Source organism: Rosa rugosa, chromosome 3, assembly GCF_958449725.1.
Source record: "Rosa rugosa chromosome 3, drRosRugo1.1, whole genome shotgun sequence".
Classification (NCBI taxonomy): domain Eukaryota; kingdom Viridiplantae; phylum Streptophyta; class Magnoliopsida; order Rosales; family Rosaceae; genus Rosa; species Rosa rugosa.
This window is the reverse complement of record NC_084822.1, coordinates 31,731,685-31,803,236: the sequence shown is the minus strand read 5'-3', so window position 1 is coordinate 31,803,236 and position 71,552 is coordinate 31,731,685. Positions and strand designations below refer to the sequence as shown.

Sequence of the window (71,552 nt, the reverse complement as noted above, 5' to 3'; positions counted from 1 at the left end):
CATATAGTTGTTATATTGACGAGAGATTTATGGCACGTTGTCATTGTATATTATGAAGATCTTAAAGACACATTGCTAAAAGTAAATTGTCATTATAAGCGTATTGCTTATCAAATCCTTGAAGGATTCAAATGCAAGTCCATGAATAGTTGAAAGAGCCTGAAGCTCACTCATGGAATCAAAGAGTCTTAAGCTAGCTCATATGTACTCATTCCGTTATAGTTAACGTGACCTAAATTGCCTCAATGAGTAATATGATAAGACTACGAAATCAAATTCGAATTATGAATATAATGTTGCAACATATTCTAACTTTTGCAAAGTTATGAATTACTTAGAGCTCTTGAAAAGCTTATATGAGACATATCAATTCACAAAGATATTGATGTGTATGGCTAAGTATGTCATGATGATTTTCAATGTTTTAAACTATACAAAGTTAAATGTGTCAATTTATTTATATTGTTTAGCTATTACTTTGTGTATGAATTTCAGCATATGATATTATTTTCTAACCTTATCATATGAGGTAAGGCTTATTGAAAATCGTCTAGCTTTGTTGGTATTTCTTAAACTTTACAGGTATAAAAATTTGTGATGAGCCCCTACATGCAAAGCACACATGGTCTCACTTCAGTGATAGACACATCAAACTACTATACATGGTACATGTAGCTTATCGCATACATGAATGAGGCTTGCAACAATCAGGGGGAGATTCTCATCAGGGGGAGCATCCAGAAGCATGCTACCTAGGACATATGCGCGTTGTGCTCTTTTTGTCCTTCGACCAGGGTTATTTTTGTCCCACTGGGTTTTTGTTACCTGGCAAGGTTTTTAACGAGGCAACAATAAGCGCGTCCAATACCATCATTCATTGGTGGGCATCCAAGGGGGAGTGTTGTAAATATTATTATTTATGTGGATGTCCATGTAAATACTCATTAGTTATGTATTTTGATATAAACCCTACCTCTATATAAAGGAGGCTAATGAGACTGAATGAGAACACTTCTACTTCTCCCAACTATTCTCTCTCCATCTTCTCTCTACTTTATAACAGTAAATAAATTAAGGATAGATTTTATTTTACCTTCATGAATTTTATAATAATTTATAGGTGTTGTTATTAACGCACTTTAAATCTCTATTCACTCACCTTTCTAATTTTTTATTCTTCAAATTCACATTTATTATTAGTAAAATGTCTTAACTAACCATTTTTTGCAATTTTCTATCCCATTCTCTAATACAAATTCAACTGATCTTCACACCAAAATCCCTCAAACCCAAAAGATATGTTATGCTATCCCACCTGTTCATTTTTATTTTTGGTCAATCACTCATTCATCTATTGTTTTACCCTAATTCTTTTGCTTCAACAAAATTTGATCAATGAAAAATGAACGAGTAACTGACCAAAACCAAAAATAAACAAATGCGGTAGCATTGCATGTCTTTTGAATTTGAGAAATTTTGGTGTGAAGATCGGTTGAATTTGTATTAGAGAATAAGAAAAAAAATTGCAAAAGATGGTTAGTTAAGACATTTTACCAACAATAAATGTAAATTTAAAGAAAAAAAATGAGCAGTGTGTGAATAGAGATTTAAGGTGTGTTAATAACAACACCCTTATGTATCGGATCTAAATTCAATAGAAGAAAATAATGAAGTAAATGAATTAAGGGTAAATTCCATTTTACCTTTATGAATTGTATATCCTAAATTATTTGTGGCTTAGCACTTTCAGTTTCATTACAGGTGCCTTCATATTTATCAATTTTAATCAATCTTGTCCAACTTTTAATATTTTTGTCAACTATTATGAGATATATATTCAAATTCTCATAACTTACTGTATAATTTTGCATGCAGCGTTAGTAAATCAGCATCATACAAGGGAGCCAACTAGAGCCACGTATACAAGTGTAAATTGACGGAAAAATTAATGATTAATTGGATAATATTAATTAAAATTAGAGAGTAAACTTGTACATATGATGAAACTAGAAGTGCAGACGCATAACTTGTTTAGAGTGTAAAGAATAGTGAGGTAAAACGAAATTAGCCCATAAATTAATTTCTCCATTATTGGATCTAAATCTAAAAAGCAGTTGAACTTTTACTACAGAATTAATTGAACCAATGAAAAAGACTCATCATTTTATTTGCTCGGGACTCCAGAAGATGTCAATTATTCAAATGAGTGAAATTACACACAGTAACTCATTTTCATGAGCTCTATAGAAAAAGTTATTACCTAAGTATTTCACCTATAATTAGTTATTATTTGGACTTTTGAAAATGAAAATTATATATATTTAGAATGGATAGAAGTAAATAGATTGAACTCTACACTTATTTCTTTTTGCAACTATTCTAGTGAGAGCTCACGGTGTTCACCACCCCTGCTCCATATTCTTGTGAAAAGTATCTAACATCAAGAATATTAGGAGAAGTTACAAGGTCCTCAAGCTTGTGCTTACTCTCTCGAGGAGGAGGAGGATGCCAATGATGCTTACCAAAAAAAAAAAGAAAAAAAAAGAAGTTTATGGGGCGCTTTGCAAACAAACTAAAATTAAGTCACTTTTTAAAACAAACATATTGCTTAAGTAGCAACATTTCTGGTTTAAAGCCGTGCATGTTCATACTAGCCTGTGTTTTGATGTGATCAGGAGATTCTGGGACAGCCCACCCAATAGTTTATTATTGTGGTCACCTAACAAGTTGTTGTTGTTTGGTCAATTTGGCTAAACCAATTGTCCAATTTTGCGTCGTTGTTGGATCCATTAATATGATAGTCTCTCATTTGTGGGGATGTTTATTTTTAATCTTGCAGTTTGTTGTCATGTTATGGCAGTGAGGCAGTCAAAGGGTGACACTGCAATGATCAAAAGGCACTTCAACAAATGCGACTGTTGTGTGAGAAAAAGCGACATAGATGTTGAATTGCAAGAAGCTCTTCCTAAGTGAACCAAACATAATGCAGATGGTGTGGCAAGATTGCTGATCTTGAACAGTTTGGCCTTGTTCTTAGTATGCGCATCAGGACACACACTTGCATGGAAACTTGTGAATGTTGTTTGTTCAGATTAATTTGAAAGAGTTGAAGAAGTACAATTAGGCAAAAGCAGTTGCTGATGCGCTGGAAAGAGGGCTACCAAAGGTAGAGAAAGACAAAATATGTGCATTGTCGGGATGCCTATTATTGATAATGGTTAGCATTCTATCAATAATATTATTGTGCCTCAATACTGTTTTTATTTTCTTTATTGACTTGTAAATTTTTTTTTTTGCCTGTATTGGGTGTGCAACAAGACTGAAATAATGCCACCAATCCCCAATAAAGAAGAGTACAAGCCAACATTTGCGGTTTCGATCACATTCAGACACACAAAGCACTCAGACCTCCACCCGAATCAGAGCTCCGATGTGCTCCAGCGGCTTCAATAACGCAGAGCTTGAACCGGATGTTTAAAAGTTTGTAGAGGTTATTTTGGTAATTTCATATTTAACAGAATCAATTCAAAAAATGGATGGAAAATAGCCGCATTGGCTTGGACCTTGCGCAAGGTTCAGCTACACTACAGCAACGAATTAGAAAAACACAGACCTGCTATTGATAATAAATGGGCTGAGATTGTAGCTATTGGTAATTTGCAAAAAAAAAAAAAAAAAAAAAAAATTAATATGAACATGAAATGTGCATATTTCACAATTTCGCCCCACTTATCTAATTATCTAAATTCTAAAGACACAGAGAACGACGCCACTTGAGGTTACCACTTCCGCCTGGTCCCTACCTTCCTAAACTGCCTTCAAATTTTATTTTAAAAAAAAATGCCTTCAAATTTTACTGGACACTTTCCAGTGACCCATTTCTGGAACCCAGTCACTACTCAGTTCAATTGTAGAAGCCAAAGCAAAACAAATGGAATTATTAAGCACAGCATGGAATTGCAGAGCCTCTGCTATTTCATTTGCACCACTCATCACTCCCAATAGTTGCAATACCTCTCACTTCCAACACCCTTCTTTCCCACCTCAAAGGCTTTCTTTCCCATTTTGCCCGTACCCATTTCGCTTTGTTTCCAACAAGTCCCTCACACTGGAGGCTCGCAAGCGAAACTCAGAGCCTGAGCAGCAGCCACTTGTCAGCCCAACCATGTTCAACACTGCTGGCAAGGTGATCAAGTGCAAAGGTAGACACTTTGATCGTTGTTTCGTGCTAAACCCTTCTGTTTGATTCTCCCGTTTGTGCTTTTGGTTTCTGATAATGGAAATTGGTTTGTCTGATCATGTTGTTTGGTTTATCAGAAATCTGATCATGTTATTTTTGGAGGCACCCCACACCCTTTATTGGGTTCTCTGTTTCTGATATCTGATAATGATCAAAGTTCTCTTTATTTTGATCCTCTTTTCTTGTGACCCCCTATTTACTTGTTAAACCCTTCTGTTAGATCCCCTAATCTGACATCAAATGTGGTTTTTCACCCTATAGTCTGTTGATGGTTTTGCCCATTAGTGATTTTTTGCTTATGATCGTGATTATAAATTGCTGTTTAACTACTCCACTTTTTTTTCTTTCTTTTTTCTTCAAAGCTGTCATTGGGTTTTCTCACATTCTGTATCTAATTAGGGAGTGTCAGTCATTCTGTTCTTTAGTAATGTACTACTGTTGGTGGGAATCGTGATGATCACTCTGTCTTTTGGTTTTATTCCATCTTTTGGTCTTAGATTTGTACCATTTGGGGCTAAGCAGCTTTGTTTTTGTAATATGAACATCTAGTGGCTTGGGCTTTCTCTGGTTTTGTAACCTTTTTCTTTTTTGGATTTTATGAGTATAGTAATGTTTGGGGAACTCTAAAGTAGGTTAAAAACAACTACGTTTATTATCTGGCAATGCACTGAAACATCTGATTAATAAATTTGTTTGTTTTCTCTTCTACAATCTGTTACCACACTCAAATGTCTTGGTCTTGTAGTTAATTCCTTTCGTGAGAAGTGATTACACTGCTTTTGATCATATAATCGTTGCTAATTGATGATGGCATATGTGGATTGTAGCTGCGGTCGCCTGGGAAGCTGGGAAGCCACTGGTTATTGAGGAAGTGGAGGTGGCACCACCACAGAAACATGAAGTACGCTTGAAGATCCTCTATACCGCTCTGTGCCACACTGATGTATACTTCTGGCAAGCAAAGGTAAACCTTAAACTTATTAAAGCTTTGTCCATCATTGTTTGAACAAGGCACATTGAACAGAATGCGCGGTATGAGTATCAGCATAATGTTTAATTTCATGTCTTGGAATCTATCAGTGAAGTTGTTCTGTTTTTCAATCTATAATATGTCACTATTTATCTAATATTGTTGATGAATTTAATGCTTCCCCCAAATTAAAAATAAAAAAGGAAGATAAAACTTTTCAGTAGATCATACTTGCGATTCTAGCCTTGAAGATTATAGATGTCATATGTTGGAACTGAAACAATTCTGTTGTGTCACAGGGACAAAATCCACTGTTCCCTCGGATTTTTGGTCATGAAGCTGGAGGGTATGTGTATCTTTGAATCATAAAGCTATTTTTTAACAGGAAAATTAATACTATGCTTTTAGTTCCCTTTCATACGGTATATTTACTTTTCCTTGGGATTTTTTGCTTAGAATCGTGGAAAGCGTAGGTGAGGGTGTAACTGAACTCCAACCGGGAGACCATGTCCTCCCGGTGTTCACCGGAGAATGCAAGGAGTGCGCACATTGTAAGTCAGAGGAAAGCAACTTGTGTGATCTCCTAAGGATTAATACTGACAGGGGTACTATGCTCAATGACGGCCAGACCAGGTTTTCCAAGGATGGAAAGCCAATTTATCACTTTGTTGGTACCTCTACATTCAGTGAATACACTGTTTCACATGTTGGTTCCGTTGCGAAGATCAACCCTGCAGCGCCTCTTGACAAAGTTTGTATTCTTAGTTGCGGAGTTTGTACAGGTTCGGCTGAACAAACTTATCACATTTAATCCTTACAATGGAACATATATCACTGGTTTCTTTACTTGTAGTAATGAATCGTTTTATATGTGCTCAAAAGGTTTTGGTGCAACCGTAAATGTTGCAAAGCCGAAAAAGGGTTCATCTGTTGCCATTTTCGGATTGGGTGCTGTTGGTCTTGCTGTAAGTTATTCTTATTTCTTCTCTATTCCATTTCTTCAGTTAATTAGAACTATTCTGATGATCTTTTTGTTGCAATTTAGGCTGCGGAAGGTGCAAGGGTTTCTGGGGCTTCAAGGATCATTGGAGTTGATCTGAACTCCAACCGATTTGAGGAAGGTATAGACAATGCCTGCTCATGTTCAGGAAATACTCTGCTTGATAGCATGTTAAAAGTATGTTGATGTACTGATTTGTCACTTTTTTGACAGCCAAGAAGTTTGGGGTGAATGAATTTGTGAATCCAAAAGATCATAACAAACCTGTTCAGGAGGTGAGTACAGACAATTTTTTTGGTTTGTATTTCTTTCTAGTTGATTAGATTGTCCAGCATTTGCATTTGTCTCATCTCTCGGTTAGCACTACTCAGTTATCCTTTTGCACTTCAAAATGAGTATTTTCTTATTTCATTGCACTGCACACTGTAAAAGATCACTCCACCCTATAAGATCTGTTGAGGACTTGAAAATTTTCAAGTCTGCATCGATATATTTATACTAGTGGTTTACTGAATCAAATACATAATGACTCCTTAATTGGACTTAAAGTCGGTGGTGATTACTGTATAACAGAGACTAACATTTGAGTTTTGACATAAAGGTGATAGCTGAGATGACCAATGGTGGAGTTGATAGGAGTGTTGAGTGCACTGGAAGCATCCAGGCTATGATCTCTGCCTTTGAATGTGTTCATGATGTAAGCATCTGCTTAAAGCTTGCGTGTTCTTGTTGATTGGTTACTCTTGACGTTTAACATTGTAACTTATTTTCTTTTGTCCAAATTTAGGGTTGGGGGGTTGCTGTACTTGTTGGAGTGCCAAACAAAGACGATGCATTCAAAACCCATCCGATAAACTTCTTGAATGAGAGGACTCTGAAGGGTACTTTCTATGGTAACTACAAGCCCCGCACTGATCTACCTGGTGTTGTGGAGCAGTACATGAACAAGGTAATCGCACTTTCTTTCAGCCGTCCATTCTACAACTGGCTTTATGCTAGGTCTGATGGGTTCTCAGATACGTGTAGAAAACATTAATTTGACATGGGAGTTAATTTGGTCTGCAGGAGATGGAATTGGACAAATTTATCACTCACTCTGTTTCTTTCTCTGAGATCAACAAGGCATTTGAGTACATGCTGGCAGGAGAGGGAATCCGGTGCATCATCCGCATGGAGCATTAGAGCAGATTTACTATACTTGTTTTTATGTTAATCGAAAGAGTTTGTGTGTGTGTGTGTGTGAGGTCCTTCTAGTGAGGGATCCCTTCTTTTGTGAATAGCACCACCCTTTAAATACTAACAATCTATATGCTGCACTATTATTGGCAAATCCAATAAACATACGGTCAATTGTTTTTTGTCCTAATTTGCTCCTCTTTGGTAAAGGAATTTGAACCTTAGCAAGGCACCCCCACACTTTCAATGTTTTATACGTAGGTGTTGAGACAAAAAATATACAATTCCAAAATTTATTTTACACCAGCAAGTTATGTGGGTGAACACAAAAAAAAAAAAAAAAAAAAAAAAAAAAAAACAATATAAGCACAAGGCTTCTAGGAGAATACGGAAGTAGCAAAACAAAGGATATATGTCCCAGTATGCTTCTTCCAAAGAATACAGATTTCATTGTATTTGACCATACAAAAAGCAAAAAAAAAAATACAATGGAGATGGGAGTGTAGAACCAGTACAATTACCGCCTCTTCATGTGGATAATTAATTGGTCCATATGACCATATCTATCTCTAAAAGAAAGGAAGTATACAGCTAGTGATATATCTTGCCCGTGCAAGTTGGTGCAAAGGTGGAGTTTGAGACTGATTCAAATTCAAAGTCTCATCTATCACTCCTATAAAAGAGACTCTACATCAAAATACGAAGAGGAGGAGCATAGCAGCGTGAGAGGAACGTGAGGAGGATAGCAGCGGAGGAGAGGAAGAAAGCAAGAAAGAAGAGGGTGAGACTTTCACCACCGATGTGCACCTTTTCCTTTGCTGTTCTCAAATGATGCAGGCCTCCAACGATACCGCAGGGTATCAATATCATATATGCTCCGACACGGCGTGCCTTAGGGTGTCGTATCATCCTCAAGCTCCGACACGGCGTGCCTTAGGGTGCCGATATCATCCTCGAGCTCCGTCTGGTACCTTTGGGTACCAGGTTGTCATCGAGCTCCGGTGGTGCCTTCGGGTACTATATCATCTTCAAATCCTGGCTTTGCTCTATTAAATACCAGCGATTCAGTCCTTGTTCTCTTACAATTCCAGTAGTGGTCTTGCTCATTCAAGTTCCAACAGCATGATCTTGGCTCTCTATACATTCCAGCGACGCCTCAAATATGCTATTGGCTCCAAATTTGCTCTAACATGTTGAAACTTCTGAGCATTAGCAATTGGTTGCAGCAGAATGATGCAGTGGCTCATTTTTACGAAAAGCCAAGTCCTTATAAGAGGGGTTTAATTCACCTAACCCTTATAAGACAATATGTATATATGCATGATTCCGAACAAAGTAAACAAAGGCAACAAACAAAAAAGAATTAAAGTTGTCGAGAACCAACAAGAAGTGTTGCTGCAAAGATGAAGCAGAGAGTAAAGAAACTGAGAACAATTAATGGACGAAAAACAAAAGCTTTTGTCTTACTTAATAATATGACGAAAGATTAAAGTTTTTGTTTGCTTACTTGGCGGTCATGGTATTCCAGACCACACATGGAGATTTAATTAATACATGCACATAACAAAGATGATAAAGGCTTGAACTTGCTGCCATAAAATGGCATGATAATAAAAAGCTTGGCGGTGGTCTTTTAGTCAAGTTTGAAAATTCAACGAAAGCTTTGGCGGTGGTATGCCTTTTGGTCAAAATTGAAAGTTCAATTAAGGTGAATAAGACAAAAGATCAAGTTTTGTTAGAAGTGCAGTGCAGTGACATGAAGTGAATAATGAAGCCAAATTCTATGACGGCACCAGCCTTGTGAGTTTCCCCTATAGTACCTGCAGCTAAAAAAAGAGTTAATTGCAGGGAGATATCAGTGGAAGCAAGGAATTCCCTCTTCAAAATAGGCTCACATACACCCCTGAAGAAGGTAGGAGTATTGCTTTCAATACGCTAGCAACTCAAAGTACACAGTGCATTCTCGCCGTAATTAAATGTCAACACCAGAAAGCCTCATTCAAAGCCCAGAGTCGCCGATGAAGAGGACCAAGAAGAAAGTTTCAGTTTTGTTGTACGCAAATCAAACGAAGGAGTGAAATAAAGAATGAAATCCTCTCCCAATTTGTGTGCAATAATCTCAATTGCAGGCTCTGAAGTCCTCTTTGGGCAAGAATATAGTTGCGACTCCATCTTCAATTCCATCTCCAAGTTGATTTCGGTCTTCAAATCCATCTTTGTTTCGACTCAGCAAAGAATGACATACCAAGCTCCTGCTCACCAGGGTTTGGAGACGGTGAAAACAAAGAAAAGAAAATGAAGAGAACAAGAACACAGAGAATGGAAAAGAAATCAGCTGGGCCTCCATAACACTTTGGGCCTCTGTGAAGCTTCTAATGGTTGTCCATATTAAATTTGGGCGTCCAAAAGAGAAACAGTCTGATGAGTGTTGCCGGGTTAAACAAAGTTTTGAGAAATGTAACTCGGAATCTCACTCGGTGGCATGGGTGTCCAAATCAAATAAATGAAGTTTTGGTTTCGTAAAAAACACTTTGAAACCCAAAACAAAAATCCTTTTGGTACAAAACCAAGAAAAAATAAATATGAACTACAGTGGTTTGATCCCTTCACAGAGTATGTAGGCAATCTAGCGACCCACTAGATGCAACCACAAATTAAAATCGAATCTCTGACTCCACTAGTCAAATTCACCCAAACACTCAGAAAAATCAAATCATTCCCAAATTACCCAAAAGCATATTCAAGGGCTCTAAACCCTCACAAATATCTTAAACACAAATCCAAAAATAAATAGGTCATCTACCTATTTAAATCCCAAATGCTGGAACTACATGTGGTTTGATCCCGCAAGGGTATGTAGGCAACCTGGAATCAAATAATCTAGATGCAACCGCATCCTAAACACTATTCCTATTCCAAAAAAAATCCAAGCCTTCCAATGGGTCATTCACTCATTGGAACTCTTGAACTACGAGTGGCTTGACCCTTCCCGGGTACGTAGGCAACCCATTCCAAAATTCGGGTGCAGCAGCAAAAACAAACAACCACACATTGGTTTCTTTATAAATGGAATCAAAGGGTGTTTCCCTTGTAACAAGGGATTGTAATTAAGAGACACATTCTGTCTTGAATGGGTCGAACCCGAAATAATTAAAACTCTATTCTGTTAATGAATATGAATGAAATTACGCTGGATGACATTTTACACTTTGTGCAATTTTTAACTCAACAGTAGGCATTCTTCCTTTCCATAGGCATTCTTCATTTCCATATTTCATATGGAGACTTGTTAGTTCCCTTGTGTGGGATTTTATTCAAGATTGAATTAACAGTAAGTAATGCTTCACTCCACAAATTGTGAGGAAGTCTAGAGCTATTTAACATGGAGTTTATCATATCTTTAAATGTTCTGTTTTTTCTTTTAGCAACTCTATTTTGTTGCTGGGAATATGGTGCAGTTGTTTGATGAATAATGGGTAAGGAGCAAAATTCTGCAAATGCGTTGGACTCGTATTCACCTCCTCTATCTGATCGTAGGATTTTAATTTTCTTATCGAGTTGATTCTCAACTTTAGCTTTATATGTCTTAAACTTATTCAAAGCTTCATCTTTGCTATGTATTAGATAAACATAGCAGTACTTACTGCAATCGTCTATGAAAGTAACGTAATAGTTCTTTCCCCCACGAGTTGGTGTGGATTTAAAGTCACATAAGTCACTATGAATCAATCCCAACACCTCATTTGAACTACCAAAAAGTGATTTAAAAGTTTTCCTTGCAAATTTTGATTCTATGCTAGTTTCACATTTATGTGCAGCATCTATTGCGCATTTTGGTGGCAAACCAAGATTAATCATTCTATGTAAAGAACGAAAGTTAACATGTCCAAATCTAGCATGCCATAAATTAGAAGACTCAAGCAAGTAAGTAGAAGCATTATCTATATTATTATTAGCAACATCATATACATACAGATTGAGTTTGAAGAGCCCCTCTGCCAGGTAGCCCTTTCCTACAAAAGTTCCTCCCTTTGTGAGAACGAACTTGTCAGATTCAAAAACAAGCTTAAATCCTTTGTTGCTCAACAAAGGACCAGACACAAGATTTTTCCTAATTTCAGGAACATGTAGCACCTCAGTTAGAGTGAGTTTTTTCCCAGAAGTGAATGTCAAAACTACATTACCATTTTCAGCAACACTTGATGCAGATGCATTTCCCATGAACAATTGCTCCTCACCATTAAGTGGTTGATAGGTGGTAAACAGATTTCTATCTCCACAAATGTGCCTTGTCGCACCTGTATCAATCCACCAATCATTATTGTCATTCACCAAGTTGACTTCTGAAACAACAGCCACAAAATCCTCCATAGCCACAACCACATTTGCTTGGTTGTTGTTGTTGTTGTTCCTAATGGCAGCAGGCGCATCTTTCTTGTGACGACATTCTTGTGCCTTGTGTCCAGGCTTTCCACACACCCAGCAACTACCTTTAATTTTCTTGAAATTCTTGATCTTTGTTGCGTATTTGACAGCATGTTTATTGCCTTTGAATTTCTGACCTTTGAATTTTGGTTTGGAAGTTTCTCCCTCAACCATATTTGCTTTGGCTTCGATGACAGATCCATCAGGCTGCTTCTCACTTTTCAGGTGGTCTTCTTGAACTCGTAGTTTCAAAACCAGATCCTCCATGGTCATTTCACTCTTCTTGTGCTTCAAATGCACTTTGAAATCCTCCCAAGAATGTGGTAATTTTTCTATAACAGAACCAACTTGAAAGCTTTCATTAATCACCATACCTTCAGCATGAAGTTCATGAATAATCACTTGGAGTTCATCAACTTGACTAACAACAGTCTTGTTGTCCACCATCTTATAGTTCAGAAATTTTCCAATAATGAACTTCTTTGAACCTGCATTATCAACTTTGTATTTTTTCTCAAAAAAATTCTAAAGTTCCTTTGCAGTGGTGTATGACCTATATACATCATACAAAGTATCATCCAGACCATTGAGAATATAATTCCTACAGAGAAACTCACAATGTTTCCAGGCATCAATTGCATTCAATTGTTCTGCAGTCACGTCATCTCCTTCTGCCTTTGGAACTTCTTCCTTCACAACATGAGCAAGGTTCAATGTTGTCAGATAAAACAACATTTTTTGTTGCCAGCGTTTAAAGTCCACACCCTTGAATTTTTCTGGTTTCTCAACATGAGTTTTGACACCATTCACTGATACTTGATCCATAGAATTATGTCTAAAGATTGTTGGATTATATCAATGAATTGAAAATATGCTTCTACAATATATATATATATATATAAGTAATTACAGCAATAATTTATACAATAGTATATGGATTACAATACACAACATGTATCTGAGATAAAAGAATTGTTAGGCCTCATCAAAAAGCCAGCGGATCAAGTGGGCCGATGGAGGCCCGCCGACCCTGAGGGCTAAAAGCCCGGCCCGGCCCGGCCCGCTAAAGGCCCGACCCGTAAAATCCCGTAAAATATTATATATATATATATATATATATATATATATATATATATATATATCTGTGTGTGTGTGTGTGTGTGTGTGTTATATAGATATATATATATGTGTGTGTGTGTTATATAGATATATCTATATATGTGTGTGTGAGTTATATAGATATATATGTGTGTGTGTGTGTTATATAGATATATCTATATATGTGTGTGTGTTTATATATATATATATATATATATATATATATATATATATATATATATATATTGTGTGTGTGTGTGGAAGTTCTTATACTTCTATATAAAATATGTGCATATATATATATATATATATATATATATATATATATTCTAAATATCGGTTGACCAATTCGATCGGATTTGAAAATATGGTGAAATTGGCTAAATTTTTTACCACACTCATAATTTATTGTAATAAACTCATCCAACGGTCGCTTTTTCCATTTTCTTTGAATTGATAGGGGTTGCTCTTAGGAGTGTATGATATATAAATATAGGTTTATAAGAGTAACTACGTTTGACATAGTTAATCGAATTCGAAACGATAACCAAATTTGTTAGATTTTTTACAACCACCATAAAATATTACAATCTCTCAATCGAGCAGTTGGTTTCTCCAAATTCATCTTCCACTTCATGGTTGTTTTAGAATGGACCTCAATAATTTAAATGCAATGTATAAGTCATACAACTTTAGGAGACAAATTAGTATAGGCCAACGTATTTGTAATTAAAAATTGAAATTTTTATCTTATGTCCACACACATCCATCGATGAATTATTTACAAGCGTGATGTAAAAAAATAAACAAGTTTTGCGTTCATCACGCCATCGGTCAACCTAGAAAACATGCAAGTGACTACAGTTGACCAATCCGATCGAGTTCGAAACTATGGTGAAATTGACTAAATTTTTAACCACACTCATAATTTATTGTAATAATCACATCCAACGGTCTGTTTTCCCATTTTCTTTGAATTGATAGGGGTTGCTCTTTGGAGTGGATGATATATAAATATAGGTTTATAAGAGTAACTACGTTTCACCTAGTTGATCGAATTCGAAACGATAACCAAATTTGCTAGATTTTTTACAACCACCATAAAATATTACAATCTCTCAATCGAGCGGTTGGTTTCTCCAAATTCATCTTCCACTTCATGGTTGTTTTAGAATGGACCTCAATAATTTAAATGCAATGTATAAGTCATACAACTTTAGGAGACAAATTAGTATAGGCCAACGTATTTGTAATTAAAAATTGAAATTTTTATCTTATGTCCTCACACATCCATCGATAAATTATTTACAAGCGTGATGTAAAAAAATAAACAAGTTTTGCGTTCATCACGCCATCGGTCAACCAAGAAAACATGCAAGTGACTACAGTTCACCAATCCGATCGAGTTCGAAACTATGGTGAAATTGACTAAATTTTTAACCACACTCATAATTTATTGTAATAATCACATCCAACGGTCGGTTTTCCCATTTTCTTTGAATTGATAGGAGTTGCTCTTTGGAGCGTGTGGTATATAAATATAGGTTTAGAAGAGTAACTAGGTTTGACCTAGTTGATCGAATTTGAAACGAAAACCAAATTGGCTGTATTTTTTTACAACCACCATAAAATATTACAATCTCTCAATCGAGCGGTTGGTTTCTCCAAATTCATCTTCCACTTCATGGTTGTTTTAGAATGGACCTCAACAATTTAAATGCAATGTATAAGTCATACAACTTTAGGAAGAAAATTGGTATAGGCCAATGTGTTTGTAATTAAAATTAATTTTTTTTATCTTATGTCCATGCACATCCATCGATGGAATATATACAAACGTGATGTGAAAAAATAAGCACGTTTTACGGTTGTCACGTCATCGGTCAACCAAGAAAACATATAAGTGACTACGGTTGACCAATCCGATCGAATTCGAAAATATGGTGAAATTGGCTAAATTTTTTATCACACTCATAATTTATTGTAATAAACTCATCCAACGGTCGGTTTTTTCATTTTCTTTGAATTGATAGGGGTTGCTCTTTGGAGTGTATGATATATAAATATAGGTTTATAAGAGTAACTACGTTTGACCTAGTTGATCGAATTCGAAACGATAACCAAATTGGCTAGATTTTTTACAACCACCATAAAATATTACAATCTCTCAATCGAGCGGTTGGTTTCTCCAAATTCATCTTCCACTTCACGGTTGTTTTAGAATGGACCTCAACAATTTAAATGCAATGTATAAGTCATACAACTTTAGGAGACAAATTAGTATAGGGCAACGTATTTGTAATTAAAAATTGAAATTTTTATCTTATGTCCACACACATCCATCGATGAAATATTTACAAACGTGATGTAAAAAAATAAGCAAGTTTTGCGTTCATCAAGCCATCGGTCAACCAAGAAAACATTCAAGTGACTACAGTTGACCAATCCGATCGGGTTTGAAACTATGGTGAAATTGACTAAATTTTTAACCACACTCTTATTTTATTGTAATAATCACATCCAACGGTCAGTTTTCTCATTTTCTTTGAATTGCTATATGTTGCTCTTTGGAGTGTATGATGTATAAATATAGATTTATAAAAAATTAGTGCCTTTAAAAATTTATTTATCAATAAATTAGTATCTATATATAAATAAATATTTTTTTTGGTACAATATAGAATTATAGATATGTTATCTTTGATTGTATTTGATCATTATCCAATGAATTTCCAAAGCTTGATTAAAAAAAAAATATTTGTGTCTTTAAATATTTATTTATACATAAAGCCCGCAAGGCCCGGCCCAAAAAAGTCCGCAAGGTCAAGCCCGGCCCGGCCCGAAAAAGCCAGCAAAGCCCGCTTTATATGGACGGGCTTGGATCCGTCTATTTTTAATAAAGCCTGTCCCGGCCCAAGCCCGCTATGAATGGGCCCCGTTGACAACCCCTAAGAATTGTAATTGCAAGAGAACTGACTTGTGATTCGATAGAGGCTTGCAGATTGGCAATGTCCTTTCGACAGAATTTCACCCCTACTCAGTGCTTGTAGTTCGTTAGGCTTCTGACCACCAAGATACAACTATCGATAATCTAAGGGCCTAGCACCAGACCTTGGATTCTAGCGAACGTACTCAGTGTTTTTCTCTCTGAAAGAAAAGAAGGAAATACGTTGTTTTGTTTTTTTCGGGAGGAAGACCTGTTGGTTATATAATGTTTGAGACACCACTTCAGTTTAAATTGAAGAGGTAAGTTGTTTAGACTTATCCTTTCAATAACCTCTTTAGTTCAAATTCAAAAGGTAAATCAGACTTGTCCTTTTGATTTCAAATTACAAAAACTGAATTCTATTCACACTCTGACATATCTAACTGAAATCTCCTTGAGCTAAATCCGAGTGAGAAGAAATCTCTTTGAGGAAGATTCAAGTGAGGTGAAATCTCTTCTAGACAGATCTTGGAGAGGTAATATCCCCTTGAGACGAATCCGGGTGAGAAAAAAATCTTAGACGGATCCCTTTGAGTCAGATCTCTATTCAAACTCCAACAGTAATTCTCTATTTTAAAGCACAGGCGTTAGATGAACAGTATCAAGCCTAACTGGTTTGGCATTTTTGCCCCTTTATATCTTGTTTTTTACACAAATGCCATGACATCTGTTGATCTATTGAGCCGCCGCATGATTCTCGCATGGCTTCATTTCCTTGCCGCACAGAAACAGATGGAGGCTCTCAAAGCAACAGACTGGTAGAGAGAGAGAGAGAGAGAGTTCGTTTTGCTGAGGAAAAGTAGAGTTTTTTTTTTTTTTTTTTTTTTTTTTTTTTTTTCCAGAGAATCTCTTCAAACTCTTTGCGTGTCACTAATTTTGGATTTGGGTGATGCAGGCATTATTGAGATTGTTATTCATTTTAAAGCTTCTGAATTTTCAAGGAGGATGAATCGACTGAGGTTTGTAGAGCCGGATTGTTTTTTAACAAAAAAAAAAAAAAAAAAAACTGGTGGTGAAAAGGATCATTTCAGAATTTCAGTTGTGTTAAATTCTAACGTACTAGGCTCTCTAAGTAGGCAGGGAGAGAGGAGAGAGGAGAAAGCGCCTCACGCGCGGAGAAAAACCAATGGGAGATCGAGAGTGCTCTCTCCCGACCGAACGACGCCGGCGCTCTGCCGCTGCGTGCATTCCGGTCTGGGAGAGGATGTTTGCTTGGGCCTGCGGCATGATTCTTGGGCGATGGTCTGGCTCAAGGATGGGGGAAGGCACGGTGGTGACTGCATCTGGATCTGTGGCGTGGCTGAGGCTTGAGACCGGTCCAGCGTCGGATCTTAGTCGGATTGGGGAGGTGTCTTGCGTCGGTCGGAAGGTGTGGCGGGATCTACGGTTTGCTACTGCGGATCGGTGGATCGACGGTGGTTTTTTGTTGTTTGATTTCAGTTTTTGTCGTAGATCCATGGGTTTTGGATGTTTGGGTCTACGGTGGTGCGCGGGGTCAGGCAGGCAAGGGAGCGTTGGTCCTGGGGATTTGACGCTGGTGGTGGAGCGGCAGGAGTGGTGGGGAAGCGACGGTGCAGGTGCAGCTGGTGACGTGATTTGCCGGTGGGGCTCGTTTTGCCGGCGGCGGCCTTGGTGGAGCGCGGTGCTGCCTAGGTGGATCGCGACGCTGAGTTTTGGTGGGGAGTGGTGGTTGGGCCGGGTCCTTGTGCTTGGGCCTTGCTGTGTGGCTGGGCTTTGGTGTTTAGTTTTTTCTTCTGTCCGATGGTGGGCCTATCAAGGCTTGGTAACTATTTATTGCTTTTTTGTTTGTCTCTTTTCAGTTGTTGCTTTGTCAGTAATAACCTCCAACCGTGTTCCGGTAGGAGGCAGTGGCCTGTGTGCCAGTCATTGCACCTTGTGTGCCTGTTTTGCTCTAGGTAGGCGGCGAGTTCCTTGCACTTGCAAATGGTCGCTGCCTCTTAGTAGCAGAGGGAAATTAAGTGTCACTGGATGTAGTGTCCAGTGACATTATGATGGGAAAGCTATGCGTATGGTAGTTATGCTTTGCTGCAGTCGGGTTGCAGATCAAGTTATCTTTCCATTGTATCACCGCTACGTTAAAGCAGTTAAAGCAAATAGAGTCGCCAGTAGAGCGCTCTTTGCTAATTGGTGCTTTGTTGAGTACAAGCATTTAGTAGAGACTCATGATAGTATTTCAGGATGTTCTACTTATTGTAATCAGGGGTTTAGGCTCAATTTCCCCCCCCCCTTTTGTATTCGACAGTTTCTTTAATTAAGGCTATCAAGGCTTGAGGGCTACCGCACCGCCCTTTTCTCAAAAAAAAAAAAAAAATCTAACGTACTATTGTTTTGTGAATTCGAACTCACTCAATACTTTTGCGCTGAGGGGTTAGAATTCAGAAATTATACATACTACTAAAGTTGGTGGGATGGTTACTGTTACTAAGCCGAGTAACAGTAGGGCTCAAGCCGAGCCGATGACTGAAATTAAGGTTTTGCCTTCCTTTTTTCCCATTTTTACAGCCATGCCATCGTCCGGAGCTCCGCCTCCACTCACCCAGCCAACAACTTCTGGGAGTTATATCATCCATGCATGCTGCTTAGTCGAGGCCGCCTAAAAAAAAAACACCATCAAATTGGCTCTAATTTCTGGTGAAATTGTCTGGCAGTAGTAAGGGAAGCTGATTTGGTCAAGTGGATTTTCTACTTTCTGGGATTTTTTTGACACACAACAAAAGAGAGGAGACGAGATGAGGGACAAGGGGACGGGAAGAGCATGAATCTGGGTATTTGACTGTTAAAGCATTAGCTGTGAGTCATTCTCTGCTCATTGAAATATACCAAATTTGTGGGAATTTGAATGTTCAAGTGAATTGTTTTGTTTTGTATTTTCATTGTCTTCCCTTAATTTTACATCACTTTCTAAGAAAGTTTGGAAATTTAGAGTTCTGGGTTGAATTCATACGAATTCTGAATTTGAATTCGAATTCTGAATTTGAATTCGATATCTTAATGCATGTGGTTTTTTATTCTTGCTCTGTTTGGGTTTTAGTTCTGCACTTCTGCTTGCATCAATCCCTCACATTAGATATTTGCTTTTTGATGGTGGTGATGCAATTTCTGTTATAGGGTAGTCACAACAGTAGGTGGATTTCACCATCATAAATGTGAAGCTATTGTCCGTCAGTTTTTGGTATTGGCAGCATTGAGATTTGAGACTGAGTCAGATCGAAGTGGTTTTCTTTAACTTTGGTATTCGCAGCACAAGTGTGAGATTTGGGACTGAGTCAATTGGATCGTAATCGAAAAGAAAGAGCTTTCTGATGTATTCTTGGAGGGTGAAAGAAGGAACAGAGGAAAGACCTCTGTGTTGTTTTGAAGATTTGATAGTTTAGGTTTGGATTAGGTGCGAATGAGATGATATATTTTTATTGTTTCTCTTTCTGTCGCGTGAGGACAAAGAGTGGAAGACGAAGAACTAGGATTTCATCAAGGTTGACGAAGGCAAGCTGTTCGATGTAATCTTGGTGCGTTTCTCTTTCTGTTTGTGATTGAAAGTTGAATTCAGATAGTGAGTTTGCTATGTTTATGCTTAATTAAAAAGTTCGCTAATATGATTGATTGAATAAGGAAAACGACTTCTGAAAAGTGTATGGGAAAATTTGAATAGCAATTGGAGTGGATTGATGTGTGCACATGATGAATCTAAACTTTTGTCAAAAGGTGTAAACTCTTTATGAATTCTCAGACAGATTAGGAAGAGAAATAATGGTTTACATGGATGCATGTTAAAGTAAAGTTAGGAAGACGATTTAGTAATGTATTAGAGTTTGTGATTGAAATTGTTTATTCATGATAAAGTTTGTCTGTTGGGTTATTAAATTGAGTGTTGGACCACAGTGTTTTTGAGCTTATTGCAATGTTAGCTGGTATAATTTCAAGATTTGTTTGCTTCGTTGTTATTTTCATATTATTTTTTTTATACTTTCAATTGAATTCATAGACCCTTTCTTGCATTTCTATTCTTAAAAGCAGCTTGCATGGCAGATCTGTTAGCAAAAGTAAGTGAGATTTCATCTTTGTTCTTTTGCGTGAAGACAGATAGTGAAAGATAATGAACGTATTCTGGATCTGCTTAGAAGAGGAAGAAGTAGGATTTCATCAAAGGTGATCTTGGTGTGTTTCTCTCTTTGTGATTGAATTTAATTGTCTAATTTCAGAATTTGGATTCCAAGTCTGATGAAAGTTGAAAGCAGATAGTGACTTTGCTGTGTTTATGTTTAATTAAAAAGTTCCTTAATACAATTGATCGCAGGAGGAACAATTGAAACCTTGATAAGATCTGCATTATAATTATGCTCATTCATAAATATATTATAATTATGTTTCATATTGTTTATTCACATAATTATGTATTGAGCTTAGTAGTGATTTAATAGTCATTTTGATGCCGTATCATTGATTTTCTACAATTTCTCCTTAGTTTCTTGGACTATTATTCATGCTAAGTTGGCTGTTGTAACAATTTCTCCTTCGTCAATGAAGGGTACTTACGCTTATAATACTAAAGCCTTTGGATCTTCCCGGAAAGTCTCAATAGAGAAGTTGATTCAATATGAAGTCCAAACATCTGCTTCACTTCAATCAGCACTTTTTCTCCATTTCATTCATAATAGTCAACCCAAAAGCAACGCGCGGGCGATCTTGCTAGTATATATGCTAAAGCTTGTGAGTAGTTATAATGGTTTAATACGTTCATACCGAATTAATCACATAAGGTCGGTTCCGCTGGGCACTGAATCATATTCCATTGATGTCCTTTTTGGAGTACAGAATTTAGGGCACCATATATACATACGGGCATGCAGAAATACCACTACACAATTGCATTAATTCAACCCCAGACTCCTAGCTTGGGACTCTGGGAGTATTGTGGAAATGCCAACCTCTGACAATATATGTCACATATATTACAATTACTTGCTTCAATATTAACCATTTCAGGGTGTTTGGATACTTGAGTTTCATAACGCGCAATACAAACGGTAGGATTATTATATCAGTAAAAAACTAAAAGCACAACTCCACCCCAAACTCCTGCCTTGACAAAGGTGATAATACAATTACTTTCCTCCATTTGAGAGAGATTAGAATACGTGGGTTTCATAAAGATCCAAAGGCTAATAACAGAACTCCAAACTTTAGAACTCGAAGGATGTTAGGTCCATAATCACCTAGTAATTATTCCCCTAATCTTGCACTTTTGCTTAAACTTTGTGTTTATTTATATATATTTACTATGTTTTCTTTATCATGCTAGGAAATGATAGAGAAGCTTGGAAATGCACTAAAAAGTCAATCTTAGCACATTTTCCTGCTCCGGCTAGGAGAAACCGAGCTAGGCAAGGAAGGAGGAGCGGCAGACTAATCAAATGAACTCCAAATGAGTTGAAACTTTCCAGATCCATTCTATACATTCTAAGGATCATTTCTTATGAAGAGTGCAAGAGTTAGTTCGGAGTGGAAGGCCTTCAAAAGTTCAGCCCAAGTTTCTGACTAGAAGATGAAAACTTCAAAACCGGACCTGTACGGATTTCGGCAGCATTTCCAGCCATACCACAATGAATTAAGCTCTGAAATTTTACCAGGATGATCTACACATATGGATGAACATTTGGTATGAAGAAACCGAAGGCCAATTCTAAAGTCTCGGTGGAGATTCAATTGAAGGAAGAAAGGAGAAGAAAGTGCGCAAACGGACAAAAAAATGGGTCAATGGAGGTCAATGCCGAATTTCCAACCATTTCCAGCCAAGAACATGTGTGGAGGGCATGGAACAGCTGTTGACACTACACCAAAAATGTTAACACACAACACTTTTTGCACAACGAAAAAAAAAAATGCGTTGTGTGATGAAGAAAAGTTAATCACACAACATGTTTACTAAACTAACGTTGTATAAGGGGGTTAAAATTCTGAATTTTTTTTTAGAAGGTCATTGCACAACGGTTACAAGAATAATCCGTTGTGTGAATCATAAAAAAAATAGCGGCAGATTTCCCTCCTAGATCGACTCAAATTTGGCTCCAAATTGATACTCTAAAGCACAACAGAATAGTTATATCTGTTGTATGAGTGTAGCTTGCAAAATATCATACAACTGTTTTTTTACTTTCTGTTGTCTGATAAAGGGAGATATATTGGGAAAGTTTGGATGTGTGTAGATTTGCCTCAAAATGGCACTATTCCCTCCAACATTTCCCTGCATTCTCTCCCCCAAAATTCGATTCCCTCTCAGCAGGCAACAAGAGGCGGCAAAACTGAAAATTTTTAACTGGCATTCAGACAACAGATATGTGGAAAACCATGGTCTGATGCCTGCATGATGAAATTAATGTGGCCATGTGTCCTAGCGCTAGACAACTACACAATAGCATCGATCTATTCAGACCAAACTATTAGAACACTTCAGAAAAAATCCATTCAGACCAAACTAATGCCCACAGCTAAACCCGACACGACATTCACTCCACAAAACCCCACAGCTAACCCCAACTCACCCCGACTCTCTCTCTGACTCCCTCGCTGTGCGACTCTCACTCTGACTCATTCCACAGCTGCCCCGACTCACTCCACAATCCTAAACCCTAAATCCACCACCTCCAAAGCGAAGCCTTCGAAGCCCTAAATGGGAGATTTCCCTTCGAAGCCCTAAAGGAGATTTCTCTGTGAATCCGTGGATTCACATCGTAGCAGCCTTAGACTTGGATTCACACAGGAGCCCTAAAAAATTTCGTCATCTCGAACTTCGATTCACGCCTTTGATTCGATTTGTCTCGAACTTGGTAAGTTCTCGTCGTCTCCTTTACTGTTTTGATTCAATTTTGATTTGAATTTGTCAGCTTTCGCTCTTTGTTACTGTTTCAATTCACTGAGATGCAAAATTTAGGGTTCTGATATTCATAAGCAGATCTTAAAATTGTGCACTCTAGTCACCGGAGTTTAACAGAGACTCGGATCTCCATCTCCGACCATGGATTCCGAGCCTTTCGAGAGAGAAAAGAACGTGACTTTTCTGGGGATGATGTACCGGCTCCTCCCACACCAATCCGAAAAAGCTTCATCATCATCTTCTTCTTCTTCCTTTGAAGGTCCTCGTTCTACTGAGGGCCTCTCTGCCGCTTTGTCCGATCAGTCTCGTATTATAGTCGCCAGACCTGTTAGGTACAGACCCATCTAGCTCTACCCTTTTAAAGTTTATAAATTTCTGATTGTATATATGTGTGAATTGGGTTACTTTGGTGTGAAACTCGTGAAATATTTGATCAATTTATGCAGTAGGTCCATAATGCCTTGTCTTTAACTAACAATTATGCTACCAAAGTTTGGTTCTTTAATCGCTTTTTCGCAAATTGATTCTGGGTTTTGCTATTGAGCTTCCCAAACTTGTTTTGGCTTGTGTTTAAGTAGAGTTGTTCACGTATTGGTGAGGCTTGAATTAGTATATGAACTTGTGTTATGGTTAAGTGAACTTCAATAGTTGGATTGAATTTCTGCAATTGGACTGAATTGGTAAATTTTTTATGTTTGCTTGCAGAGGAGTGGTGTCCCTGTGGACATGCTCAAAGTTCTGTGCAATTGCCTTTGTTGCTGGGATCATTGTTGGCTATACCCTGAAGCGACGCGTTAAACGCTGGGCTAACAAGCTTCTCAAGAGGATCAAAGACGATTGATTGCACCTAGGTTGAGTTAAGTTATCGCATTCAATAGATTGTCGTCAATAGATGAGTGATTCTCTAACATTAGTTGTGTAAAGGGTGCATTTTTGAGGAGTTTTCAGCTTCTGTGGTGACAAATGCATCTCACCTTATCAACAGATATTGTTATCCTTTTTAAACTACTATGGTAAAGTTTTAGAGAACAGCATAGGCTATCCTTTTTATTCTTTTTAAACTACTATGAGAGATCTTTAGTCTCTCAGTCAATGAAGTTGCGGATTCTTCAATGTTGGATTTTTCTAATCTGATTGAAATCTTGTGTTTGTTTTGCAGTTTTTTGTTGGTGGAAACTGGAAGTGTGTAAGTATTTTTTTTTTTTTATGCAACAATGTCTCTCTTTCTGCATTACCTATAGTATATAGTTGTTTTATCTGCTCAGAATTTTTGTGCTTTAGGGTTTGATTGGGTTTATTATTTGATTATGATATATGTGATTGGCTTTACATTCTCTGTTTTAGATACTCAGAATAGTATCTTTCAAAAATATTCCATTTTTCGATTAATTTTTTTGTTTAGTATAAAAACTGCCTGATTTAGTTTCACAAAAGCAAGTTTACGTTCTGTGATTTTTGCCTTGGTAATTAATTTAGTGGAATTTTAATGGTACGTACTGAACAAGTAGATATTTCAAAACATAGTCGATAACAGTCTCGTTTAAACAAACACACTGTGAGAACCTGACCTTATGAAATGAAATGATTTCCATGCCTAGTGTAGGTAGTTATTTGTTTCCTAATTGCTGAGAGAGTCAGTAATAGTCAATTTGTTGCATTTACAGAAAAAATTATTATGTATATGTTTATATTTAGGACGTATTCCCACCTTGTGACACACCTTTACCATGGTGCTCTCCTGATTTTGTTTCAAGTTATCATGCATTTTTTATGTGCATTTTTCTTATTCATTTTGCAGAATTTGTAACTTGTATTCAACCCTTTTAATATGGTTTCATTTGTTCTGATCCTTTTGTCCCTGCTGATTCATCCAGAATGGCACAAAAGACTCAATCAGCAAGCTAGTGTCAGACTTAAACAGTGCAAAATTGGAACCTGATGTTGGTGAGCTTATTTGTTTGAACTTTAATATAAGTCTGATTCAATTTTCAGTAGATTTACTAGACTGCACTAGTAATTTTGTCACTGGCCATCTGGATCGGAATATAACTAAAATTGAATCCGAAAAATAAGTTTGGTAAAATGTACAAGTTTGATAAAATTGTAACCAAGTAAGACGCTTTTAATTTATAATATGTGTTCCAGAAATATTAATATGGTTTTGAATTTAACATAACTTTCCTGGAGATTTACATTTGTTGATTTCTTTTACATTCATACATGATATTCCAGCCATCTGCATTCATCTACCTTTTCATTTGGGCTTTTATTAAAATCTATTCGTGTTTGTGCTAGTATCTTATGTGCATGTTGAAGATCGACTGAAGATGGTGATGAGCGTGAGAGGAGAGATGGAGAAGCTGAGTGTGGAGCAGTTGAAGGCAGTGAAAGAGCAAACTGATCTGGAGGTCAATCTTCTCCAGGACTCTCTCAACAACATCCGCAGGTATTTCTACTCGCAGTACATAAGGTAGAAAGACAGCAATCTATCCATTTCTTTACAACAGTTTCTTCCTTTCTCTTCTTTCACCTGTTTATCAGGTATCATGTTTCTGATTGTTCTTCATGGCTTCATGACTAAAGAACATGTACTTCAGAACTATTGATGTCCTGGCATCAAGGCTTTACTTCTATTACTCTCTTAGCTATGAATATACTGGTGATCTCGCAGAAATTAGAGGGTGAGTTGTATCTTATGATCCTTTTTTATGTACAAATGTCTCGATGTTAAGAACAAGGTCTAATTCAGTTTGTTTTGCTGAGAAAGTTGTCCAAATGTGGGTGCTGTTTTGTGCAAGATCATTATGTCTACTATGTTGGTCGTACTTCACTGATTTGATTGTTTTGTTAATTGGTCTGGGTATTACGTTATTAGCTGTTTATCGATTTGGGTGATGAGGAGTAGTTTTTATTTGATTTCAGCAAACCATTTGCTTATTTTTTTGAGTTGATTTTCTTTACTCCGTCAAAGAACAAGTTTTGGCAAATTGTATTTCCTTTAGTGTGATGAAATCTAAGCTTTTGTTTTAATTAATTTAGTTCTTAGAATTTGTTTGCTTCTTGGTTGGTTATATATGCAATTGTTGTTTGTTTTCTTTTCTTTGATGTCCTTGTTCTAAATTGACGTTTGAGGAAAAGTTGGGTATAAAGTTGTTTATTTGTTCTAGTTAGAATTAATAGTGATTAGCTGTAGTATTTTTGATTGTTTAGCACGCACCATCTTGTAAAGCTATTTTGGGACAGGTTGTTGATTATACTTTGAAAAGTAGTTTAATTTACCATTCTGACTTAGACAAAAGAGAAGTAGAGAACCTGTTATTTCTTTCCCTTTATTTGATCTTTATGTTCTGCTTGTGGTCTTGCAATTATCTATGTTGAGAGCTTTTTGAGAATATACATTCCTGTTATATTTGTGAACTGTGTTAGTCTTATTAGAAGCTTCAGTTCGTTAATGTCACTTACATCGGATTCGTTCTTTTCTTCCTGATTTTGTTGTTGGGTCTTAAGGGTCGCGGCTTATGGCTTTCGGTGGTTAGTAGTGAAATCAGATCTCTGAAATGCGATGCTTTTGTGTACTTGTTCATCTGTAAGGAGTAGGAAATAGTTCCAGTCTTGATTAGTTTCAGTCTTGCTTTTGTGAAATATAACCGCTTTTGCATGATCTGTTGTGTATGTGGTGAGAAGACTGCTCCATGCATGGTTGGTATTTTGCATTCTACATATTGATAAGCCCCTTCTTGACACAGGGGACCAAAACCAAGTTTGTCTTTGCAAGCCCAGCCAAATCTGCAGAGATCCTTTTCAAGTTAGTATAGTTTCTGTCTATCTGACATTGCATGATTTGATCAATAGGGGTTTCTGTAGAGTATATCCCCTTTTATAGAGTTGGTTGATTTGAAGTTAAAATTTCACATGATGCTGTAGGTACATTTCTGCTGAGCATGTTCCTATACAATATGGAGGTTTGAGTGTGGATTATTGTGAGTGCAACCCAGAATTCACCATTGCTGATCCGGTCGCTGAAGTAACCATCAAACTTGGGACAAAGAAGACTCTGGAAATTATAATTTATGAGGTTAGATTGCTTCTTCTTTGTTGTTATATTATTATTTGATATATACTATCTATTTGCATTCTGAGCACAAAATTTATAGTCCACGACTTGGGGCCTGTTTGGCAATACTTTCAGGCTTTTAGTGATGGTAAAAAAAGCTTTCAAATACTCTTCAGAGCTTTTTGGAGTGGTTTGAAAGTTGGAAGAAATAGCTTATAGTGCTTTCATATATAAAATGATTGATTGTTTCATTAAGAAATGTTCACGGTGCATTTACATGAAGCGCCTGCACTTTATAAAAAAAATTATGTCAGTGAGAGAAGGCTCTTTTATAAAAGCACTGCCAAACAATCCCACTCATGCATGTCTGATGATGAATCAAAGCTTACATTATTGAATTGGATGTCAATAAATTGCAGAAGTGCACCATCATATGGGAACTCTGTAGTTGGGTGGGATGTGAGCTATGGAGCTGAATTTGTTCCGGTTCCTGACTCTATACTGATCATTCAAACAGCCACAAAGATGACTCCAACTGATGAACCATTAAAAGGGATTTCACAGTTTGTTGGAGCTTCAACAGGAACTTGGAATCTTAAAATCCCTGTTAAAGACGCACTAAGTGATGGTCATGGTCATAATTCTCCTCCTCCGAGAGCTTAACTTCTTATGTAAAAATATGAGTCTGGTTTAAACACCACTTCTGTAATATGTAAAGTTATAACATTTTCAATTAATGTTTCTTAGCTTATTATTATGACTGCTTTACGTACAAAATTTCAATGCAAATCCGCAGCATCACGCGGGGAGTATTGGTTAGATTTCTCATTTGATGGTTTGCAATGTTTGTATTTGATGGCGTACTCTCTAATTCAGGAATGAGATGTTCAAATGATCGCACAACAGATTAGATATAGATGACTGCCCGTTGTCTGAATGGCCAAAAATGGGATAGAAACACATTGCAATCATTCATATCACACATCGGTTTTTAACAAATCAGTGTCTTCTAATTTATACTCAGACAACAGAAGCAATTGAACTCTGTTGTCTTAATAGCTAATCACACAACAGAATTAATTGAACTCTGTTGTCCTACAATTTAATCACACAACAGAAGCAATTGAACTGTGTTGTCCTAAATTTAATCACACAACAGATATAGTCTAAGAACTGAAGTTTGAAGAGCAATCAGATAACAGACAAAATAAAAAAATGTTGTTTGACATGATTAACATACAACGGTTGCAAACTGGCACTGTTGTCTGAAGACGCCCCTAAACTGCTGCGCAGCTGCGCGCTTGGCATCTGCCGAGCCATCTGTCGAGCTATCAAACAACAGTTATAACACATACCTGTTGTCTGTGTGTTTATCACACAACTGTGTTCCACCGTTGTCTGATTTTTCATCAGACAACGGCTCACTCTACAACGGTTATACATCAAATCACACAACGGTTTTTTGCCGTTGTCTGATAACAAAATTGGTGTAGTGTGACTAGGATTAGAGAGTTTAGGTGGGAAGACTTTAGGTTTAGGTTATTTTGAAATCCAAAATTTGAAGGATGACAAGTGGTCCTCCTCTTACATCTTACACCTTTGTCTCCCAATGACCATTCTACCCTTACTTTATCTCCTCCATCAAAATATCTATGGGCTTCCTAAGTCATTTTCATGTGGAGTTAAAGATTAGATCCACATTTTGTGCTTACACATTTGTTCTTTACATCTAGCCCTTCATTTCCTTTGATCTCCACCATCCATTCATCACTTTTGGCCTATAAAAACACCCTCCGCTCACTTTGAACGTTTTTCATCTATTCCTTCATCCATTTCATCTTCTTCCTCTCTTCATTTCCTCTCCACTCTTCTTAGTTCTTCATGTTTTAGGTAGTTTAAGTAGTTTTGTTTAGCTTTTGTGTAGAGAGAGAGGTATAGCATCTTTGGTTGATAATCAAAACCGGAGATTCTATACCTTTTGATCAATCACACTTGTGGATATATTCATAAAGCCTTGTTCTTCATCTTGTCTTTGTGTTTGTAGATTTGTATAGTGTTTTGGGTATGAGGAAACCGAAAATACTATACTTTGAAGCATCACATCTTCTTGGTTTGCATCTAGAAAGCTTGTGGGGGGATTGATTCATCTCGGTTTGGTATTGACACACCAAACCCGTGGGTATTGTGACTTTTTCTCACCATCTTCTCTTTCTTTTTATGATGTATTACTCTTTTAAGGCTTTTATGTATATTTCCATGAGTTGTGAGTAGAATAAATTTGGGACTAGGGTTTAGCCCTAGCCGAATTTGTGTACAAACTATGTAGTTAAATTTAATATGGATCATGCCATGAATTTCTACTTTGCTAGTTTAATTGCTCATCATTTATGCATCTTAGATTTGTCACCTAAGGTTGGTAAGTGTTGATAATTTCATGGAAGTATGCTAGGCTTGACAAACTTAGTAAACTAAAGCATGGTGCAAATGTAGAAATGGTAATCTTGTAATAATCAAATAATGTTGCTTGGGTCCTTATAGGCTGTGTTTGGGGGAGCTTTTCAGCTCCTGTGCTTATAAGCCCGGTTCAAATTGGCATTTGGTAACTGAGCTTCCTGGCAGCTTTTTTCAGAAGCTGCTGTGGCTTCCTTAGATAAGCAGAAGCCAGAAGCCACCGAAGTACTGTAGCGGTAGTTACTGTAGATAAATGAAATCTCCAAAATACCGAAAATTGCCCTTCCTAGCTGAAACAATTTCAGCTCAACCATCGTTCCCCATCTCTTTCCCTCGTCATTGTTCCCCATCTCTTTCCCTCATCACAGCCGCATCATCACCTCCCCTGCTCCCCATCTCTCTCCCTCATCACCGATGCCATTTTCTTTTTATTTTTTCCTCTCTCCTTTTCCTTTGAATACTAAACTTTTCTGCGTCTTCTTCTAGTTTGCACGCTGTGTGCAGGTGGGTTAGGTAGGCGCGAGGGCGGGGCTGCGCAGGCGAGCTCGGCAGGCACGAGGGCGGGGCTGCACAGGCGATCTGGGTTGAGGTCAAGATCGGTGGGTCTCAAGGGCGGCTCCGGTGGTGCTCGGTTTGAGGTGTGCAGCGCGGAGGCTGAATGGTCGATCCGGAAGATCAATCTGGCTGTCTGGCGGCTGTGGTGGGATCTGCGCAGGGCAGGAGCGCCGGGGCTGGGCAGGTTGAGGTGGGCTGCTGCAAGGAAGGGAGCGAGGCCAGTCGTGCGCGCGGCTGAGGCTCTATACTTTTTTTTTTGTTTAGGGTGGCGGCAGAGAAAGAAAAAAAAATTCTAGGGGTTTAGGTTTTTTTCCTTTCGAAGTTAAGAATAAGGCAAAATAATCTCTCATGTCCAATTTGGTCATTCCACAAATAAAAAGCACAAGCCAGTTTGATTTACCAAACACTTTTCCACTGCTTCTGCCACTGATAGCTCCTATAAAAAGCCAGTTTACCAAACACTCAGCAGCTTTGCTTTTCAGCCACTTATTCTCAGAAATAAGCAGAAGCCAGCTTTTTCTCAAAGAACAGCCCTACCAAACATAGCCATAATTGAGCTTATCATGTGGATGTGGCTTAGGTGTCCGATAATCAAGGAATCTTAGCTTGCATTTACATAGGTTTGCTTGTGTCCAATAATCAAGGAATAGGTAGAAACTAAAAGGTTTGTAGGAGAGTTATGTCCGATAATCAAGGTGTAGCTTAAATACATTCTCTAGTATAATTGTTTCTTGGTTACTCGATAATTAAGAGAACCGAGGGGGATTCCATCTTGGCATGAGCATGTTAGATTTGGTTACTTAGATTTGGCACAAAGGAGGTTAGGTGTGATGCCTTACAACCTATTTATCTCATTGATCAAAGTCTCTATTATATTTTATTTTTATTAGCTTAGTTTATTTTTGTGCAACTTAGTTTACTTTATAAATAATTAAAATCAACCAAGCCGATTCACCACTTTACCATTGTAAATATCATTATTGATAGTTTTGGCTTCCAAAGGGCCGAGACTATTAATTTGTAAAAAGATAGACTCGCATGTGTTTTTCTAGGTTTCTTTTCACGGTGATCTAGTTAGGGTAGAGTTACTCAATCCCTTGGGTACGATACTCTCACTTTCCCTTTACTTAAACTTGACCTCCTATACTTGGGAGTGGGGCACATCATACACAAATTTGCACATAGTTTTCATACTCATGATGCACCCAACAAAGGATATCTAAAAATCCTCCGAGTGATGATTATGTAAAACCAAATTCATGCTCACAAACATATGCACACGAGCTCGACAATAACCATACTTGAATTAATATTTTACCTTCAGCTATGACTAGCATGAATTCCATCTCTGCAGCACTGCAAACACAAGATCAACTGAATATAGCCTTCTGTTACTTACCAACCTTACTTCTCAATGGATAGAATTTATGCAATATATCATGGTGGTAGCAAGGGCCAAATTCATTTATTTATATAGGATAGTTAACCCTTAGAATCCTTCCATGCATTAAGGTAATTCTTAAGGGACAAGTCTCCTAATTAGAATCCTAATGTATCACAGTCTTGAAGCCTTTCTTGTAGACTAAGTAATTAATGGAATTCTAACCTTAATGAATAGATATACAGTTTCATTAAGTTATTAGATTTGATTAACAATTTGTATTCATGTTAAAGTAGGTTTGACATTAAGCTAATCATGATAATGTGTGACAAGTCCACATTTAATTCTAACAGATTAATCTCCTTTATTTACTCTACATTTATTGGATGTAGGTACTAGGTTGTAATATTGTAGTCTAATCATAACGTCGTCGTCCTTAACGTAAAGATGCCCCTCCACATGAAAACTAACAATAAGATGGGATACTATATTGATTAACCAATGTATCAAAATTGTGTTGATCGAATACTAAAACCCAATTAGATTAATTGCTCATTGCTAGATTAGTGTAACATGCATTCCTTGTTCCCAGCGGTTCCTTCGTACCCAGGCCAATAGATGATCACCAACTATTTTCTACTAGGTACTCTAGGCCAATCGCTGATCAGACACCTCTAGCTAGCCCACCAAGTCATTACAGTGTGCTGATAGATATTCGATCAGAACGGTTTCTCAAGTTGATCAACTTTGAACCCTTCTTCTACATAACATAGTTCTCATAGGCCGACGTAACTCAACGGCGAAGTCAATGTTAGCGTATGATTACATATAAAGATAGTAGATAAATATAAAGATAGTTAATAATTTAATATCCTCATGGAGGAGACTGCAGTCATAATTATATTTCTTAACTTGTCCATATCAGTTGCCCCAAAACCTAATTAACAACTTGGTTTGTACTTTTATCATTTAATATTTATTGAAAATTTATTTTCCGTCGGGAATCAAAGAGATCTGAGATCATATACAGTACATAACCAATGATCTCAGGCATCCCTCAAGGTCCTCTATATAAAAGTGGTTCGGACGTTCGGTGTTGTCTCCACTATCCACCACCAGTTCTCGCATTTGCATGCCAATAACATGAAGGTAATGTATCATATCAATGGTGGCATGCACCCATTTTTTATTATACTAAAGCTTCTAATTTCTGGTCAGGAATCTAAGTTTAATTCCCTCACATACCCACATTACCTTCGTTTTAATTTGTGTTGTCATGTCTGTATTCTATATGGTATATGCATTGGCCCAAAAGAAAAAATGACATGGTATTTGCATATGCATCACAGGAAATTGTGATAAAAGTCAATATTAATTGCCAGATTTGCAAGACAGATGTACTAAAAGCCGTTGCCAAGCTTACAGGTAAACAACAATGTTCGCCTCTGCTATTCTTTTTCGGTTGTATTTATAAATTGGTAATGAACTGGTGTATATGCATGGTTTAACTGTTGAACTTTGACAGGAATAACTATGGTGGTAGTAGATGGTGAGAAGGGATTACTGAGAGTTGTGGGAGATGTTGATCCAGTGTTGGTGGTGAAACGACTAAGGAAGGCCAGAAAAGTAGCAGAAATTGTAAGTGTTGGACCGCCGAAGCCTTCGGAACCTAAGCAAATTCCTCCTGTATTCCTTCTTCCTCCATGTTGTAATCAGTGTGAGCTTGTTGGGGTCATCAGCTATGCTCCTCATTTTGATGGTGGAGTGTGCAACATCCTTTGAGGAGCAGAACTTCAATAGTTCAATATATTCATGTTGTATTTGCAATATTCATTCCTCCATGATGTTATAGTAACTTGATAATACCCCGTTTGTAAGAGTGAATTTTATCATATATATCCACCGCCATATATATTTGTTTTTGGAGGCTTATGTAATGTTATTGGTCGAAACTTAATTATCATATAATTTAATAACTCGTGTTCTGCATGTGAAAAAAATTATTTGTTTCTTTAAAATAATTTGGGTGAATATTTTTTTCAAATGACTAAATTCAAAAGCAGACTTGATGAGAGATCTCTCTCTTCTTTTTCCCTAGCTCTCATCCCTCCGTCGTTTTCTTCCCTTCCCAACCCGCCTTTGACTTTGTGGTTGATTTCGATTGCAAATTGGGTGACGTCTTTGTGTCACCTGAAGTTTAAACTTGTGGCAGTTTTGGCATTTGCTTTCCTTTCCTCCCTTGGAGGGTTTGCTATCTGCATGGATTTTGATTGGTTACGGTTAGTCTCTATTATGTTTGTTTGCGTTTTCCTCACTCTGTGTGTTTTGTAACTTTGTTTGTTTGTAAAGTTTTGTTTATTCAATAAAAATTATCCTTGCACCGCTACAAAAAAAAAAAACAAAAAAACAAAAACAAAAAAAAATTCAAATGACTATGATGGGTAATTATCAAACTGTTGAATGATTTTCAGATTTAATCTTTTGCTTAAATAGCTATATAAGATAGTTGGTTTAGAAATTCTCAAAAAAAAGATAGTTGGTTTAGAAGTGACCATACAATTTGGATCGGATTATATATATAAAATTGATTATTTGGTTAACTTTTCGATCACTTGTTAACATCTGCACTGTTTAATTGTTAGGTCTATATGAGTAGATTAATTATGCAAATTTTCAGCTAAATTAATAATCTTTAAGGCATTCAAAACTGTGATTTACAGTTTTAAACATGAACGGTTCAGGTTTGACAGATTTGGTTCGTCAATTGATTTAATCTAATTTGATGCCTTAACAGTTACCAATTTGACTGAAATTTGCATAAGAGAACTATTCATGGAGTCTTAGAAGTAAACGGTCGAGATGCCGATATGTAATCGAAAAGTGAGCCTACAAAGGATCTCTTAAAATGACAAAAAAAAAAAAAAAAATCCATCAATGAAATGGCGCAATATATTTATGTATGTGTGTGTGTACACACAATCAGTCAAACATAGACACACAGACACAACATAACAAGTTGATCGCAATAATATATATCCTACCTGCTGTACTTGTCGCAATATTATACTCTATACTAAAAGGTAAACACTAAAATATTGTTCATCACTATTTAATAAATAGTGAAGGGACGATTGTGCCCCTACATTTACAGGATTTACTTTTCTGTCCTCTCTCTCTCTCACTCTCAATTCTTAAAAACCATTTCATTTTTAGTCCCAGCCAAGCCAAACAATTAAGATAAAAATCAAACCCGCAGCAACACGGGGCTTAGCAACTAATATAAACTACAACCACTGTAGGTGGTCGAGTTGGTAAGAGCCTCCAGGTGTGGAACCCCCACACCCGGGTTCGAATGCCGCCAACGCTTATTGGAATTAAATCCCAATATATTTTAGGTGGCCAGAGGGAGAAGGCGTTCTGACAAGATCCCCCGAGCACGGATTAGTCTCTGGACCTAGGAAGTATTTAAGGACACCGTGTGATTGACAAATTAAAAAAAAAAAAAAAACTAATATAAACTACGACCCTAGCTTCGTTGATATTTTTTATTTCTTTTTTGGTCAAAGCTTCAATAATATGATTCATATATATATACTTTTATATAAACGAGAGATAGTCCAAAGTCCTCCCTCGAATGATTCCGTAGTACTGATCATAATTAATCTGGGTTCCAATCGTATCTTGTGTTTGATTTACTTCCTCTTACTTATGACCTAGCTAGCTACGTGCAAAAGTCAAATGACCAACCCGGCCATATTCATATCCAATGCTCACCGAAGATTGATTGACCACCGGAATGTTGACAGCTATTAGAGGGATTAGAGCAAGCTATTGCCTATAGTCATGCCCTTAATTATCTCTATTTAACTGATCAATATTGATGTACGTAGAATTACAAGTCAGTTGTTCGAACTTTTCCACCAAATGGAGACATCAATATTGTGATTTATGCTGAGTCAAGTCCTATAAGTGCACTGCACCCACGATGATCGACAGCTCTTAGATATTTTAGTCGTATGTGAACCATATATATATATATATATATGCCAATTATTTTAGTCAATTCCTGATTTTGCCAGAAATTTGCATTGAAATGTTCTTGTTTGACAAGCTTTTCCTATCTCATACAATCATGATCATCCGATAAAAGTTGACTCGTACAACTCCAGGCACAAGGTGCGTTGCAGTTTGCTTGCTATTTAGAAGGTAGGATTTTTTTTTTTCCTCTAAATTTTCATAAATATGGTGCAACACATATCTGGTTGGATACTTTGATGTTGTGAATCAAATCAACTGAGTATATGAAGTTTCGTTTTCCTCATGTTTTTCGCGAAGTGAATCAATCGAGTAATAGCGTCTGTCTTAGATCGATGAGCTAATCTCATCGATTAATCTCTTATTACTTAAAATAAGAAAACCAAGTATATCAGAAAATTGGTAATTACATAACAAAGCATAATTAACCAAAACTCCCTACGCTCTCTCCTAGGGTTTGAGGAGCAGGACCTCTTATGGGGTGGTCGCGGCCTGAATCTACTCCACTCTTGGAGATCTCTTTAGGTTTCAGCCTATGTATGCTTGCCCTCATCTCTTTCGGGAGCAATGGGTTGTTTTTTGATGGTGGCTGCTCCGATTTGGGTTGTGTGGCAAGGGTTAGGCGGGTTTGGGCGGCGGTTGATGGCGGTGGAATCGGTTGGGGTTTGGGGGATCCAGTGGATTGGATTCCTTGTAACCATAATGGTTTCGGCGGTTTGACAAGAACTGATCCTCTCTTGGCTGGTTTGCTTGCTTCTGGTTATGAATCTGCAGGCGGTCTGGCAGCAAGAGATTATGCAGGCGGCGGGAGTTGCGGTGGGGTTGGTCGTGGGCTTCGTGGTTTAGTGATCGGCGCCAACTGTGCAAACGGATCCGGGTTTGGGACCCGGCTTTTTGGGGCTACGACGACGGTGACTTGGGGGTCGGCGATGGCTATAGCAGTAGGGCAGTTTCTTTTACTGAAAGTCACGGGGCCGAGGGTGACGACGCTGGTACCCTGTTCGTCGACAGCAGGTTCCGGATCTGGGATCCGGGTGGGCTTGGAAAATGGAGCCGGATCTGGGATCCGGGTAGAAGTTGGGTTTTGGTCTGCGGCCCACTATCTTTGGTGGGCTTATTATGATTCGCTAGAATGGATTGGGGCTCCTGTGCTTTACTGGTATTGGATCCAGGACCCAATTCTATGGTATTTGTTCGTGAAAGATCGTCTGCTAACATGACCATGTTCTGACACCCTTAGCCGGCTTCGATCTTTAGGTGAGAGAGTGCCTTCACTCCGACGCCAAGTTGATTTTTGTCAAATTGTGCGTTGGAGTTCGATGGGTAGTCAAACCACCGACTACTCAATTCACTACACGACTGCAATCCGTAGTGTAAAATCAGCGCTGCGCTTCGTCGCTGCTGCTCTTGCATTTTTAATTCTCTGTATTTCAGATGCAATTTTTGCATCTTTTCCTTTCGCATCGTTTATTTTCTTTTTTATTCTTTTTGGCATAGTATCATTGTAATATTTCAATTTCAATAAAGGACTGACCTCATTTTACTCAAAAAAAAAAACATAATTAACCAAAGAATGTGCAACAACATTGCACTGTATAACCTAACTACATATACATATATTTATGCCAACAGTACTCTTGTACCTAACAGACATATGTAGTATCTTAATATCCTCTTGGAAGAGACTAATAACCAAGTCAACATACTCATGTATCTTTGATTTATTCATCAGTCCTAGTCAACAAGATGGTTTCTTTGGCTTTTGCAATACATTTGTGTACGCCATCTTAAAATTAAAGAACAGAAATATCCATACCACATCCTTCAGGTTTGTCATATATAAAGTGGTCTCTTTGATTCTACAATGGGGGCAGATAGTTGAATCCTCCAAGTTCTCTGTAGCTGCAACCATGAAGGTAAACCAGTAGTTTGTTTATGCATCCATTTCATAACCAACGCTGCTTGTTAATTTGGTTCAAAATGCTAGTTTTGCTCACACATTAATTTGTTTGTGTTTTCTTGTGCATCTGTTTGTACATGAACATCTACATATATACCACAGAAAATTGTAATAAAAGTCAGCATAAATCGCCAGATCTGCAAGACAGATGTGTTGAAAGCCGTTACCAAGCTTCAAGGTAATAAACAGCAATAGCCTTTGTACTTCATTTCCTTGCATTACTAGAAACTCTGACATGGGAACGTCGCCCTCAAATAATCGTTAGTTCTTGGCTAAACAGTGACAATTAGTACTAACTAATCTTGTTATTTGGTTGAATAGGAATAGATATTGTAGCCGTAGATGGTCAGAAGGGAACTTTGACGGTCGTAGGAGATGTTGATCCAGTGTTGGTGGTGAGACGACTAAGGAAGGTTGGGAAAGTAGCAGAAATTGTGAGTGTTGGACCCCCAAAGGCTTCTGAACCTAAGCCTCTTATAGTCCTTGATCTCCCTTCATGCTGTAATCAATGTCAGCTTGTTGGATTCAAATATGTTCCTTATGAGGGTGGAGGGTGCCATATTCTTTGAGGTGTTCATTTACTGAATCATGTTCCGTAAGACATATTTGTTCAGTGTTCCATTTTCATAAGTTGTTGTAAAATAAATGGACAAAAATCATTACTTTCTGCAAGGGTTATGATGATTGATAATTAAACGTGTGTGTGTGTGTAGAGAGAGAGAGAAAAAAAAAGTGAGGGGTATAATAGTCATTTTAGGACCTGTTGTGTGAGAATTAGAAAGAATAAAGACTAAACTGTTTAATTTAAAAAATTTGTACTAAACTGTTTTTCATGCAAAAGTATGAGGAGTAACGAGTATTTAATCCATAATTAAATTAGTGAATGTTTAAGGATATCTCTATTTGTGTTTGGCCCAAACTCTAGGTGACCTAGTGGTAATAGAGTTAAATTAGAAGGATCTAGATTCCTATTCAATGTACGATTACTTTCCTTGTACGATTGAGATTCTATGAATTGTAATCCTCTATATAAAGAGGCCCCTATTATCAATGAGAATACACAGCAAATTCCTCTCAAATTCAGTTTCTCTACAACACGTTATCAGCACGAGCCCTAACCCTAGCTTTAAAAACCAAAACCCCAGGAATTGACCAAGCCCTGCTTGCCTTCTACCTTCGCGCACGCTCGCCTGCCCTCGCGACCGCGACTCACCAGCGGCCTCGCGGCATCTCCACAGCATCCCCGCAACTGTCCTCGCGGCCTCGCGACATCCCCGCAGCAGTCGCATCCCCGCAGCGGCCCCTTAACTGTCCCGCGACCTCGCGACATCCCCGCAGCAGTCGCATCCCCACAGTCCCCGTAACAGTCCTCGCGGAATCTCCGTAGCGTCCTCGCGACATCCTCGCAGCGACCCTGCAGATCACTGCACAGCCCAACCAACGACTTTTCCGGTCAAGATTTCCGGCTATTTTTCAAGGTAAACTTTTCTAAAAGTTCCCGTTTTTGAAGTTTTTCAATTTCTTCTTCTTTTCTCGGGGACTTCCAACATCCCTTCTTCTACCCCCCTTTCTTCTTCATAGGGGAGACCAAAAGCCGAACTGTGGGGGTTCGTGCTCACTTCGAGCTTAGAGCTTGTAGAGTCCTCCAAACTTAGAGTTTGTTGAGAAGAAAACGATCGACCACTCACATCGTCGTTTCGATCTAATCCAAAAACCCCTCTTGGAATCGGATTTTCTTGGAAGCGACTACGCTCAGAAAATCCCTAATTTCTTGGAAGTGACTACGCTCAGAAATTTTATAGTTTTTCGTGGTAGCCTTTTTCGCTCCGAAACTAACCCTATTTTCTTGTTGTTTTTCAGGATGGGTAACCTGAACAAGTTGAGCTTCGCTCCACTAGAGACAACAGGCGCTGGATACCACAAGTGGGTCCGTGATGTGCGCCAGCATCTTAAGGCTGATGGGATCCTGAGTACGATCCAAGAGCCAAGTCAGGACGTGCGTACTCCTCAACAAGCTGCTGCTTTTGAAGCAAATAGAGCTACGAGAGAGGCGAATGAAGCTAAAGCCATCATTCTCATGACAAGGCACATGAATGACACACTCCAAAATGAGTACCTCAATGAGGAAGACCCAAGAAGACTATGGGTAGAACTCGAGCAGCGTTTTGGCAACGTCCGTGATTTCCTGCTTCCAGACTTAGAAGTGAGATGGTCTAGCCTCCGCTTCTGTGATTTCAAGTCTGTACTTGACTACAATTCGGAAGCCCTTCGTATCAAATCTTTGATGGAATTCTGTGGACAGAATATCACTGATACGATGTTGATCGAGAAGACTCTCTCCACCTTCCCCGTCTCTACATTGATGATAGCCAAAAACTATCGGATTGATGTCAATGCCAGACGCATCACAAGATTTCATGAGCTAATTGGTGCCTTGAACGTAGCTGAAAAGCACGACAACATACTTGTGAAGAACTATAACTCTAGACCCGTGGGAACCAAGTCAATTCCGGAGTCTAATTATAGTCGCGCCTCCAAGGGAGTACGCAAGGAGCGAAACCCTAAGAATAGGGATAATTCTGGACGTTCTGGTCCATATTCTCGCCCTAAAGAGGAAGGAAACCGTCAAGATAGGCGTGCACGGAACCGTGGAGGTAAACGTGTGAAGAGAGAGAGAGGCCAAGCCTCCGGTTATGGTGGTTGTCACGCCCCGGATTTTGAATGATAAATTCAAATCCGAAACCTGAATAATTACAATTACAAAAAAAACCAAATCTCGAAACTTCGAGTTCATTATTACAATTCACTCTCACAATATATTATAAAGCTCAAATGAGCATAACACACCTCACAACTTACAATTGTTGTAAAACTCTAACAATTGCTCTAACCGCACGATCACCGTCCTGGTTCTCCTGTCCTGTAGGATTACCCGCTACACAATTTGAATAGTGTACCGGGAGTTGCAACAACACAAAACCCGGTAAGCTTTTTACAGCCAGTATGAGTAAACAAGAAAGAACTGTTGATTTATTAGATTTCAAGACTACCACAAACCCACGTTACTTTCTCACTCTCATATATATATATAGACACTTATGAGTTACTCTCAATTTAGCTCATAAGATCACTCACTCTCATATATATATGTAGACACTTATGAGTTACTCTCAATTTAGCTCATAAGATCACTCACTCTCATATATACATATAGACACTTATGAGTTACTCTCAAATTCGCTCATAAGATTTCCCAACATTTGGTAGACAGACTCATATATATATATAGACCCTTATGAGTTACTCTCAATTTCCCTCATAAGGTTACCATATATATATTGACACTTATGAGTTACTCTCAATTTCACTCATAAGGTCACTCCACATTTGGCAGACAGACTAGAGCTCTAACTGAACGTAACCACTCGTCCGGCCACAGACGTGATTACGATTTAATACTATTAATAACCACCAGCCCGGTACGAGAGCGTGATTCACTAATAGATGTCATGGTCACCTCGTGACCTAGTGATCTCCACAGATCACAACAATTTATTGTTTCTCAACAATAAAACTCAACACCTCTCACAATATATTGTTTCTCAACAATAAACTCAATACCTCTCACAATATATTGTTTCTCAACAATAAACTCAACACAACTCCAACAATACATATTATTTCACGTAATAATATATATACAGACATTCACACAGGAATGTCTAATACACCAACAATAGTTCATATGATTGCAAAATAAAGCAATTAAATATATTGGGTTCGTAATATGAACCACGTGAGGTTTACTCACCTCTAATCCAGCTGCGTCTTCTTCACAGCTCCATTAACAATCTCACGAATCGTCCGCCAAATAAATCCATCGATCACCTAATCCAATAATGATCTTAACTTAGCCAACAACTCAAAAGCACACATATACGGAAATCCACGGTTGGATTCTAATTTAATGATGATCCAACGGTCAGATCGAAATTATACGATGATCCAACGGTCGGATCCTCACGGATCGCCCTTAGGATCATCCTCCAAAATTATCATAAAGACTCAGATCTTCTTGAATCACTCTAACAAACATCTCCATAAAATTATATGAAAATCCGACGGTCAGATTCTCAAGAATCGCCTTCCGAATCACTATTTCTCAATTATACGAAGATCCAACGGTCGGATCTTCGCCCGTGACCTCACAAGGTCACCGGGACAGTCATACGATCAACATATCCAAAATTGAAGCAAAACCGATGGTCAGATCTTCACAGATCGTAAACCGAAGATAAACGTAAAAACGTTAAATAGTAACGTCAAAACGTAAATCCACTATTTATCAACTTTTTCTAACATGACCATGTTATATAACAAAACGCTCGTATGGATGCATAGATCATCGCTTAGATAATGAAAACTCGAAATATGGTCTGATGCGCCGCCACAAGCGGTGGTCAGTGGGCGGTCAACGCGGCGGTCAACGCCGGTCAACCACCTCAGATGGCAAAGTGACCAACTACAAACTGGTTCAAAATGAAAGGGTGGTCGACTTCCATACCTGGAGCTAAGTCTGGTTTGGCCTAGATCGTCCTAGATCAAGCGTTGAAGTTGGATTAATCTCGTGCGTCTGATCAGATTCCAGATTGAATCAGGGACGTCGAAATCTTCAACTCGTGATCTTTCACTCCACACTCCAAATCGTCAAGCAAGGAGGATATGAGGATGATTAGGGGAAGGAGGAGATCACAAAAATGGGGAGGATCGGCCTCGGAGACGCCGGCAAACTGGAGTTCCGTCCGGGTCACCGATTGGAGGTTGGGTGGCTTCGATCCAGGTCTGGGAGCAGCGACGGGGCGAGGCGACACCGGAGGGAGGCTCAACGTGGGGCGGCGATCTCAGGGAAGCCCGGGTCCGGGGACGGAGGAGGCCGGAGGGTGGTGAAAAAGCCGGGTCGGGTCGAGCTCGACCCGCCGGGTCTGAGGGGAAAACAGAGAGAGAGAATCGGGGCTGGGGGTCATTTTGCAAAAAAAAATAATTTTTCGTCCTTAATGAAAAATCAGATATTTTTCCTATTTATAGAAAATTCCCAATTTTCAAATATTCATAACTTAATCATACGAACTCCAAATAATGCGTTCCACATGTCCACGAACTCGTATCGACGAGCTCTACAACTTTCATGAAGGAAGTTTTCCCAATTTTTGAACGTATAAAAAGTCAACTTTGTTGACCCCCTAAAAAACGTTCGTTTTCGAAAATAAAATCGTTCGAACTAATTCCACACTTCTCCAAGCTTCGTACTCGCTCCTACTATCGTGAAATCATTTCTAAAAATCAACGGAATTTAATTTGGATTTTCCGGGGTATTACAGTCTACCCTCCTTAAAGAAATTTCGTCCCGAAATTTGAGCGTAAGTCAATTCCTCTCGATTAAGGTTGACCTAACCATCGAATATCCATCTTTCCCAAAGCTGTAGTAATCTACAAAGCCTCAACCCTTGTATAAAAATACATTCCTATGGCCACTAAATCCTTTCATCACAAACGTAAACGCACACAACAACTGCTCAACAACACTCCACATCACATACACAAGATCGTCACATGGATCATCTCATAGATCCTCACATAGATCTTCACATAGATCATCACATAGATCATCACTCTGTACTGGCATACAAGCACAGTAAACACTCCCACAAAGTGTTTCGCTACTCAATTAGCATCACGGTAAATCTCCATAGTAAAACTTAAGCATGCACCACTCTTCACAACCATAGAGATGCATCACTCAAAACAAATCATCCCCAAAAGCACGCCAATAAATTATGTCATCCAATGATGATGACTTGGGCTTGCTCAATCCTTGGGCTAAGCACTAGGGCTGGCCAATTGGGCCTGAAGAAATCGGACCATCCACATTTCGAACCGGCCCAAACCACTTTGGGTTTAACATTTGGGCCTACTATTCGGGCCGAACAATTGGGCTTACCATTTGGGCCTACCATTTGGGCCTACCATTCGGGCTTACTATTTGGGCTTACTATTTGGGCCTACCAATCGGCCCACCAACTTCCAGCTCGGCTACGGTATGAAATTGTACATACCGTATATACGTATGCATACCGTACAGATCGTATATACGTATGCATACCGTACAACTGTATATTCGTATGCATACCGTACAGACCGTATATACGTATGCATACTGTACAACTGTATATAAGTATACATACCGTACAGACCGTATATACGTATGTATACCGTACATACCGTATATACGTCCGTATATCAAGCATATACGAGATCCAAAAATATTTGTAAGAGGTAAGGTTCGAACTCCCGACCTCAAACACGAAGGTTTTGCTCCCAACCACTGAAGCAAGAGCTGCCTTCATTAATATATGCTCACGTGTTACATTTATTATGTCATAAGCGACATAAATAAAATAACGGGGGAGGCAAGGTTCGAAACCTTAACCTGCTGCACAAGGGCTTTGCCCACCAACCACTGGAGCACAAGCTGTGCTTAATATAATGTGTACAAATGTTTTACTTATTATGTCATAAGCGAACATAATAAAAATAAACGAGAGGCAAGGTTCGAACCTCTGACCTCTTGTACATGAGCCTTGCTCTTCAACCACTAGAGCACCAGCTGCTCTCGTTACTATCCATGCAACTTCTTTTATTTATTCTATCATAAGCGATAGAATAACAACAAACTGTCGGTACACTCCACGTGCCACGACACGTCTCTTCCGTGATTTACGGAAAGCAAATCACTTTCGGCTAAAGCTGTCTGCCACAGCATCTCGAGGTTCGGCCTGTCCCCTTACACGCTCTCCACGCGCCAACAACTTTTCCGGGTTTTCGGATGACTTTAATCCAACGCGTGGATTCAAATTCTGAGATCGTTCATCCAACGGTGGAGATCTGCTCACCTTGTTCTATAAATAGGTGCATTCTGGGGAAAAACTGTTCACTCCAAAAGAAAAGAAATTTTCTTCCGAGCTCAAGCCTTTCTCTCTCAACTCTTCAGCCTTTCTCTTCTCAAATCCTTTCTTCATCAATTTCAATCCTTCTCTTCTGATCTTCTCTCCCATCTAGTTGATTCAATCCCATCTTTCCTCTGAACTTTCAGATCTTCAATCTTTTCCTCCAAATCTTCAATCCTTCTTTCTCAGATCTTTTCTTCCATTTGAAGATTCGATCTCATCTTTCCTCTGAGAATCTCAGATCTCCAATCACCAGTTCAACAACTCCAATCCTTCTAACAAAATCTCCCTCAAACACTAAACCATGTATTCCTCGATTTCCACATCCTCTCACCCCATGACCCAAGAGCCACGAACTCTGCAACTAATGGAGCTCCAAACTCCGCAACAAATGGAACCACAACAACAGCAACCAACAGAGGAGGGAGGAAACACCCAAGCAGCTGGAAGTAGTGCCAACATGGATTTCTGGCGAAGCCGTACCAGGTGGATTCCTACTCCAGAACAAATAAGAATCCTCAAGGATCTTTACTATGTCAAGGGATTTAAGTGCCCAACTACAGAGCAGATTCACGAGATCTGTCTCCAGCTGAACCAGTATGGGCATGTTGAGGGTAAGAACATTTACTTTTGGTTCCAGAACGTCAGGGCTCGAGAGAAGCAGATGAATAGGTGTAATCAGGCTGCTCCAGTGCCCATGAGAACTAGTTCTCTTGGTACTGGTAGATCCATTGATCTCAATTTTGGGTCCACTGGTTCTACTGGTGCTGGTGGATCCATCGACATCAATTTTGGGCCAGCTGGTGGATCCATTGACATCAATTTTGGGTCCACTAGTTCTACTGATGATGGTAGATCCATTGATCTCAACTTTGGTTCCACCTATTCTACTGGTAATGAAGGATTTCTTGATTTAAATTCTGTTTCATATTCTTCCTCACACTTCAACACTAATACTAGTACAACTCTTTTGGCACAACAGGAGGACAAACATCCCTGCAACAACGAGGAGGAGATCACCAGGAGGTTCAAACTCTTCCTCTGTTCCCCGTGCACGGCGAGGACGTCTTTGGTAACCTGAAGGCTACTTCCGAGGAAGGTAGCGCTTTTGGTTACTATTCTGGTGGCTCAGGCGGTTACCACAGTGGCTCAAACGTTTCTCTTGAGCTCAGCCTCAACCCATCCGGAGCTGCTGACTAGGCTTAGTATAGCATAGTCCTCGTTTCCCTTTTTGTAATATAAAATCAATAAGATTGTGTGCATGTTTTCTTTTTCTTTTTTTTTTTTTAACCACAACAACACCAAGGATCGAACCTTGGTCACTTAATACTCTTTTCAAAACCATCGAGACTCTGCTGCACACATCTTTCAAAATGATTTATCACAAACAATCATTCAAAACCTAGCAATCAATTAAGTCACACAGAGGTCAAGCTAGTATCCTCTGAGTCAAACCAAACACAATAATTTCGTCGCTAGAATTAGGGATTAATAAAGCTAAACACTTCCTGAGTTAGCTAGGAAAAACCCACATCTTTAGAGTCACACTTACAACTCTAAAAAAAATCTCGATCACTCCATCTATCAATTGCTTCAACAAGCAATATGTACCATCTTAGCATCCACTAATCGATACTGGTACCACACTCAGTATCTCACCCACGAATCACCTCACTGCTCATTTGGTGGTAAGTCAACATCTAGTGGGTCAAAATTCTGTGATTATAGCACTTCACACTAACCACGTCATAATCCATAATCTGTCCTCACAACAGTATCTGGCCTCATAAATTAGTTATACAACCCTAGCACTCCTAGAGTTGAAAACAACGTTATTACCTAAGCTCATACATCAACACAATGTCTCTTCACAGTCAATCCTATCACGAGGTCATATCAATCTTTCCATAAGTCAACCATACACAAAATCCATCATAGTAACAACGAATTATGCATTACTACTCAACAATAGTCAGTGAACCAGCACTCCACAATAATTTCCAATACCATCCGCAGATCTCAAACCACACCCCGACATTTAGCTAATATATAGTAGCTATCCTAAACACCAAACAACTGTGCATGAATGAATGCTCCATTATAACACAATTCCATCACTAAGCAACCAATAACTGCTAAGTATTCTTCAACTCAAAACATCTGCATATCCAACTAATGGAAAGTATCACAACTACTAGTCAAATACTCGTAACGACTTTAGATACAAGCATTGGTCAAACACCATGACCCCAACAACCAACGACTACAATGCACATAAGGATACTGTTTTTCGTGAAAACCATCCTCAATAACTCCACCAGAGTTTAATCCAAAGGTTCCCATTCCTCAAAGGTGATAACTCAAAGAAGCTACACAAGCTCCACCACTTCACTTACAAAGTCAACCTATGCCATGATCACTTGACATACTACCCTTATTAAAGGTAACATAAGTATCTCCCAAATTACATCACTACACTCGAACACCAATATAGTCTTGAGAATTCTGTCTCATAATCTCTCACACTCCTATCATCTTGAGTTGGTGAGATCAATTCTCTTTTCAACTATTCCTAGGGTCTCAATCTCTTTCACCATTTCAACCCAAGAATAACATCCATCACATCAACTACAGGTAGACTAGGCAACTCAACCTCTAATGCCTCCACCTCATCCTCAACTGTCTCCATAGAAAGGTCCTGTCCCTACATCAGACTCGACCTCTACCTCACCGACTCATCAGAGTTAAATCCAGAGGTTCCTATTCCTCGAAGATCACAACTCGCGGAAACTAAACTTATTCTAATACGAACTTAGTAGACAACTCTACCGTCCTACGGACTTACACGTTGTCTAGACCCCATACTAAGACATACCCAATGATTTTACCAGTACCGAAGAGTATATGATGGGGATCCGCTGCAGACGGGCCATCACTCGGGAGGTACTGATTATCACCAAATATGTACCTTACGCTCTGATACCAAACTGTCACGCCCCGGATTTTGAATGATAAATTCAAATCCGAAACCTGAATAATTACAATTACAAAAAAAACCAAATCTCGAAACTTCGAGTTCATTATTACAATTCACTCTCACAATATATTATAAAGCTCAAATGAGCATAACACACCTCACAACTTACAATTGTTGTAAAACTCTAACAATTGCTCTAACCGCACGATCACCGTCCTGGTTCTCCTGTCCTGTAGGATTACCCGCTACACAATTTGAATAGTGTACCGGGAGTTGCAACAACACAAAACCCGGTAAGCTTTTTACAGCCAGTATGAGTAAACAAGAAAGAACTGTTGATTTATTAGATTTCAAGACTACCACAAACCCACGTTACTTTCTCACTCTCATATATATATATAGACACTTATGAGTTACTCTCAATTTAGCTCATAAGATCACTCACTCTCATATATATATGTAGACACTTATGAGTTACTCTCAATTTAGCTCATAAGATCACTCACTCTCATATATACATATAGACACTTATGAGTTACTCTCAAATTCGCTCATAAGATTTCCCAACATTTGGTAGACAGACTCATATATATATATAGACCCTTATGAGTTACTCTCAATTTCCCTCATAAGGTTACCATATATATATTGACACTTATGAGTTACTCTCAATTTCACTCATAAGGTCACTCCACATTTGGCAGACAGACTAGAGCTCTAACTGAACGTAACCACTCGTCCGGCCACAGACGTGATTACGATTTAATACTATTAATAACCACCAGCCCGGTACGAGAGCGTGATTCACTAATAGATGTCATGGTCACCTCGTGACCTAGTGATCTCCACAGATCACAACAATTTATTGTTTCTCAACAATAAAACTCAACACCTCTCACAATATATTGTTTCTCAACAATAAACTCAATACCTCTCACAATATATTGTTTCTCAACAATAAACTCAACACAACTCCAACAATACATATTATTTCACGTAATAATATATATACAGACATTCACACAGGAATGTCTAATACACCAACAATAGTTCATATGATTGCAAAATAAAGCAATTAAATATATTGGGTTCGTAATATGAACCACGTGAGGTTTACTCACCTCTAATCCAGCTGCGTCTTCTTCACAGCTCCATTAACAATCTCACGAATCGTCCGCCAAATAAATCCATCGATCACCTAATCCAATAATGATCTTAACTTAGCCAACAACTCAAAAGCACACATATACGGAAATCCACGGTTGGATTCTAATTTAATGATGATCCAACGGTCAGATCGAAATTATACGATGATCCAACGGTCGGATCCTCACGGATCGCCCTTAGGATCATCCTCCAAAATTATCATAAAGACTCAGATCTTCTTGAATCACTCTAACAAACATCTCCATAAAATTATATGAAAATCCGACGGTCAGATTCTCAAGAATCGCCTTCCGAATCACTATTTCTCAATTATACGAAGATCCAACGGTCGGATCTTCGCCCGTGACCTCACAAGGTCACCGGGACAGTCATACGATCAACATATCCAAAATTGAAGCAAAACCGATGGTCAGATCTTCACAGATCGTAAACCGAAGATAAACGTAAAAACGTTAAATAGTAACGTCAAAACGTAAATCCACTATTTATCAACTTTTTCTAACATGACCATGTTATATAACAAAACGCTCGTATGGATGCATAGATCATCGCTTAGATAATGAAAACTCGAAATATGGTCTGATGCGCCGCCACAAGCGGTGGTCAGTGGGCGGTCAACGCGGCGGTCAACGCCGGTCAACCACCTCAGATGGCAAAGTGACCAACTACAAACTGGTTCAAAATGAAAGGGTGGTCGACTTCCATACCTGGAGCTAAGTCTGGTTTGGCCTAGATCGTCCTAGATCAAGCGTTGAAGTTGGATTAATCTCGTGCGTCTGATCAGATTCCAGATTGAATCAGGGACGTCGAAATCTTCAACTCGTGATCTTTCACTCCACACTCCAAATCGTCAAGCAAGGAGGATATGAGGATGATTAGGGGAAGGAGGAGATCACAAAAATGGGGAGGATCGGCCTCGGAGACGCCGGCAAACTGGAGTTCCGTCCGGGTCACCGATTGGAGGTTGGGTGGCTTCGATCCAGGTCTGGGAGCAGCGACGGGGCGAGGCGACACCGGAGGGAGGCTCAACGTGGGGCGGCGATCTCAGGGAAGCCCGGGTCCGGGGACGGAGGAGGCCGGAGGGTGGTGAAAAAGCCGGGTCGGGTCGAGCTCGACCCGCCGGGTCTGAGGGGAAAACAGAGAGAGAGAATCGGGGCTGGGGGTCATTTTGCAAAAAAAAATAATTTTTCGTCCTTAATGAAAAATCAGATATTTTTCCTATTTATAGAAAATTCCCAATTTTCAAATATTCATAACTTAATCATACGAACTCCAAATAATGCGTTCCACATGTCCACGAACTCGTATCGACGAGCTCTACAACTTTCATGAAGGAAGTTTTCCCAATTTTTGAACGTATAAAAAGTCAACTTTGTTGACCCCCTAAAAAACGTTCGTTTTCGAAAATAAAATCGTTCGAACTAATTCCACACTTCTCCAAGCTTCGTACTCGCTCCTACTATCGTGAAATCATTTCTAAAAATCAACGGAATTTAATTTGGATTTTCCGGGGTATTACAGTGGTGACGCCACCAAAGGATATAACCGCCCTCAAAGCGCTCCTAAAGCGCCTCGATCAAGGGAATCTGACCGTAAAGATGCTTGTCTCAGATGTGGACTGCCAGGACATTGGGCAAGGGCGTGTAAAGCATCCCAAAATGTTGCAAACGCATACAAGATGTATTGTGAAGCAAGGGAGGCAAATTACATGGAACAAGAAGATCAAGGTGGAGATCTCGATCTAAGGGTGGAAGACTACAAGGATCAAGACCCAGAAACTGGCGATTTTGATTAAGTCTTTTATTTTCCAAGAGATGTAGGCAATTGCCATATTATTTTTATAGTAGATGCCAATGCTATTAGTCTTTCTTCAAAGTAGACGTACTCAATGTGAGTGTGATGTCTAGGAAGGTTTTGAGATAAGTGGTACTTAAGTGAGCCTCGCTCCACCGACATCTCTCTACTCACCTGGTCACATTTACATTGGAATTACCGAAATGAGTTAGACGACTACCATTGTTTTGCATTAACTAGTTTATTGGATTAGATTTTCTTTGGTTAAAGAAACGATGATGTAATTCCGTTTGGCTTATTAATAAAAGTTGAGTTCTTTTCTTTATGACTCCTTTTTAATTACGAGCTTTTCTTTTAGGAATGGATGAACTTCAATGTCTTGCGGATAGTGCGACTACGCACACCATTCTACGACATAGGCAATTATTCTTGGAGATGTTGCCTACATATTCATCTGTGACTACGATGGCTGGGCCATCAGGTTTAATTCAAGGACATGGAATGGCCCAATTCCTTTTGCCTAATGGCACCTTGATTAAAGTTACTGAAGCTCTCTATGCTCCTAAGGCAAATCGAACCTTATTGAGCTTTAAAGATATTAGAGCCAACGGATTCCATGCGGAAACGCATAGTGAGAACGAAATAGAATTCCTTTGCATTACCTCTAATGATTGCGGAAGAAAGCGCATCTTAGAGAAGCTTATGTGTCAATCTAGTGGACTTTATGTCACTACAATTCGACCTATTGAATCCAATAATGCCATAAGAGAAGATCTCTTGGATTCAGACACATATTGGCTTTGGCATGACCGACTAGGACATCCTGGTCGAGATATGATGCTCCGTATACTAAAGACTTCACACGGACATCCATTCTTCAGAGTAAGAAGAAGCAAGAATCGAAAATTGATTCCAGGACTTAGCAAGACCGCAACAATTGCAGCATCCGGAGCTGCAGCCGTCTTGGGGCGCCATAGGGCCGCCCAAGTCCCATGTGATGACGCCATTAATGGCACCAACCATGAGCTTGACGCCATGGTTGTTCCTCCTAGTGGCCATGACGCCACACACACCAATTTCCATGGCTCTAACGCCATAATGGGAGATGTAGTCACACACTTTGCTTCTAATAGCGCTACAGACGCTCAGGCCCAACCAAAATCCTCATTGGTTGCTTCTACGGCCCCTCGCTCTTTCTGCAAAGCCTGTTCCTTCGGGAAATTAGGACCGAGACCGTCCTACGCAAAGGATCCCAAAATACTCATTCCGTTCTTACAGAGAATCCAAAGGGATATCTGTGGACCAATTCAACCATCATGCGGACCTTTTAAATACTTTATGGTATTGGTCACATGTCGCGCTGTTGTCCACTCGAAATGCTGCTTATGCTAAACTCCTCGCCCAGATTATTCGTCTACTGGCTCACTACGCTGACCATCCTATTAAGTCAATTCGACTTGATAATGCTGGAGAGTTTACATCGAAAACATTCGATAAATATTGCATGTCACTGGGGATTGATGTAGAGCATCCAGTTCCCCATGTTCATACCCAAAATGGTCTCGCAGAAGCCGCTATCAAACTACTACAGATGATAGCACGGACATTGGTTATGCGCACCAATCTCCCTGTTTCTGCTTGGGGATATGCAATATTGCATCAGCGACGCTAATTCGTCTACGACCCACTGCAACCCAATCTTACTCTGCGTTACAGCTAGTGACTGGGTACGAGCCTGATATCTCGCACTTACGCATTTTTGGGTGTGCCATTTATGTGCCTATTACGCCGCCACAGCATACTAAGATGGGTCCACAACGACGAATGGGCATTTATGTTGGATATGAATCTTCAACGATCGTCTGCTATCTTGAACCCTTGATAGGCGATCTCTTTACCGCTCAAGGTTCTAAAAAACGCTAAGCGCTAGTCGGGCGGTGACCCGGGGACTAGCGCCTAGGCGGGGACTAGGCGGTTTTTATTTTTTAAAATTTTAAATTATTTTAATGACCTATAATAATATAAATAAAAATATTTAAAGTCTAAAAATTAATTATAAATATAAAAATAATCAAAATATAGAATAAATTAGGGTTTAGGGCCGCCTAGTCCCTGCCTAGAACCGCCTAGCACCGCCCAAGCGGCACCGCCTAGCCCGCCTAGTCCCCGCCTAGCTCGCCTAGTCCCCGCCTAGCCCGCCTAGGCGGGCGCCTAGTAGCCCAGCGCCTAAGGGCAACGCCTAGGCCAAAATTCGATCGGTTTCTTACCGCCTAGCGCCTAGGCGACCGCCTAGACCGATTTTTAGAACATTGTTACCGCTAGATTTGCGGATTGTCACTTTGATGATACAGTTTTCCCATCGTTAGGGGGAGATAAGAACACATATGTTCAACAGGAACGACAGGAATTATCGTGGTCTGTCCCCACTATGTCTCATCTCGATCCTCGTACCGCACAGTCCGAACTTGAAGTGCGAAGAATAATCGAGCTCCAGAACGTAGCAGACACTCTACCTGATGCGTTTTCTGATGTTGCCAAAGTGACGAGATCACACATACCTACTGCAAACGTGCCTGCAAGGATCGATGTCTCAAATACTGGACATCACGCCTCTCCTGTGACACCAGGAGATGGCGCCATTGCCCAACATGGCAATGATGTGGCATCTATGGCCGCAGGTCCCGCAAGGAAGCGCGGTAGACCGATTGGTTCGAATGATACTCGCCCTAGAAAGAGAGCGAATGAGGCACAAACAAATCCTTTGATCATCGATACTCAAAATCAGTCCCATGAGAATGTTCCGGATTATGGTTATGTCCAAGAGACATCATTGGGGGACGCCTCAATGTCAGAACCTATCCCTGAAAACGTAGAGATCCCTGTTAATTACACTAGTGTACATGGGACGTGGGAAAGAAACTCCATCATCATTGATGATGTATTCGCGTATTCAGTGGCGCGTGAGATTATTGAGACCGATGACATCGAACCACGCTCCGTTTATGAATGCCAACGTAGAGTTGATTGGCCAAAATGGAAAGATGCGATCCAGGCAGAACTTGATTCTCTAGGGAAAAGAAAGGTATTTGGCAATGTTGTGCCACACCGCCCAACACCAAACCAGTTGGTCACAAATGGGTATTCGTTAGAAAGCGTAATGAGAAAAACGAGATTGTAAGGTACAAAGCTCGCCTTGTGGCGCAAGGTTTCTCACAACGCCCTAGAATCGACTACGAGGAGACCTATTCTCCCGTAATGGACGTCATAACGTTCCGCTACCTTGTTAGTTTGGTAGTTTCCGAAAAACTGAACATGCAGCTTATGGATGTGGTTACTGCGTATCTATATGGGGATCTAGATACAGAGATATACATGAAGATTCCAGACGGAATTCAGTTACCTAAATCAAGTGGCTCTAAACCACGGAGCGCGTTTGCTATTAGATTGAAACGCTCACTATATGGATTGAAACAATCCGGACGGATGTGGTATAACCGTCTAAGTGACTACTTGATTGGAAAGGGATAACTCAAGCACATCATCTAAAAATTGGGGCATTCCATTAATTATGTCCAAATTCATGATCCAACATAATTCACAAAATAAAACCCCAAACCTAAAAATGCTAGCGTAGAAACATATGAACAAGTTAAAAGATTAGTCACATTTTCAGTCGAGAAACAGTTGCATGGGTACGCCAAACTCAAAGGTTTCATACTAAGTGTGCCCCATTAGAACTGCAGCACATTTCTTTTCCTAAATATTCCATACCTTAACCTAGAACAAAACCAAAGAAACAGCAGAATCATTAGTAACTAAACCAACTGCTATACAAGGCAGAATTACAGTTTGATCAACTACTACAGGTCTGGAAAATTGAAATGGTCCAAATAATATCAGAGTATTAGGAAATCACAACAAGCAAAAACATGAACTAAACACAACAAAATGGCAAACTCTGTGATTGAAATGCGTAAACCTGATAAAATTACTGGAAAAATTCAATGAAGCACGATGCACACAGCCTACGAAAAACAAGGTTGGGCACTGAACCAACCTCACTTTTCCACCTGAGTCCCCCATTGCTGATAACAAAAGCAACCCAACAACACCCATAAACCCAAAACAAACAAAATCCCACTGTTGAAAGTCAAAGTTAGCAGAGAAAAAACCCAAAACGAAAACAAAAGCTGAAAAAATGAAACAAGGGGTTTGAAATTTGGAATTTGGCGTCAAACATTGATTTAAAATTAAAGTAATATGTAAATATGTCACAAGACTTATGTATTAATCAGTCAAACAAAGCAGTGCATGCATTGTCTCAAAACATGTCATGTAACAAAGTCATATAAGTCCCATCAGCAAGACCTTCCACATGGATTTTACTAGGACGATACATTTATATGGTCCAGACTCCCCATACAGTTCATGTGCGATTCAACATAGCATATTGCTATTTAAACTACCAACTCAGTAAGGGAGATTAACTTTACAGAGATCCCTCTTGTATCATTGCGATATATTTACCTATTCCAACAAACTTCACATGATCCAAACACAATAGAAATGAAAGACCAACATTTAAAATTTGAAAGCATAGCTTGAAAGAAATCTGTACTTCTTGATAAGTGGTGAAAAATTCAAACCGAATGATAATAGCTAAAACGTACAGGAAGGTAATGTTTGCTGTAACTAAAGCTGCTGCACTACCCTTGGTTTGAAGATTCATAAAATATATTGGAGTACAGCTCCAAATTCACCAAGATAATTTTTATCTAGTTTGTGGCATAGCAAACGAGAGGGTAGTAGTTTCAAAAGAGAGTTTAAATCTCAGTACAAATTCAACTGGTGTCCAGATTTCAAAAAAAAAAAATAATAATAATCCATAGGCAGACCGACTTTGGAAAATCACCGAAATCTCATTGTAAACAGGAATGAGATGAAACTTTCTGGAATGATTACAGACCAGCTAAAAGAAAACACAGTAAATTTTCAAATATTTGGAGCTCAATAAATAGGGAAAAATGAGATTCAAAGAGAACTGTTTTGAAAATTTCTGCAGAATTCCTTTAGCAACACTGTTCTTACTTGAGAGGGAGCCAAAGAGTTCAAAAGGCCTCATTTTTGGATGAAATTCGAACTGAAACTAGCCCTAAAAAGACAATTAAAGCTGATAGTCGAGGGTTCAAAATACAACTATCAATGATTTGTGATCATTGATAACATCAATCTGAGGGAGAATAACATGAATTGTCTCAAAGTTTTATAATTCTATGATTCCTATCAAACAATTGAAATCTGGGCAGCAAATTTGAACAATACCAATCAACATCTATGCACTCAGTCGATGATCCAAAGCAATTCTCCGAATCGGTTTATATTCACAAAGCCATTGAAAAGCAGAGCCTAATTAACATCCACAGTGGGAAAATCAATTGGAAACATACCTTCAAATCTTTTGCTGCAAATCGAACTCCAAGTCTGCAATTCGAACTCCAACTGCGAAAATAGTCTCCTTTAAAGCCAAATCCTTGAGAAAACTAATGGGTTTTAAGAGATTTGCATCAGCTTGCAGCCTTTTGGAAGTGCAAAGGCTGAAAAGGGGATCAACACCAATCAACACAAGTGAAAAGGGTCCAAAAAATTCACCAAATTAAACAAAATCGAACTCAACCCACTGATATCAAATGATACAAGGACGCTGGCAGTACTCAAATCATAGGCCTTCATCAAAATCATATAAATTTGAAACTGAAATAGATAAAATACTAACCTCAATCAAATTGCCAAGCAGCCTTGCTTGAGTGAGGCTTCGATTTCCAACCCAAAATCCTGATGAAAGGCTAGATGAGGCGGTGTCAGGGAGAGAGAGATTGATGGGGCGTCTGTGATGACAGGGAGACAGATTGCTGCGGCATCATCTATCAAGAAGAGGGTTTCATGGCAATCAAGTAATTGTCTCAACCAATGGAGGATAGAGACCGGTATTTTGAAATTTTCATTAATCTACAGTAACGCCCGCTACAGTAATTTCGGGCTTCTGGCTTTTGAAAGCTGGGGTTCGGCAGCTTCTGCTTTTGGGCAGAAGCCACAACAGCTTCTGGAGGAAGCTGATGAGAAGTTGGCTTACCAAACACTTATGGGTCTTGTGCTTATAAGCAGGGGAGCTAAAAAGCCCCCCCAAACATAGCCGTAGTTGGTTTTCTTTTATGAATGGCAAAATGGTCAGAAAAAAATAGTTTGAAGATCATATGTACAAGCAAAATTAGGTGGCCTTATAACTAATTAAAGTTTCAAAATGACACTTATGAATAATTTTCTATATTGTTTATTCTATTGTTGTCTGGAGTAAACTATTAATAATACTATTTAACTTGTATGATATCTTAATTAGTCCACATGAATAATTGTCATCAAAGAATCTGTGATTTGTTCGCCTGTCTCTGATAATCTCTTTCCCAATTGCAGCTTGTCTTCATATTTTTAAACTCCATCAAACTGTGTTTTGAGTGAGAAATATACATTGAACTTTTTTTTTTTTAGTGAAGTATATACATCGAACTTGAGACATCCTCATGAGTGAACTCATGAGTTTACTAATAATTATGTCCTCATCATGGTTATAACCTAATTATAGTATATGTATATGGCTATAACCTAATTATAGTATGTATCTATACTATTATTAAGAGAAGAGAGCTTGCTCTCCAAAATTGAAATATTTGACGAATATAACCCTCTAATATTAAAAAACTTTTGAAATTGAAATAACTAATAGAGACAATAATATCAATTTAAAAAATTAAAAAGAAATTAAATTCCTTAAAATAAAATAAATAGTAGTTACAACAGCTTTGGTTAATAAACTACTCATTTCATTAAAAATAAAGAAAAAAAAAACACTCACAGAGTGTGGGCCATGCTAGTATAAAATAGTCGAAGAAGCAAGTTAGGTAATTCACTAATTTGAGGAGAGCTAGGCTCAAACTCGTGTGGATCTGCACGCCACGTGCTTGAAGAAAAACTCAAAGAAATACACTTTCTTTCATTTCCCTTCATACCCTTTTAAATTAAAAACTCTTTTTATCTTCTCCCTCAACCCAGACCAAAGAAAAAAATAGATATATTCTCTCTCAACCCGGCCGATGACAACCCAGCCACCACAACCCAAGATCTGTTGAGCAAATCGGAGGCTTCGAATCGGCCGAGCTTCTGAAACCCAAGGTGGAGACGAAAGAGGAAGAAGCGTCCCAAGCCCAGGACTTGTGGTAATTGACGGAGCTGTCGTCGAGAGGGTTGAAATTGGAGGAGGGAGGGAGTGACGTCGTGAAGGTGGGAGAGGCGGGAATCACGACGGTTGTAGAAAACGACGACAGAGGAGACGGTGGTGACGACGGAAGGCAAGTGTGATGAAGAGAGTTCCGTTAAAGAAGAGCATCTTGTTGCAGCTGAGATGATAACCAACCATGCCTATAGGAACTAAAACCACAATGCAGGTCGCTAACAGTCCCAATTGAACTGCTCCGATCATCGATGCCTTCTCTCAAACTCATTTTCTCTGAGTCTGAAAAGAACACGATAACAACAGGGAAGAAGAAGAAGAAGCAAAGGAAATATAAGAAAGCTTTGTGTCTGTAAACACGAAAATCTGAAAGCAAACAAAATGCAGACACGTGTACAAAATAATATATTTTATTAATTTAAGTGCGGGTTACAATCTTTGGTAATTCTCTTATTCTATCTCCGACGATGAATTTCGCTCAAGGGCTTGACGCTTGATCTTGAGTGGTACGATGATCACGAGGGTTGACACGTGACGAACGTTTTTGACTTGAGGTTGGTGAGGAACCGGCTATTTGGCAGCTTGAGGGTTCTTCACACGAGCTTGGGAGGCTTCAGAAATTTTGAAAGTATTTTCTTCTCTATTTTGGCTGAAGTCCTTCTCTTGATTTGAGAGGGGCTATTTATAGTGTCAGCGCCTCTCTCAATTTGGAATGCATTGATGACACGTAATTAATTGTATTTTCCTTAATTACGTAATCAAATCAATCAGACCTAATTAACTGATTTAATCACGATTATTAAGGAATTATCCAATCAATTTGATGGCTGATTTTAATTGTATTTCATTAATAGCATAATCAAATCAATCAGCTTTAATTAACTGATTTAATCATGACTATTAAGGAATTAGCCAATTATTTTGATGGCTGATTTTCATCTTGATTATCAATTTAAATAAATTGACATTTAATCAGCAAACGAAATTTAATACTTGATTTGACTTGGAATCAATTGATTTAATTTGGTTGATCCGCTTTAATATCAGCTGATTAAGTCGAAACAAAATTATTTATTGCCGTCGGACTTTTTGTATGCCGCCACGTGTCGTTCCCTGAGTCCGCTTGGTTTTGCTTACTCATAAGCCACGTGCACATTTTATGGGACCCACTGTAATACCCCGAAAAATCCAAATTAAATTCTGTGGATTTTTAGAAATGATTTCACGATAGTGGGAGCGAGTACGAGGCTCGGAGGAATTGTGGAATTAGTTCGAACGATTAATTTTCGAAAAACGAACGTTATTTAGGGGGTCTCAAAAAGTGACTTCTTATACATTGGGAATTTGGGAAAACTTCCTTCATGAAAGTTGTAGAGGACATTAAACCGAGTGCGTGCATATGTGGTACGTAAAAATCGGAGTTCGTATGCGAAAGTTATAAGCAAAATATGAAAGTTACTGTTTATGGTAGATTGGTATAAATTTGAAATGTTACTGTAGCCAGGTAACTTTTCTTTCTTTTCTCTCTCCTTCCCCCGTGCTCTCTCAGTCTCTCTCTTCTGCAACTCTCTCTTTCTCTCTTCTGCAACCTCCTCTTTCACCACCTCTAGACCACCAAATGGCGAGCTGCGAGCATCGATAGACTCGTCTCTTCCTCCTTATCACGCATGTGGGAGTTGTTTACGACGATTTGGCCGGAAATGTGGAGATCGAAGCCAACATTTTTACTGTAGCAAATTAGTCAACGCCGATTTCCGGCCACCTCCAGTCATAAACCCAGGTCCATTAGAAGCGCCTTAAGCCGCTCTTCATGCTCGCCAAGTCTCATAACCCAGATCGAAGCATGGAGGAAGAAAGCATAATTGGAAAATTTCACTGTACATCGGAGTGCTTAATTGTTCGGCTACTTCAAGGTATTTTCTGACTTTGTCACAGTTGAGAAAGTGATTGGAAATGTTGAGATGATGCTGTGGATGAAATTTGGTGGCCAGAGGAGGTGGTTGACCGCCGCGTTGACCGCCGTTGACCGCCCACTGACCGCCGCTTGTGGCGGCGTATTCGACCATATTTTGAGTTTTTATTATCTAGGTGATGATCTACGCATCCTTACGAGCGTTTTGATATATTACAAGGTCATTTTAGAAAACGTTGATAAATAGTGAATTTATGTTTTGACGTTACTATTTAACGTTTTTACGTTTTATCTTCGGTTTACGATCTGTGAGGATCTGACCATCGGTTTTACTTCAAATTTGGATATGATGATCTTATGACTGTCCCAGTGGCTTTGTGTGGTCGTGGGCGAAGATCCGACCGTTGGATCTTCGTATAAATGTAAAACAATGATTCGGAAGGCGATTCGTGAGAATCCGACCATCAGATTTTCGTATAATTTTATGGAGATGTTTGTTAGAGTGATTCAAGAAGATCTGACCATTGGATCTTTGTGATAATTTTGGAGGATGATCCTAAGGGCGATCCGTGAGGATCCGACCGTTGGATCATCGTATAATTAGGATCCGACCGTTGGATCATCGTATAAATTCGATCTGACCGTTGGATCATCATTAAATTAGAATCCGACCGTTGGATTTCCGTATATGTGTTGTTTATGAATGATTGCTAAGTTAAGATCGTATCTGACTAGGTGATTGACGGTTTGAGTTGGTGGACGATTGTGGATCGTATTTTGAGCTGAATTGAAGACGCAGCGGGATTATCGAGGTGAGTAAACCTCACGTGGTTCATATTACGAACCCAATACAATTAATTGCTTATTTTGTTGCAATCATATGAACTATTGTTGGTATTACTAGACATTCCTGTGTGAATGTCTGTATATATATTATTACGTGAAATAATATGTATTGTTGGAGTTGTGTTGAGTTTATTGTTGAGAAACAATATATTGTGAGAGGTATTGAGTTTATTGTTGAGAAACAATATATTGTGAGAGGTGTTGAGTTTTATTGTTGAGGAACAATAAATTGTTGTGATCTGTGGAGATCACTAGGTCACGAGGTGACCATGGCATCTATTAGTGAATCACGCTCTCGTACCGGGCTGGTGGTTATTAATAGTATTAAATCGTAATCACGTCTGTGGCCGGACGAGTGGTTACGTTCAGTTAGAGCTCTAGTCTGTCTGCCAAATGTGGAGTGACCTTATGAGTGAATTTGAGAGTAACTCATAAGTGTCAATATATATATGGTAACCTTATGAGGGAAATTGAGAGTAACTCATAAGGGTCTATATATATATATGAGTCTGTCTACCAAATGTTGGGAAATCTTATGAGCGAATTTGAGAGTAACTCATAAGTGTCTATATATATATATATATATGAGAGTGAGTGATCTTATGAGCTAAATTGAGAGTAACTCATAAGTGTCTATATATATATATGAGAGTGAGAAAGTAACGTGGGTTTGTGGTGGTCTTGTAATTTAATAAATCAACAGTTCTTTCTTGTTTACTCATACTAGCTGTCAAAAGCTTACCGGGTTTTGTGTTGTTGCAACTCCCAGTACACTATTCAAATTGTGTAGCGGGAAATCCTACAGGACAGGAGAACCAGGACGGTGATCGTGCGGTTAGAGCAATTGTTAGAGTTTTACAGCAATTGTAAGTTGTGAGGTGCGTTATGCTCATTTAGAGCTTTACAATATTGCTTGTGAGAGTGAATTGTAATAATGAACTCGAGGTTTCGAGATTTGGAGTTTGTGTACCGTGTGGTGAAGTTATATTGAGAAAAAAAAATTCAGAATGTTTATTTGATTAAATGGTTTAATTCATGTTTCGGATTTGAATTTATCATTCAAAATTCGGGGCGTGACACCCACATGCCGACTAGATTTGTTCGGTCATAATTTCAAGTGTTGACCGAATTATTTAATGAATTTTATTTTCATTAAATTTTTGGTGTCTACAGTGTCTATTAAATATATGGTAAGTTTGAACGGAGACAAGCGGCCGGAGATGATGCAAGCGGGTCAGGTCGGAGAAGAAGGGAGATGACCGCCGGAGAGAGAAGATAAAAAGAGTTTTTTTTTTACTTTTATTTTTATTTAATTAAAAGGGTAGCGTATGTGATTCTAATTGAACCTCCAAATTTGATATTTGGACCTCCTTAATTTTTAAAAAATTTTAAAATCCAAATCAACCCCTAAAAAAAAAAAAAAAAAAACTAAGATCTTCATGATCGTCCTTTCGCTGCTCCTGGACATAGTAGAATGATTTCTGGCTTATGAGATCAAAGTTTATTCCTTCGGTCTACTAACGATCGGATTAGATTACAATTAACAACCAAAACATAAAGAACAAAAATCCCATAATTTCTTCATGCATCATTTTGTCTTCTGCAATTATTAGAATTGATTTTCTCTTGGAGTCTGGGTAAAGTGTTATTCACAATTCAATACACCTTTGGTTGTGAATCATCTCAGTTCTCAACTACTATTGCTACTTTAATTGGTCTTGATTTACTGTATGAATTTTTATTAAGGTTTATTAATCATAATTCAAGGTGAGAGCTTGATGAAAGCTCTCTCTATTCCCATCCTCCATCAACATCAATGGAAGAAAACCAAAAAAGGAGAGAGAAAGAGTTTGATCAAGTTTGATCAACATCAAAAGAGTTTGGTGAAGAAGTGATCCATCTTGTTGCACAACAATTATGTTAAGAGTTTTGGTGGAGAGAGAGAGTCGCAAAGTTTAAGTCGCAAAGATAACAGTTGAGATGGGGAAGAGGAAATATAACTGAAAAAAAAAAATATGGGCAAAATTGGAAGTTTGATGTGTAAAAATATCAAAGGAGGTCCATATAGCAAATAGATAGGTCTGAATAGAACCACCCAAAAGGGTAAGTATGGAAATGAAAAAAAAAAAAAAAACAAATTTTTAGGAGTTTTTCTTCAAACACATGGCATACTCAGAGTCTCAGAGTGAGGGTGACTCATCCACATTCATCTTGAGTCTGTGTCTAGTTCCCTCCTAAGTAATTTATTAGGGCTGTCATTCGGTCGGTTCGAATCGGTTATAGGGATTACCAACTTCAAAACTAAACTTTTTGGTTTCAAAATTGAGTTACCAATTATCAACCAAAATTTTCGATTTTTATTCATATCTACCAAATTCGATATTTTAATTTTCAGTATTACCAAATTTCAAACAACTAATTCTTTATAATATAAATTAGAACAAACACTACTAGTAGGCCTCATCAACGAGCCGGGCCGTTGGTGAGGCCTACTAGTAGGCACATCCTTTTATTTTTTTAATACTATTTCATCTCACAATTTTTTACACTTCCTAAAATACCCTAAAATCAGATTTTTTTTTTCTTCCCTTTTTGGGTCCTCTGTCTCTCTCTCTCTCCCCAAAAACCACACTGTTCAACCAAGACCCAACCTTTCACCCTTGAATCTTACTCAAAACTGCACCTTCCCTTTTCTCTTTCTCAATCTGAGACCAACCCACCTCCCAGATTCCTCAATTCTCCGAACCCATGCCATCTCAACAATCACTGTTTTTCCATATGGGTTCTGATACATTACCCATGAAACCCTCCCCGATTCCGACCCAAGACGACGACCCGCCGAACCCATCTGCGGCTCTGCTCTCTTTCAACACGGACTCGACCTTTTCAACTTCAACCGCTTCTCACAAACCCACCATCATCTTCATCTCTCTGTTACTCATCACCTGCATAGCTCTCTCTGTTGTGCTGATGGTTCTTAACCAGAGGAATGAGCTTGAGATTGGCTAAGATTGAAGGCGAATCGTTGACATTGAGGAGGAGAAGAAACATGTGTTAATTGATGGTCTTTTGTAATTATACATTACTGACATTGTTGTTGCTTCTCTGCTAATTGGACCTTGGTCTCTATGTCCTTTGAAATTGATGTGCAGAATGAGCTTCTCCATCCAATCATTATTTTGGAATTTTGGAGAATCAAATGGATGAGCAAAGTGTTAGGAGCATGAAATGGATAAGGCCAAATGGATTTCGTGATGGATGATGAACGCAAATACTGGATTCAGATTTTTTTTTTTGTCGAAGGATTGAAATTGGATCTACTTTCTGGGTTTTGGTTTCTACTTCACCTTTTTCAAAGCTCTGAGATAGCATTATTTTGAGCATGGATTTGGATTCTTGTTGGACATTTTTGTTGCATGTTTCATTATTCTTAAATTATGTTCAATAGTCTTTGAAGAAAGTAAAACGATGATCAACCGAAACAAATTAAATAAGAACAATCCATCCTTGCATAGTGAAAAGAGATGCCCCGATTGTTGTGAGATGAGAGAGAGAGAGAGAGAGGGGACCCAAAAAGGGAAGAAGAAAAAAAAAATCTGATTTTAGGATATTTTAGGAAGTGTAAAAAGTTGTGAGATGAAACAGTATTAGAAAAATAAAAAGGTGTGCCATTTGCAATTAAGGGTGTGCAAATTTCACCCCCCTTTATATATCATACACTCCAAAGAGCAACCTCTATCAAGTCAAAGAAAATGGAAAAACAGACCGTTGGATGTGATTATTACAATAAATTATGAGTGTGGTAAAAAATTTAGCCAATTTCACTATATTTTCAAACCCGATCGAATTGGTCAACCGTAGTCATGATATATAGAATATATATGCACATATTCTATATATATAGAAGTATAAGAACTTCCACATACACATATATATAAACACAGACACATGTACATATACAAACACATGTATATATATATATAGGATTTTTCTCAGGTAAGGATGTCCTTAGTTTTTCTTATGGAACGGATTTACTGTTTTCACTCACTTTCCGATCACATTTTCACATCTTAACCGTTCAGTTTTTAGGTCCTAATGTATGGATCACCTCTGCAAAATTTCAGCCAATTTGGTGATCGTTAAGGCGTCCAAAACTGCAATTTACACAAACAAACCGAATCTGTCGAACCGGAACCGTTCGTTTACATTGTTGTAATTTGCAGTTTTAGATGCCTTAATGATCACCAATTTGGTTGAAATTTTGCAGAGGTGATCTATACATTAGGACCTAAAAACTGAACGGTTAAGATGTGAAAATTTGATCGGAAAGTGGGTGAAAACCGGATATTCGTACCTAAGAAAAACTAAGGACATCCTTAGTGTAGCCGGACTGTATATATTCCGGGTAAGAGGAAATGTCCACTGACTGTGTAGTATGAAGGTGTCGCAAGATAGGATCTTATTCCAGATGGAAAACACATTTCTGTGGTTTGTGCACTGACTGTGTAGTATATAGATAAAATCGTGAACAAGTAAGAGGAAGGAAATAGAAGTGGCGAAACGGGGTTTTTGGGTAAGAGGAAATGTCCACTGACTGGCCCTCTAAGAAAATGCAACAATCAAAAGAGCTTGACAAACATATATATATATATATATATATATATATATATATATATATATATAGGCCCGATCTACAGCGAACGTCCACACTTTTGCTAAAGTGCAGACTGCGACGCAGTAGGCTGTTCCAGGCAGCGACGGCGGCGCGGAGCTTGCCGGACGGAGGCTCGAGGCTTCCTAGACGTGTCTGGGCAGCGATTGAGGTCGGAGCAGGTCGGGGTTGCAGGTTTCTGGGCAGCGACCCGACCTGCAACTACAACCGGACATGCAGCGCTGCAACCTCGTTTCTGGCGACTCCACCGGACTGCAGACCGGTCTGTCCGACCCCTGGCCTCCGTCCGGCATGCCCCACTCTCTGTCGCGCCCCGAACCGAGGTGCTGCGTCACCGTCCGCACTTTAGCGAAAGTGCGGACGTTCGCTCTCGATCCTCTATATATATATATATAATAGTTTACGGGCTTTTACGGGCTGGGCCGAGTTTCAAACCCCTAAACGAAGCCCGGCCTGGTGGGTAGAGGGCCGGGCCGGGTCGGGCTTTTTGACCTGCAGACCGGTGATCCGCGGGCTATTTGATGAGGCATATAACAAAGGAAAGAAACTAAATGAACCGAAGGGTACAACAAAGCTAGGAAACACTCAAATAGCAAGCCCAGCCCATATGTGCAGAGGAGGAAAAGCATAAAAAATAAGCTGTAGCCCGAAAGAACAATTAGTGGAGGGTTCTGACTTCCGTGATTGATCCATGGTTCACAATTGGCTGGTTGGACATATTGGGCAGACTGACTGTCAGCGGCAATGGTGGGCGCGTTCTTCTCAACTGCTGTTGATGTTCGCTTAAGGTACGCACAAATCCACTTGCTACGTGGTGGTAATAAGCCAGAAATATATTTCTGATTAACCCAAGACACTGGCCTGTAAAATACAAGAAGTACGTCATGTACGACACGTGGTCCCACGGCTTGGGAAGCAGAAGAGAAATTAGTGAAGCCACTGAGAGTGAAGCTGTTAACTTCATAGCCAAGCGAAGTTTTCCAGCATGAGTTAGGAATAAGTTTTGAGTAGCTCCAACGGCAAAGCAACAGAAGCCAAGTAAGCTGAGCATGGCTACCATGAACTTGGTATGGTGGGTTTTAAATGGAGAAGACAGTATTCCGACAGCTAGGAATCTGATCTGGATAAAGGTGAGGAGTATCGGAAAGATGAAAGTGAAAATCGCCAAGGTGGAGGGGGCTGTTTGTCTTGCAAAGTCTACAAGAACAATGTTAAAGATGACGAAGAAATTATCACGTTCACTTACACGTTTAGGCGGTAAGACCAAGGATGGCCATTGATGGCGGAAATCAGCCATGGACTTTTGGGTAAGGGTAAGTATAGAAAGAGATCGAAAAAACAAGTTCTTTGTCAGAGATAGATGCATAAAAAAGAAAAATAGAAGAGGAGGAAAAACCAAACAGTTTTTGTTGGAGTACTGATTGGTATGGAGATAAGATTAGTGGGGTTTTGAGGTTTAGGATTATATAGAGGGTCGGAGAGGGAGAGGATCTCTGATCTCCGAAGCAATAAAATAGTTTAAGTTTAGCCAATTTCACCATAGTTTCAAACCCGATCGAATTGGTCAACCGTAGTCACTTATATGTTTTCTTGGTTTACCGATGGCGTGACGACCATGAAATGTGTTTACTTTTTTACATCACGTATGTAAATATTTCATCGATGGATGTGCGTGGACATAAGATAAAAGTTTCAATTTTAATTACAAATACGTTGGCCTATACCAATTTGCCTCATAAAGTTGTATGATTTATATATTGCATTTAAATTGTTGAGGTTCATTCTAAAGCAACCATGAACTGGAAAATGAATTTGGAGAAACCAACCGCTCGATGGAGGGATTGTAATGTTTTATGGTGGTGGTAAAAAAACCGGACAATTTGGTTCTCATTTCGAATTCGATCAACTAGGTCACAAACTTAGTTACTCTTATAAATCTATATTTATATATCATACACTCCAAAGAGCAGCCTCTATCAATTCAAAGAAAATGCAAAAACCGACCGTTGGATGAGATTATTACAATAAATTATGAGTGTGGTAAAAAATTTAGCCAATTTCACCATATTTTCGAATCCGATCGAATTGGTCAAACGTTGTCACTTGTATGTCTTCTTAGTTGACTGATGGAGTGACGACCGCGAAACGTGCTCATTTTTTCACATCACATCTGTAAATATTCCATCGATAGATGTACGTGGACATAAGATAAAAATTTCAATTTTAATTACAAATACGTTGGCCTATACCAATTTGCCTCCTAAAGTTGCATGATTTATACATTGCATTTAAATTGTTGAGGTCCATTATAAAGCAACCATGAAGTGGAAAATGAATTTGGACAAACCAACCGCTCGATGGATGGACTGTAATGTTTTATGGTGGTGGTAAAAAACCAGACATTTTGGTTCTCGTTTCGAATTCGATCAACTAGGTCAAACTTAGTTACTCTTATAAACCTATATTTATATATCATACACTCCATAGAGCAACATCTATCCATTAAAAAAAAAATAGAAAAACCGACAATTGGATGAGATTATCACAATAAATTATGTGTGGTAAAAAATTTAGCCAATTTCATCATATTTTCGAATCCGGTCGAATTGGTCAACCGTAGCCATGATATGTAGAATATATATGCACATATTCTATATGTAAGTATGAGAACTTCCACACACATATATAAACGCGCACGCACACACACACACACATATATATATATATAGAAACGCACACACATGTATTGTAACGCCCCAAGCTGCACCTCACCAGCTTAAGCACGTCACAGTGCCGTGAGTCTCTAAAACATAAACCGAACGCTCGATTTACATCCTAGAGAACCGCTAGGCATTTTGTTTGAAAAACTTTTTGTACAAACACAGCGGAAGCTACAAATATTCTTGAGGTGAAGAACTTGAGTTGCTGAAATCTATTTCATTTGTCCAGAACTTGGATAAAGGCTCACACAAGGTTAAGTTTCACTTGAAGAGAATCCAACTAAATGATGACACGAGACTAGATAACCACAAGTTCCAGAACACAAAGTTCGAGAAATAGAATTTAGAATAAGGTTCACACGGTAATTTACCGAACTTGTTCTGCACACCCAACTCCATCCGCTATTGTCCCGTCACCAGTGCACAGTACCTGCATTCATACTGTTGTAGGGGTGAGCTTTCGTCCTCGCTGCTCAACAGGAACTCTAACTCGACTAGGTTTGAAAATCAACAGATAAATGTTTGGAGCTCCAGTATGAACACATGCTTAAACCAAATATTTAAAGGAACGACAAACATTAAGGTTTTTCAACTTGAAAACCGATGCATGATGCTTAAATAAATACGGCGCCAAATCCAAGCATTACCTGATGGCCGGTCCCATAGACCCACTACACGACCTTACCTCAATTTAATTTATCACCAGGTAAGCGTAGCGAGAGCGTCCGCTACCTAGCTACGCACACGTACCGGGCCCGTCATTACAATCGGAATATCCGGACGACCGGCGTAACTAACCCTCCGGAGGTTAAGGGGATCGAACCCAAGGAAGTCAGAGCCACCCTTCGCTCTCAAGCCATCACACATTTTCTCACGGATTGATTAGTATGCATTGCATTTTACATAACCAACCCATACCACTTATCATGCATCACATTAATAAAATATATAAGAAAATCACCAACCGAGGAGAGTCCTGAATCCCTACCTGGATTCCGATGCTTTCTCTCACATACTCCGAGAGTCGCGAACCTTCTGTTCTTCGGGTAACTGGAGTCCTAGATTCCGACATTTCGACCGTTAATAATCTATTGAACAATTATATGAAATATCGACGATTAATAAATCGTCTAAACCAACTGTTCCTGGTTGGACCAGGAGTTGACCAAGGTTTGACCAACCTTTCCTGGTTTGACCAGGATTGACCGTTTTTACCATTGTTTGACCAACGTTTGACCAATTGTAATAGGTTCGATAATTAACCCAGATTACCGACCATTTAAATGGTAATGTCGACCAAATACACATGTTTATACATTGAGTGTACCCAAATTACTAAGGCCACCCAATATATTACTTTTCATCTCTGTACTTATTACCCTTTCCGATAATACTCAAGCAACCGAATGTTACATCAAATTCCCAACTTCATGAACAAATAAATTCGAGTATCCTCTAACAATTTCATCACATAGTAATCGAAATTACTATGGACACCCAACCAATCTTATTCCAATTATTTCACCACCAATTCACAATTTCTTATCACAACAGCCACAATTCAAACATGCAACTAAATGAAATCTCAAAACCATACAAAGCCTTCAACATTTAATTAAGGTATCAACAATACTTTACTTCTACCATTATCCAAGTAAGGTCTAGCTCATCTGGATATCCAAGTAAGGTCTAGCTTACCCAGATATCCAAGTATACCTTCAGACAACGTTTCTGCAAGTTTATACCCATAATTGAACCAATCATCATAGCACCACAATTGTCAACAAGCAAACCCACTCATTATTCTTTAATTAACAGCAAGCAGTTAAACCAACTAAACTTGTTCCAAGATTCTCACAAAGACGTCACCACCTCAACATGCATGAACCATAAATCATGAATATGATTACATCTTGACAGCTTACCTCCTCGATCAAACTAGTGAGCGGGATCACTGCTGCCCAAAGCTCTTTTTAATTCACTACAAAAAAGAATTCAAATTGCCACGGCGCAACGCCGTCGCGGAAAGCCAATTTGCCGTCGCAAAAGACCAATGGCGACGGCTAGGCGACGGCAATTTTGCCGTTGTCGTTGGTGGCGTCGCCATTGATATTTGCGACGGCAAATTGCCGTCGCCATTGATATTTGCGACGGCAAATTGCCGTCGCAAAATGTGAATTATTAATTAAAAAAAAAAATCTAGCATACAAAATTTGCATGCTAGAATTTTTTTAAATTTTTATTTTAGGGAAGAAAGTGATACAAAGGAAAAGTTCCATCAAATTACTTTTTAACATCAATTTTATATATCTTCACCAATGTTCAAATACATAAATTTACAAAATTAAATTACATATAGTTAATGTACTGGAAAACTGGTAATCAGAACACTTCATTTCCTCCATCTTCACTAGATTCTGAAGATGACATCAAACCCTGCGTTGGATATAATCACATTAAATTCAAACCAACTAACTTTCGCATTCTATAAACATTATCACTGTCAAATCTAACCAGCAAAATAGTTACTGCTTGTAAAGAGAGCTAAAAGAAATTGAGAAAGAACAAGCATGACATGAAGTTCATAGATAAATTTGCTTTTGATATGGTAAAATTTTTGGAACCTGAACATTTAATACAAACCAAACACATATCAACTAACTTGCTTATGAGATAATGCATTTATCTAGAAAGCCTATCTTCTAACGATTGATTACATGATTGCATCAAATCCCTAAATTATGGATCACGAAATTACCTGTACTTCCACCACAGTTGACATTCTCAAAGCATCCAGTATAATCTGGATATTGTCTGTCAAATTCATAACCTGAAAAAGAAGTAGACAAATAAAATGACTTTGCTTGGTTGCCAGAAAAAGAACTAAAGCAAAAGCATAACCAGCAATGTTTAAGAGTCTAAAATGCATAATGCACCAGAGTTGACATGCTCACTGCTTCCCTGATTTCTGATGCACTAATCTTTTAATTGGATGAGAAATGGAGTATAGATTTCTCTTTGCAAATACAACAGGCTGTGAACTTGAAGTTACCCTTCAGCATTTTCTTGTTTCGTATGGCCACTATGTTGCATTTTTAAAACAATATCTCCTATGCTTTTGGATAACTACTAAAACTAAACTATAGAAAGTGTGCAAGACCCCTAAAGTTGTATTCCGTTTGTTCCCCTTTTTGGTATGAACAAGACCAAAATGAACTCTAAATGCTTTAAGGCAACCACAAGCCAGCAATTATCCTTTACAAAAAGCCACCTTTTTCCCCTTAATCTGGCTAACCCAGCTAACGGCTTCATTCCCTTGTTATGGAAAACATGTAATGCACCAGTGATCTAATGATGATAATATAGTTTGACCAAATTTTTTATTGTGTTAAATATCTAATAAGCTTCTGCAAGAACTGCTAGGGATCCCATATTTGTGTACCAAATGATCGGGCAGTGTCTCATTTCTTTAACAAATAAGCTACTAACATAGACCATCATTTGGTAAACAAGTACGGTACACAAACTTTGGATCCTTTGGACTACTGCTACAAGAAATTTCCTTAACATCAAAATGGATGTACAAATGTATCCATCATTGAAGCTAATTTTTCGAAATTCCTACTTATTTCCTGTGATGAGAAACAAAAAGAGAAAAACAAAATACTGATTGCAAAGAAGCAACTAGACATACAAATTAGGGAGTGATAGCCTAAACTTTCTGGTACCATAGATAAAGAATTTCTGATGACAAAACAAAAACAAAAAGCTAATCTTATAGTCTACAAAACAAAAAAAGAAAGGTAGTCTATGAGATATAAGCATATAAGTCATATAAGCAAGCTGGAATTCCCAACCAACAACAAAGCTGCATTATCCAACAAAATAGCAGGATCCCACCTGATTCTTCAGTAGATCAATTGTTTTACTGAAAGCACATTTCAAGATATAATAT

At 38.7% G+C, this 71,552-nt stretch overlaps 4 protein-coding genes and 4 long non-coding RNA genes across 11 annotated transcripts in view; 7 read left to right on the top strand and 1 right to left on the bottom strand.

Moving 5' to 3' along the window:
* The first annotated feature begins 3,837 nt into the window (after window positions 1-3,837).
* LOC133738375 (alcohol dehydrogenase-like) lies at window positions 3,838-7,576 on the top strand. The gene is made up of 10 exons (XM_062165902.1): window positions 3,838-4,202; window positions 5,068-5,204; window positions 5,510-5,556; window positions 5,667-5,992; window positions 6,093-6,175; window positions 6,256-6,331; window positions 6,424-6,485; window positions 6,812-6,907; window positions 6,998-7,159; window positions 7,276-7,576. Exons 1-10 carry the CDS (start codon window positions 3,932-3,934, stop codon window positions 7,390-7,392), a joined length of 1,377 nt encoding a protein of 458 aa, XP_062021886.1. The 5' UTR covers window positions 3,838-3,931; the 3' UTR covers window positions 7,393-7,576.
* Window positions 7,577-18,423: 10,847 nt separating this feature from the next.
* Window positions 18,424-20,410, top strand: LOC133741391 (uncharacterized). Its single transcript, XR_009861878.1, has 3 exons — window positions 18,424-18,706; window positions 19,025-19,422; window positions 19,931-20,410. It is a non-coding gene; the product is annotated as an uncharacterized LOC133741391 (long non-coding RNA).
* Window positions 20,411-22,588: 2,178 nt separating this feature from the next.
* LOC133741480 (uncharacterized) lies at window positions 22,589-24,705 on the top strand. Of its 3 annotated transcripts, XR_009861954.1 has the most exons (5): window positions 22,589-22,740; window positions 22,845-23,119; window positions 23,493-23,800; window positions 23,947-23,973; window positions 24,662-24,705. It is a non-coding gene; the product is annotated as an uncharacterized LOC133741480 (long non-coding RNA). The 3 variants fall into 3 exon arrangements; XR_009861953.1 differs by lacking the exons at window positions 23,947-23,973; window positions 24,662-24,705 and having other exon boundaries at window positions 23,493-23,848; XR_009861955.1 differs by lacking the exons at window positions 23,947-23,973; window positions 24,662-24,705 and having other exon boundaries at window positions 22,612-22,740; window positions 22,866-23,119; window positions 23,493-23,848.
* A 497-nt stretch (window positions 24,706-25,202) lies between these two features.
* Window positions 25,203-27,598, top strand: LOC133740380 (patellin-3-like). Of its 2 annotated transcripts, XR_009861178.1 has the most exons (4): window positions 25,203-25,468; window positions 26,534-26,592; window positions 26,712-26,862; window positions 27,261-27,598. XR_009861178.1 is itself a non-coding variant. In XM_062168332.1 (3 exons), exons 1-3 carry the CDS (start codon window positions 26,480-26,482, stop codon window positions 27,315-27,317), a joined length of 321 nt encoding a protein of 106 aa, XP_062024316.1. In that variant the 5' UTR covers window positions 26,454-26,479; the 3' UTR covers window positions 27,318-27,598. The 2 variants fall into 2 exon arrangements, 1 of the variants encoding a protein (XP_062024316.1); XM_062168332.1 differs by lacking the exon at window positions 25,203-25,468 and having other exon boundaries at window positions 26,454-26,592.
* A 2,917-nt stretch (window positions 27,599-30,515) lies between these two features.
* On the top strand, window positions 30,516-33,476 carry LOC133735387 (heavy metal-associated isoprenylated plant protein 43-like). Its single transcript, XM_062162797.1, has 3 exons — window positions 30,516-32,377; window positions 32,578-32,653; window positions 32,754-33,476. Exons 1-3 carry the CDS (start codon window positions 32,372-32,374, stop codon window positions 33,008-33,010), a joined length of 339 nt encoding a protein of 112 aa, XP_062018781.1. The 5' UTR covers window positions 30,516-32,371; the 3' UTR covers window positions 33,011-33,476.
* A 2,057-nt stretch (window positions 33,477-35,533) lies between these two features.
* On the top strand, window positions 35,534-37,804 carry LOC133740712 (heavy metal-associated isoprenylated plant protein 43-like). Its single transcript, XM_062168656.1, has 3 exons — window positions 35,534-37,179; window positions 37,326-37,401; window positions 37,545-37,804. The coding sequence occupies exons 1-3, from the start codon at window positions 36,886-36,888 to the stop codon at window positions 37,790-37,792; spliced, it is 618 nt and encodes a 205-aa protein (XP_062024640.1). The 5' UTR covers window positions 35,534-36,885; the 3' UTR covers window positions 37,793-37,804.
* Window positions 37,805-59,047: 21,243 nt separating this feature from the next.
* Window positions 59,048-61,240, top strand: LOC133735723 (uncharacterized). The gene is made up of 3 exons (XR_009859237.1): window positions 59,048-59,360; window positions 60,095-60,171; window positions 60,996-61,240. It is a non-coding gene; the product is annotated as an uncharacterized LOC133735723 (long non-coding RNA).
* Window positions 61,241-69,880: 8,640 nt separating this feature from the next.
* Window positions 69,881-71,552, bottom strand: part of LOC133735937 (uncharacterized) — a 3,306-nt gene continuing 1,634 nt past the window's right edge. Inside the window, exons 5-6 of the long non-coding RNA XR_009859352.1 lie at window positions 70,356-70,427; window positions 69,881-70,033 (exon numbers count right to left, since the gene is read on the bottom strand). This is a non-coding gene — a long non-coding RNA (uncharacterized LOC133735937). The remainder of the gene's footprint in view (window positions 70,034-70,355; window positions 70,428-71,552) is intronic.

What these genes read in the sequence shown, in the direction of transcription:
- LOC133735387 (XM_062162797.1), top strand. An exon ending in AGCCGTTGCCAAGCTTACAG is followed by an intron (nt 32,654 to 32,753) that starts GTAAACAACAAT and finishes GAACTTTGACAG; the next exon opens with GAATAACTATGGTGGTAGTA.
- LOC133738375 (XM_062165902.1), top strand. Translation starts at nt 3,932, where the DNA reads ATGGAATTATTAAGCACAGCATGGAATTGCAGAGCCTCTGCTATTTCA. An exon ending in TAGTTGCGGAGTTTGTACAG is followed by an intron (nt 5,993 to 6,092) that starts GTTCGGCTGAAC and finishes TGTGCTCAAAAG; the next exon opens with GTTTTGGTGCAACCGTAAAT. An exon ending in TGGAGCAGTACATGAACAAG is followed by an intron (nt 7,160 to 7,275) that starts GTAATCGCACTT and finishes TTTGGTCTGCAG; the next exon opens with GAGATGGAATTGGACAAATT.
- LOC133740712 (XM_062168656.1), top strand. Translation starts at nt 36,886, where the DNA reads ATGCCAACAGTACTCTTGTACCTAACAGACATATGTAGTATCTTAATA. An exon ending in CTGTAGCTGCAACCATGAAG is followed by an intron (nt 37,180 to 37,325) that starts GTAAACCAGTAG and finishes TATATACCACAG; the next exon opens with AAAATTGTAATAAAAGTCAG. An exon ending in AGCCGTTACCAAGCTTCAAG is followed by an intron (nt 37,402 to 37,544) that starts GTAATAAACAGC and finishes TTGGTTGAATAG; the next exon opens with GAATAGATATTGTAGCCGTA.
- LOC133740380 (XM_062168332.1), top strand. Translation starts at nt 26,480, where the DNA reads ATGCATGGTTGGTATTTTGCATTCTACATATTGATAAGCCCCTTCTTG. An exon ending in TCTGCAGAGATCCTTTTCAA is followed by an intron (nt 26,593 to 26,711) that starts GTTAGTATAGTT and finishes ATGATGCTGTAG; the next exon opens with GTACATTTCTGCTGAGCATG. An exon ending in TGGAAATTATAATTTATGAG is followed by an intron (nt 26,863 to 27,260) that starts GTTAGATTGCTT and finishes AATAAATTGCAG; the next exon opens with AAGTGCACCATCATATGGGA.